This window comes from Pleurodeles waltl, chromosome 8, assembly GCF_031143425.1.
Source record: "Pleurodeles waltl isolate 20211129_DDA chromosome 8, aPleWal1.hap1.20221129, whole genome shotgun sequence".
Lineage (NCBI taxonomy): Eukaryota > Metazoa > Chordata > Amphibia > Caudata > Salamandridae > Pleurodeles > Pleurodeles waltl.
In genome coordinates, this window is record NC_090447.1 from 928,232,347 (window position 1) to 928,304,435 (window position 72,089).

Sequence of the window (72,089 nt, forward strand, 5' to 3'; positions counted from 1 at the left end):
CAGATGATGTTCGTGGGTTCTGAGGAAAAAGGTGGTAGCCAGATTATTTAGGTGCTTCCTGGGAGGAAGGCATGGATCTATCTGAGGGTGCTGTTTTAGATTCTGAGGTGGTGGAGTATGGTTATGAGGGTCTGGTGGGAGATGGGTTTGAAGGCCGCTGAGAGGTCGAGAAGGATTAGGGCTGCTTTCTCTCCACAGTCGAGAAGGGCTCTAATGTCGTCACCTGGTATGGAACCTGCTTGGGAGGCATCCAGTAAATTGTGTTGTTCTTGGTGCTTGGAGAGCTGTTGGATGGGCTTTCTCTGGAACTTTGGTGGGGAATGTTAGCAGTGAGATCGGGGGGTAGTTCTTGAGTTCACTGTGGTTGGCAGACATTTTTTGAGGAGCAGTTTTACCTCTGTGTGCTTCCGGGTGCCGGGAATGGTGGCCATCCTGATGGAGGCAATGAGGATGGGGTGAGGGTGCTGCTGATCTCCCTCTGTCCCATGTTGAAGATGTAGTGGGGGCACAGGTCGTGCCATGGGTGATCCATAGTGGGTTGAGCTCATGATGGCTGATGTTTCCTGAGTCGATAGCGGCTTCCATTCAGTGATCAGGTGGCTCTGGGTTGTGTCTGTAAGCATTAGAAGGTGGTTGAGTCTGGTGGTTTAAGGGGTAAATTGCTGAAGATGGCTGGTATTTTGTCATGGAAGTAGTCTGCCAGAGAGTTGCAGAGGGCCTGGGAGTGTTGGATAGTGTTCCCAGTGGCTGCCTGGCAGGAGAACTTTCTCATTATGCTGAAGAGTTCCTTGGAGCAGTCAGAGCTTTAACCGATGCGTTTGATCAGGGAGTCTGTTTTTGCTTCCCTGAGGTGGTGATGATATTTGTTAAAGGAAGCTTTGAAGGTGGCATAGTCTAATAGGTTTTTGATAGTACGCCATTGTCTTTCTAGTCATTTGCATTCTCTCTTCACGGGGCAGAGTTCGGGTGTGAACCACCCAGCAGGCTTGCTGGATATTCTGGTGTTGAAATTTCTTGTTGGGGCGATTTAGTCGGCGCAGTTAAGGATCCAGCCTGAGAAACTGTGGATGTCATGCTCAGTTCTGCCAGTGGGTTTGGGTCTGTTGGTGTTGAGGGTGGTGGTCCATTGGGTCTTGGTGATTTTTTCCCACCTGTTGTGTCCCTAGATCTGTCCCGAGATATGTGAAATCATGTTTAGAAGGCAGCAAGGCAATGTGAAGGGACTTGGTCTTAACTGTGTCAAAAGGGGTCTTTCACTTACATGGGGCTCTGTGCTGCATATCCTGAAACTGTGAAAAAAGTATCCTTCTTAGCACTTTACTTTCACAATAGAAAGGCAGAGCAGCCCATGGCCCATTCAGTTAGGAACTGTGGGTTTGAAATCCAGAATGCAATCACACATTAACTTCAATTTATCATAGTTCTTTCAGTATCTCTATTTTTTAAATAAAAAGAGTTCACACAACTAAATACCACAGGCAAGATTACAAATATTTTCAAACCGACTGGGGAGCTACCAAAACCCCTGCTAATGGTACCTTTCACACAGTGTGATGTGCAAATCAGTACTAAGCCTGGGGAAAACGTTTTCTCCATGGAGTGCCAAAATAACTCCATAAGAATGTGCAGAAATCCGTGAGCGGGCAGAAGTGCTCATCCACTCAATTGCACTGCTTTTTTACAGGTGAGTAGCGCAATCCACCCTTCTGCGCTGCACAATTAATGAGAATGGCACCTTGCAGTCTGCATGGATGTGGACATTTTGTTTTACCTGCTTTTCTGTGTTCTGTCTGTGCATGGTGCTGGGTCTTTCTCTATCCAACCAACATCTTTCCAAACCTCTCCCATCCCACTCATCCACCCCTCATTTACCTTTATTTTATTAGTGTGTGTCTTTGGGTTTCTGTATTTTATGTTTTCATCTTTTTGTATTTTTCCATGAATTTTTACACTCTTTTTTTTTGGTTTTCCCACTACTTCCTTAGTTCTTCCTTTCTTTTGCGATTAATTCCTTCCTTTTCCTGTTTTTCCTCACCCTGCACCATGGCAGAGTAGGGCGATGTGGGGAGCAGTGGAACCAATGCGAATGTTGGCTGCACACCTTGCAGTCACTGACACCACCAAGGGGTGAAGCCTGTGACATGTTTTCAGAGGCAGAGTGGCCACACTTGCATTTTACGTACAGAGCCCCTGTCCCTCCATGCTGACAGCAGATGACAGGCCTGGGAGTGGGTACACCTTGCAAAGGTGTCAGCTGCTCTGGGGGAGGGTGCGTGGGTGTGTGCGTGGAAAGACTGAGATCAAGCAAACCCAACAGCAGTTAAAGCACCACTAGGCAGATGTCCTCAAAAGGGGGGCAGGACCTCCTCGACCTGCCGGGCTATGAGGTTAAGGGGTTCAGTAAGTATTTTTGGTTGTGTTCTACAATGCTAGGATTTTCTTTCAAATAGCATACTGTTCAAACTCATAGGTAAGGTAATTGTACATAACAAATATGTGATCCTGTTTGAGCTAGCCAGGTGGTTGGTGGTACCTAATATTACTCATCAGCGCTCGCTTGGGCCGATTATTTAAGAAGCTATGCAAAATCCTCCATCCTGTCACTAAGATAGTGGTAGTACTAATATCCGTGTATTAGCCTTCTCTGTGTCTTTCGTTATGTAGCTCCTATAGTCCCAAACAATTTCCCAGTGATGTGTGGTATGCATCTATCCATTGAAGAAAAGGTAGACTGAGTTGGTCCATCAGAGGGGATTGAGAATGAGATGAGAAACAAAGATCATACGTGGAATGCATTAGTAGTTCCAAATGTAGTTCAGGTTTAGGAAATGTGGAATAGGGTTTGGGTTTAGGAAATTATGAATAGGCCAACTTGATACTAGTACTATAGGTGATCTGTTTTAGACAAGAACAATGTTACTGTGTTTGCCTGCCAAAATTTGTTATGTCAGGAAACTGGGGGGTGCCACCACCAGTGCCGTGGTGAGTGCAAGTGCCACCACCAGAGCCATGTCTGATGGATCTGTTGTCCCTAGTAAGTTCTCCTGTTAATATTACCATTATTTGCCTAATTCTTATCTCTCCTCATTTAAAATATATTTTCATTTGTTTACGGAGTCCTTTTTCCTTTCCTCTTCCTTCTATCTAAAGTTTGTTAAATTTTTGTTTCCTCCGCATTATCATATGTTTTCTACATTTCATGTTTCTGTAGCTGAAGTCCTCTTGTCTGCACTAGTCAGTATTTTTCTTCTGCTTTGTATGTATTTTTCTTTCTCCCCTTACATATCTTTAGGACTTATACCCTAAGACTAAGAGAACAGATTTTAGGATAGGTACTCTACTCTGAACATTGCATGTCCAAGTAAACTATTCTACACGTGTTTTTTGAACATATTTTCTTTTTTTTACTTGCTCATGCTCAAAGAGTAAAACGAGAGAGTAGCCATAGTCATGTTGGACCCCGCCCCATGTTGGGTTGTATGTTTTATCCTTCAGTTATACAATAGGCTTACTATGACAGTGCAGCATGGCTTGTAAGAAGTGGGAGGACAGGCTCATTGCATTTGCCAACCAAGACCATATGTCCTTCATTGACCAAGTATTCCACCCTTTCATTGTGCTCCAGTAACTCTGAGTAATCATAGTTCAGCCCCTCCATTATGAGAAGATTTTGGATGGTTTGACTACATGGCTTTTCTAGCATTGTTAACCAGGAAAAATTCCCAAAGTGATATTTTTGATAGAAGATATTGCTAACCGAGCTCCAGTGATGTATTGAGGTTGCATTTTGTTAAAGCAAATAATAAGGGGAGACGTATCTGACATCTAAAATGTGCAATGTTTCTTCTAGTCACACAGACCACCAGTGTCAGGGCCAGCCACAGCACCAATGCTGCAGACACTGCAGCGGTTGAGAGGAAGTCCCAGCGTTGGCAGGAACAGACAGTGGCAAATCACATTGATTGCTTATTGACAATTATTTGTATACTCACTGGAAGGGCATTGTGAACCTCCAACTTTAGTAGCTACAGAGGTGTTATGAGGTTCCTACTTTGGAAATAGGGCTGCATGTTTAGGACGGCAGCACTGCAGAATGTGGGGGACTGAGTGCGTCCAACATCTTTAGTAGCTGTTATCCTAACTCCTGGCTAGCTCACAGTGCCTCACCCAAACCTCCAACCCATGAGGGTAAAAGGTGATTATAGTAACCTAAACATGGCACTCCAACTTCCCAGGAAAGTAATGGAAACGGATCATAACCCCTTTCCTGAGCTATTCGTGCATGCCGAGGCATGACACAAGCTGCAAGAAAATTTTTCAATACATTTATTGAAACAATTGCAATCTGTTGTAAAAGGCATGTGCTGCAATAATTAGGCAGATGTGTTAGAATGTGCCCTTTTTGCAAGGTCATCCCCAATCTTTTTGCCTCCTTCCTCCTATTTGTTCTGACCTGTTTTTGTTGGCTTTTGAACTCTGAGCACTTTACCACTGCTAAGCAGTGCTAAAATGCATCTGCTCTGTGAAAATTGTATTGTTGATTGGTTTATCCATGATTGGCATATTTGATTCACCAGGAAGTCCCTAGTAAAATGTACTAGAGGTGCCCAGGGCCTGTAAATCAAATGATACTAGTGGGCCTGCAGCACTGCTTAATCCACCCACATTATTAGCCTTGTAATCATGTCTCAGACCTGCCACTACAGTGACTGTGTGTGCAGTTTTAAACTGCCAAATCGACTTGGCAAGTTTACCCACCTTCCCTTTTCTTACATGTAAGTCACCCCTAAGGTAGGCCCTAGTTAGCCCCAAGGGCGGTGTGCAGAGTATGGTTGACATAGGACTTATAGTAATGTGTTTTATATGTCCTGGCAGTGAAATACTGCTAAATTCGTTTTTCACTGTTGCAAGGACTGTCCCTCTCATAGGTTAACATGGGGGCTACCTTTAAATTCTATTAAAGTGTAGACTCCCTTTGGGAGTGGATAGACATATGATGTTTGGGGTCCCTGAGCTCACAATTTAAAAATACATGTTTTAGTAAAGTTGGTTTTAAGATTGTGTGTTTGAAAATGCCGCTTTTAGAAAGTGGGCATTTTCTTGCTTAAACCATTTCTGTGACTCTGCCTATTTGTGGATTCCCTGTCTGGATCAGTTTGACAGTTGGGCTGGTTGCACCTCTCACTAGACAGTGACACAAAGGGAGCTGGGGTGTAGCCTGCATATCCTGATGAGCCATCTGTGTTAGGAGGGAGGGGAGGAGTGGTCACTTACACCTGAAAGGGCTGTGCCAGCCCTCACACAATGCAGTCTCCAACCCCCTGGTCTGTGTCTGGGGCCTGGCCAGTGCAAGGCAGGATTTCACAAACAAGAGATACTTTTCTTTGAAGTAAGCCTACTTGAACGGGCAAAATGGGAATAAGAAGGGAACCCAAAACCACAGACTTTAGAACACTTCTGGAAACCAAGAGGAATCTCTGCCTGGAGAAGAGCTGAAGAGCTGAGGAAGAAGAGCTGCCCTGCCTGTGACTGTGCTTTGTGGAGCTATCCTGATGTTGGTGCTTCGGCCTGTGCTAGAGGACAAAGACTGGACTTTGTGTTGCCTTCCTTCTTGTGAAGAACTCTCCAAGGGCTTGATTTAGAGCTTGCCTCCTGTTGTTTGAAGTCTCAGGGACAGCAAAGGCTTCTCTCTGCCAGCACCTGGAGCCTCTGCTGAGACTCCTACTCTGCCAAGTGGTGCCCACCCAGTTCCTGGGACCCTGAAAGGAGAAGCTGGCAGCCCAAGAGTGAGAAATCCAAGCACAGACCGCCATGTGGCGAAAAGATCGACACAACTCCGATCTGCGGCTGAAAAGTCGACGCACCGCCGGCTTCGTGGCTAAAAAGTTGACGCACCGCCAGCTTCGTGGCTGAAAATTGATGCACGCGGCTGGAGAAACGACGCACAGCATTGCTGCTGAAGACTGGTGAGATCGCAACCCACGCTGCCTGATTTTCGGATCATCGTGTGCCTGAATTTCTGACGCAAAACAATGCTGGGTGTGCAAAAACGACGCAGGGCCTGCCTGGACCCGAGTGTTCTGACCGAATTGTCACATCGCTCTCCTGTTGAGAGAAGAAACAACGCACGCTGACTCGACTGAAGGAGAAACGATGCAAGGTCTCGCTCGTGAGTGATATCGAAGCATCACAATCCCTTTTTGACGCACACTTGCCCGTGCAGGGTTATTTTTGATGCAAACCAGGTACATTTTCACGCTAGCAGCGCTAGCGTTGTGTTTAAAAGTCCAGGGAGACTTACATTTTTATTGAAAACTTGACTTGTGTATTGTGGATTGATGTCGTTTTGGTCATGTTTTGTTTAGCTAAATATTTTCTATTTTTCTAAACCTGTGTTGTGTCATTTTGTAGTGTTTTCATTAAGTTACTGTGTGTGTTGGAACAAATACTTTACACCTAGCACTCTGAAGCTGAGCCTACTGCACGTGCCAAGCTACCAAGGGGGTGACCAGGGGTTAGCAGAGGGTGATTCTCTCCTACCCTGACTAGAGTGAGGGTGCTTGCTTGGACAAGGGATAACCTGACTGCTAACCAAAGACCCAATTTCTAACAAGATGAAACAAAGCCAATCAACATTACAATCAGAGTAAAGAAGATAAACAACCCCTCAATGATGTATATGGTTCTAGATGTTCTAGAGGTTCTAGATATTCCTACCTCACCCTATGTCTATACCTGATAGTATAGTGGTTATAACACTTTGCCCGGCCTGATCTAAGGGATTGGACACAGCCCCATACCTGGATAGAGTAAGAGGAATCGGCCTGTCATGAAGATGGCAATCCTCTCAAGGAGGTAGAATATCAACACCAGGAAAACTGTCTGTCATGCAGTACACATCACAGGATGGTCCTGATCGGAATGCCTTCTACCCTCCTTGGTTCTGTGTGTGTCTAATAACTCATGCCATTTTTGGACCACTGTTCTGATACAATGCTGTGCCTTGGTGACAGAAACTGGCTTCTTATGGGCAACACAAGTTAGTCTATTGTATACCGAACTCCATAGTCTTAGACAAAGAGTACTGATTGTCTGTAATTCAAAGGCTGATTAAATGAGCAGTGTGTTCCTTGCTGTCCTAGAATAAAAGTAAACTGATAAAATTCATAAAAAGCCTTAGCTAAAAAGCAGCCTTGCTAATATGAATAAAACACGTATAAAATGTGAATAAAATACAAACTGTAAAACTAAGCTAAAACAAAGGTGCTCAACCCAGGTACCAAAAGGGGCCTCAAGACATTAGGGGTTAAATTCTTATTGGCCTCTTCTATCTGCAAATCAGCACAACAAAGCTCATAGTGAACACTAAAAGGTGATGAGTTGATGGAAAAGGGAAAGAAGGATAGAAGGTTAAAAGAATAGGTGAAATGGTATATGAGTGAAAGGATGTGTGGGCGAGTGAAAGGATGCATAGGTGGGTGATAGGATGCATGGATGGGTGAAAGGATGTATATAAGGGTAGATGAGTGAAAGGATTCTGGGGTGGGTGAAAGGGTGGATGGGTGAAAGGATGATCAGTGGGTTAAAGAATGGGTGAAAGGGTGGATTGTTAAATGGATGCATGAGTGGATCAATGGATGGATGGATAAAAACAAAGGATGGTTGGAAAGGTGGATAAGTGGATGGATGGATGGATTGAACATTCAATCAATCAATTGTAATGATGAAAGACTATGAGAGAATGTAAAGCTTAAATGGTGGGTATCAAAGGTTGAATAGAACAATGAAAGGATGAATAGATAATTGTTTCGATAAAGAAACAAGGGAGCCCTTATGGAGATGGGTTGGCATACCTACTTTGCTTAATTGTTTTTTATAAAAGCTGTGGTTTAAATTGGGGGTATTTTAATTTGGTGCCTGCTCCATTGACTCATTGACTCACTGTATTTTCTTAGTGAGGCAGATATGTATCCCACCCATCATTATTCATCATCACACTGTCTATTGTATTTCACCATCCATGACTTAACTGCAGCATTGTTCAATTTGGTACTGCAGCGTGGGCTGTGCAATGTGCGTCTGCTTCAGTTATGTGGCATTAACAAAGTTTTCAATGCATACTTTAACATAAAAAGCATTAAAAGAGGAAACTCATCTGTCATTAAAAAAAGTATATATATATTTACAGGGACGCTATAGTTAGTCCCACATTTCACTCATACAAAACCAGTGAAATTCAGCAGTTATAGTTACCTGAGCTAACTACAACTTATGTCCCTGCAATACACTGATTATGACCTCACATATTACATCACTCATGACATGGTTAGTGACATTACTTATGACATCTCAAATGACACCTCTGATGACATTATCCACAGAAGTACTCACAAACCTACCCACACCCAAAAATAAAACCTCTCATACACCCACTCACGCACCCACAAAACCACTCAGATACCCATTCATAGACCCATACAAGTACTCACACAACCACCCACTCATGCATAGAGACAATTACACATCCACTGACTCACTCATACAGACACTGACACAACTACTCACACACCTATACAGCTACTCATATGACTAGTCACTTACTCATACAGCCACAGGGCCTAGCCATGTCTCCTGAGTTCTCTTTGGCACCCATTGTGCAGGATCGGAGGCTCAAGGCCCCTGTGATCCTAGACAGCTCGCTGCCTCATGCAGGAGCTGGCCTATTGCACACAGGGAACTGCTAAACATGCAGCTCCCTGTGTTGAAAACCAATCATTTCATCTCTTTTCCTGGCTGCATCTCTGCGGGCAGTGTAAGAGATGAAACTTCTGCTTCCAGTGAGAAAAAGCACTTTGACAACTCACACCCAGTGGAGGTGGATTGTTTCCTACGAGTTGGCAGGAGCTGTCAAAGCTCCTGCCCGTCACAGCAAACAGCTATATACCGGGGTGGGCACTCCAGGACATAGCAGAAGCCAGTCCTGGGGGCCATTATTGGCTCCTCTCCAGGTTTTACAATTTGCCCCGGGGAGGTGGTGGTCCCAGGGCTAGAGGTACGTTGCAAACCCCTTCTTATTTTATTTAGTGGCCCTGGGGAGGTGGCAGTCCCCGGGCTCTGGGGGATCACCAGGACCCCCCCTTTTATGATCATAAGATTTTGCCCCAAGGAGGTGATGGAACCGTAGTGTTGGGGGGGAGGGTTTATTCCCCCCATACTATTATCTTGAAGCCCAGAGTAAGTGACAGTCCCCGGGGCATGAATGGTTTGCATGACCCCTCCGTATACAATTAACCTATTTTGCCCCAGGGATGTTGTGGTCCCTGGGTGCAGAGGGGCTGCATGTCCCCTTGCATACTATTATCTTTAAGCCCCAGGGAGTTCATGGTTCCTCAGGCATAGGGGTCTACAGAATCCCATATTATAATTAATGTATTAACCCTGGGAGGTGGTGGAACCTGGGGTGTGGGGGCTGCGAGGCACCCTTCATACTATTTACTATAATACCCCAGGAAGTGGCAGTCCCATGGAGGTGCCTGTGTGCCCCCCCCCCATTCTATTTTAAAGCACCCGGTAGATGACCCACTCGAGGTTTGATTAAAAACAAGAGATGAAGACTGCACCTCAGCAGGGTGCTTTTTCCCTGACCACAGCTAAAGGGTCACCGTATTCATTCCCTGCCCCCTTTCTTTTGGTCTGTGGTTTTTTTTTGGGACTTGTCCAAAAATGGCTGCCAACACTTCCAGGATGTAGTGTTGGCAGCTAATCAGAGTTCTGCATTTCCCTGTACAAGCTTGCTATTCTTTGCAAAGTTTTTGTGGAAGAACCGGAGCCCTAGATATACAAATGTGAATTTCCATACATTTCTCAACAAATACTGAAAGGATTTACACCAAACAACAAAAAGCACAATCTGTGGAACAAAATGTACCGTTCTGCCATATTTGGTGCAATTCTGTCCAGTGGTTCGGGCTGTGGTCATATTCAAAACTCCTATGAGAATTAACAGTGGAAACTCACTTCTTTTTAACTCCCCTTTTTGTCGAACTCTGCTTGATCGATCACCCCAAAACTTTTCATGCACAACAAAAATTATAAAAAAACACTTGTCATATGGAAACCTAGTCCTAACTATAACTAAGTATTGGCAATCGCCAGTAGGTCATATATATATATATATATATATATATATATATATATATATATATATATATATAATCACAACAAATCGGTCTCACAGGCAGAGCACTCTAACTGCTGGTGCCAGCGTTAGGGACAAAAACGCAATCCCTCATTAGATGTCTACCAAAACGAGGGTGCTGCACTCCTGGAGGCTTTCTCCTTACAGTTTTATTTAACTGATAAACAGCATCAAACAAGCACCACAGCACCACGATGCGTTTCAACTGTCTGTCTTTATCAAGTAGATTTCAATCTGTGTTCTTGCGTTGTTTCCATCAACATAACTTTTATATGCGTTGAAGCCTTATGGGATCGGTAGTTGTCAGTATAGCCCACCTGGGGCTTCTTGTTCGCACTGTGACATAATTAATTAGTTGACGCTTCTCTGTTTTTCATTTACCAATAAAATCTCCAATTCAAGTATGCTATTTCCTTTAGTTTAAATGCATGTTTGTTTTAGTTCTTATTGCAATGTTCAACATACTTTCATAACCTTAGTCATTCACAGGCCGTGCTTTGTTGTTTTAACCCAATAACCTTTTCACAGCAGTCATCTGATTCTGCACGTATTTCTCGGTCACAAACTGCTTCAATACAATAAAACATTGCTCTGTGCCTCCAGGCCCTTTTACCAATTAGCAGGGCCGCATCGGTATTGTGAACATTTAAAGGACATATGCTCACCTCGTTCCTTGGTGAGGCTGTCCTGTCCATTGCAAGGTGGCGCAAGGCGCATTGGAAGTTCCGACGCTTCAGTCTTTAGTCTTCCATTGAGCAATAAAAACGCAGGGGCATAGTATCCCTTCGCCTCCTCACTTGCCTTGTGATGTTGCGTTCGTTTCACCAATACCGGGTGCTGCAGCCATATTAATTATCACAACAAATAGGTCTCACAGGCAGAGCACTCTAACTGCTGGTGCCAGCGTTGGAGACAAGATCGCAATCCCTCATTAAATGTCTACCAAAAAGGGGGCGCTGCACTCCTGGATGCTTTCTCCTTGCAGTTTTATTTAACTGATAAACAGCATCAAACAAGCACCACATCACCACAACGCGTTTCGACTGTCTGTCTTTATCAAGTGGATTTCAATCTGTGTTCTCGCTTTGTTTCCATCAACATAACTTTTATGTGCGTTGAGACCTTATGGGATCGGTAGTTGTCAGTATAGCCCACCTGGGGCTTCTTGTTCGCACTGTGACATAATAAATTAGTTGACGCTGCTCTGTTTTTCATTTACCAATAAAATCTCCAATTTAACTATGGTATTTCCTTTTGTTTAAATGCACTTTTGTTTTAGTTCTTATTGCAATGTTCAACATAATTTCATAACCTTAGTCATTCACAGGCCGTGCTTTGTTGTTTTAACCCCATAACCTTTTCACAGCAGTCATCTGATTCTGCACATATTTCTGGGTCCCAAACTGCTTGAATACAATAAAACATTGTTCTGTGCCTCCAGGCCCTTTTACCATTAAGCAGGGCTGCATGGTATTGTGAACATTTAAAGGACATATGCTCACCCAGTAATGGTTACTACAGGGACATTATAGTTAGGTTATGAATATACTCATACAAAACCATAGAAATTCAGCAGCTATAGTTAAAGATCTTTCAAGTTACTATAACTCGCGCTCTAAGGTAACTATAACTCATGCCCTTGCCATACACAGTTTTCTTTTCAGTAATGTTATTGCAAACAAAGATGCCATACAAGATCTCATTACTGACATAATATGTGGTGCAATAAGCTGTGCATGGCGAAGGTGCGAGCTATAGTTACTTTAGGGTGCGATTTATAGTTACTTAAAAGAACTCTAACTACAACTTCTGAATTTCTATGGTTTTGTACGAGTAAATTCAAAACTTAACTATAAAGTCCCTATAACCTTTGGTTTTTTTAGTCAGTTTCTATGTCTTTTTAACATAAAGTAATTTTATTTACTATACGTTATTCCAACCCCTGCCGCTCACAGCCTTCAGCCATGCACAGCAGGGATTGGTTGAAATGCCTGCCCTTGCAGCCAGGCCTTGCAGCCAAGTCATTACAACCACCCAAACGCGTGCCATGCATGGCCTTTGCCCCTGCTCAGTACAGGTTGGCCACAGGGCTGGCTCTGTCAGTAGATGTGTGAGTGGGTGCATGAGTGTCTGAGTGGGTCTGACAGACTGTATGTGAGTGTATGGGTGGGTCTGAGTGGCTGCATGAGTGTCTGAGTGTGTGTGTGTGTGAGGGGATGCATGAGTGCATGTATGAGTGAATGAATTACTGTATGAATGAGTCTGTGGTTTTTATTTCAAATGTTTCCATAATCGCAAATATTTTGCAAATAAATCACCGAAATTCACGAAAATTCATAACGTTTTGTGAATATCATGTGCCATGATGCAGAATTATATTAAACTTCTAATTTGCCCCTAAAACACACCTACAACACACCCCTGGGGTCTAAGTACCTTCACTCTGACCCGTTCTGCCACTTTCAATTTCAATTTTTACCCCCAGGTCCTGTCTTCTGAAATAAAATGGCAGTCGCAACTTTCTAGTCAGATAGCTGTCAGACAATTTCAATGATTCTTTTTGCACCCGTATACGGGAATATTCACAATTTTCGCGATTAATCGCAGCCAGAGATATACACATTTTTTTGCCTTTAAATATCTTCCAAACTACTGAACAGATTTAGAAAAAATAAAAAATGCTCAATCTGCGTACCGGCAGCTAGCTTTCTGACAAATTTGGTTTAATGCTCTCTAGTGATTCGGACTGTAGTCGGGTTGAGAGGTCCTATGGGAATTAACATGGGAAACGTAACTTTTTTTAGCCCTCTTTTTCTCGGCTCCTGCCTGACGGCTCACCCCTAAACTTTCATTGCACACCAAGAATCACCGGGCTACTTCTTTTTGGAAACGTTTGTGAAGATTCGGCAAATGGTGCCAAAGAAAATGCTTTTTCTATTGAATCATGTTCCTAACTATAACTTCCTATTGGTGGCTGCCATTAAGGTAGGTGTGTGTATGTGTTTTTTTATATATTCCAAACAACAGTAGGCTTCTAAGTGAGTCTCTGCAAATGGGAGTGATTTCATGATCTTACCCTTTAGCAGGGGTTCATATCCCTCCATTTACAGGTTTGTTCCTTTGTAGAATCCACAGCCAAAATGTTCCATAATCAGAAAGCAGTTCTCTGAATGGACCAGCAGCTTCCGCCTTGGTGCAATCCCCCCAGCCAAGCCGCTGGTATCGTCTTCAAAACAACTTGCCCAAAGACAGAGATGCACTCGACATTTACGGTTGCACTTATGGACTCCAAAGAAACCCAGGTGAAAGTTCTTAACAATAACAGAAACCCCAAGACGTTTCAGATAAACTTCCATCCTCATGGGACCAGGCAATTCAACTGGAACCACTCGTAAGTTTAAATCATTCTGCCCCCAGAGGGCCTCTAAGTGAGTCTGTGCAAATGCGAGTGGTTTAATAATCTCCCCCTTTAGTAGGTGTTGAAGTGCCTCAATTTACAAGCTTGGTCCTTTGTAGTATCCAAACTGAAATGTTCCATAATCAGAAAGCAGTTCTCTGAATGGACCCCCAGCTTCAGCGCTGATGCAACCTCCTCGACCGAGACACCGGTATCGTTTTCCATACAACTTGCCCATAGACAGAGAGACTGTGGATCCTACAAAGGAACAAACAGTATAGCTTGTCTGAAACTATTCTATAATCTATAATTAAAAAAAAAAAAAAAACGAAATTGTCTGTTGCTGTTTTCCTTAAATCACACTCATCCAAAGCATGATTGTAAGCCATAAGATCAATGAACTAGGTGCTAGATTTTAACACTGAAAATTATGAGCGCAAATAAATTTAATCCCTTTTTAATGCAGGAAGACAACACCACTCACTGTTTGGGCATTCCATTTCAAGGGGCCTTGGTTCCCCTTTATTCGAGGCATCTAATGTGCAGGTTCCAGTTCTCAGGCCATCACTAACTTCACAATCATCCAACACAGAGGACACTCCTTCAGGCACCTTAGCGAATGATTTTCTAATGACTCACAGGTGCTGAAGCAGGAAAACAAAGGGACCACTGTACTTATCTGTCTCTAACCTCCACCAGATGCAACACCTTATGTTAGAGTACTAAAGGATGTTCCACGCTTACGTAGAAACTGCACTGAGAGCTGGAGAGAGTTCTGGAATAAAGTCTTACATTGGTTGAGTGTCAGACTGGGGCATGAGATGGACGTCTTAGATAAAATCAATATGGTATGATGGGTACCATGGATTGGCTCAAGCCCAAGGGCTTTGCAGGAAGTCTGTTTTGTTGAAAACTTCATATCTTAGGTTTGTGCAAGTTTGATTTTAGAAAATGCATGATTCCGGCCATTCCCATGTGCAATAACATATGTGGTTCCCTTAGGATTTTTCGACAGACCTCGAGTTAGTTTTAGAAAATGTTGTAGCATAATGGTGGGCCTTGCAACCCATATTAAATTGAGCAATGATGTCAGAAACAACTGGGAGCCTACTAAGAAAACGGTAAACCGATTTTTCATTCTAAATGCTTTGAAGGCCGAGGATTGACATGGTTGTGACTGCAAGAGCCCCCACCCCACCACAAGAGAGGGGCACATGTATTTGTGTGCATCTGTGGACAACCAGGATCACATAGATTTCAATGATTTCTTAAGCAGCAATGATTTTACTGATCACTTACTAAGAGTGTTATTATTCACTATTAGTGCAATACAAATTCACAAAAAGTAAGGAGTTTGCAGTCTCAACTGATGTCCACTAGGACGAGCTGCTCCTGTGTTTCTGCACTGACATTGTCACCACTGAGGGCAGGGCGTTGCAAATGCAAAATTAGGGATGCAAAGGGCAAGGTAGGGGTTGCAGCTGCCACCCCTGGCATCCCCTAAATAATGTCCATGGTTGTGGGAGTTCCCTCCAGTACTGGGAGTTCTGGAGGGAAGAGGGATACTTTAGGGATTTTAAGCTGTAACAGTACTTGTTGAATATGCGATCACCTGTTTACAGGAAGCGTGAGCCGTTGACCCATTTGTTCGAAGAAGGATTCTCTTCATATTGGGCGAATGCTACCACGTCCATTCAGGGTAGGTTGGAAGGGGTCTTAGAGATGCAGTTTTCATCTTCGATTCCGGGGACAGTGACGAAAGTGTACTAAAGCTCTCAGTTCCAGCAATTCCTGCTTGCTGACTGTAGAGGGGTACAACAAATTGTGTTAATTTGTTTTTAGAACAAGCTTTTTCAGTTTGGGGCTAGAATGCTCAGTGAACTAGAACACAATCTGTCTGAGTTCTTGTCGACAGTGGATGAGAATCAATTTTTATATTGGCAAGGAAATTTTGACAAATACAGATGGGAATATACTCTGCTAGAGAGGTTTGTTAGTTATTGAACCTTGAGGATATTGACATGTCTCATTATGCTCATTATAAGTATGGTAATGCGTTGAACAACTTCATGATTCAATTTAACTTTTGTCATGGGTGAGGCTTCACATGCCGCCCACCTTTGTTGCAAATGTCATGTTAGTACAATTGATTTCATTCTGGTGTCCAGAAATTGTGAGTCATTATTGTCTAACTTTCTTATCCATGTGAACTACATGAGTGACTATAACCCTATATCGCTGACCCTCACAGCATCAAGGAAGGTCGTAAGTTTGGTCCGCTCCGCTCAGGGACTACAGATTATTAAAAGGAAGGCCTTTTCTGTCAAGAGCAACTGTATTGATCCAGATACATTTAGGGTGTGGACTTGATTGGGGTGATATGGGTTGGCATTTAGTGGATTAAAGTAAGATGGAATGGTTTGACTGGGGTGGATTGGATTGAGGGGGATGTATTAGGGTGGGGTGGGGTAGATTGGATTGAGTGTGGTGGATTGTATTGAGGTGGGGTGTATTGGATTGGGTTGGGGTGGATTGGAGCAGGTGGGGAGGATTGGCATGTAATGGATTGTGGTGGATTGAACTGTAGTGGGTTGGACTGGATTTGAGTGGGGTGGATTAGATTGGGAATTGTATTAGTGTAGGTTGGATTGATCAGAGAGGGGTGTACTGGATTGAGTACGGGTAGATTACAGTGGTTTGCAGTGAGGTTGATTGGACTGGAGCAGGGTGGATTAATGTGGACTGAATTGGAATGGGGTGGATTGGATTGCAGTGAGGTGGATTGGGTAGCAGTAGACTTGATTGGAGTGGATTAGAGTGGGGTGGGTTGGGTTGGACTAGGGTATATTGGATTGGAGTGTAGTGGGATGGATTGCAGTGGGGTGGATTGGACTGGAGTGGATTGGAGTGGGGTGGATTTGGGTGAGGTGTATTGGAATGGAGTGGGGTAGATTGGAAGGGACTGGATTGGGGTGGATTGAATTGGTGTGGGGTGGATTGGATTGGTGTGGGGTAGACTGGTTCGTATTGAGGTAGATTGTGGTGGATTGGAGTGGGGTGAAACAGGATGGAGTGGGTTGGATTGGCTTAGGATAAGGTGAGGTGAATTGGATTGGAGTGGGACAGATTCCGATGGATAGGAGTGTGTTGCTTGGGATTGGAGTGGGTAGGCTGTTTTGGATTAAAGTGGGGCAGAATGATGTGGATTGGAGTGAGGCAGGTTGTTTTGGATTGAAGTGGGTCAAATTGGAGTGTGATAGATTTTATTGGATTGGTATGGGGAAGATTGGAGTGGGGCAGATTATTTTGGATTGGAGTGAGGTGGGGCAGGTTGTATTGTATTGGAGTGGGGCAGAGTGTTTTGGACTGCAGTGAGGCAGAATGGAGACAGAAAGATTGTTTTGGATTGGAGTGCAGCAGATTACAGTCGGGTAGGTTGCTTTGGATTGGAGCAGATTGTTTTCAATTAGAGTGGGGCAGATTGGAGTGGGGCATATTGTTTTGGATTGGAGTGGGGCATATTGTTTTTGATTGGAGTGGGGCAGATTGTTTTGGAGCAGTGTAGACTTTTTTAATAGAGTGAGGTGAATTGGAGTGGGAAAGATTAGATTGGGATGGGTTGGGAGGATTGGACTGGGGTAGGTTGGAGTAGATTGGATTCGGTGAGTGATTTGGATTGAAGTAGGGTGGGCTTGAGTGTGGTAAAGTGGGATGGATTGGGGTGGGTTGTCACCGGGGTGGATTGGAGTGAGTGGACTTCATGATTATGTATTATAGCATCATTTCAGAAATTACACACAATAAGTAAATAATGTTGCTTTACAATATTTCAAACAAGTTCATTGTCATCTATTGCGAAGTGTGTCAATGAGAAAAAAAATAAAAGACACTTGGCAAAATAAAAAATACAACTTTGCAATCTTGTTTGTCCTGCTAGGCAGGTTTCTGCCAGTCACAAGCCTTCTGCTTACAGGACACAAGAAATAAAAAAAATAAAAAATAGTAGTACATCAATCACATTGGAAGCAGCAAATGGGCACTCATTAAGTTGAATCAATCAGTGATAGATCTCTGCTCCACACAGAGGAATGAAAATGATGCCAGGCCTGCCATGACGAGACTGTAAAGAAGAGTGCCATGAAAACCATAAAATGGTGAGCAACAGGTGGGCTCCCAGCTCTTTACAGTACACAACAGAGTCTCACAAGCAAGACAAAAGCGCTAGCACTTGCACTCACAGGCTTGACAATAAAAAGGGCTCTCAATAGTAATCCGAGGGACCCTGCTTCAGTTAAAATGGCAAAAAAGCACTATTAACAGACTGTCTCTAGGTGGAAAAAGGTTCAGAGGTTTTTATTTGCAGAGCCAGATAAGACTTGTGCTATTGATAATTTTGCATTTCCCCTCAACTCCAAAAGGGTAGTCGGTCTCAAAAGTTTGGAGGAACCTTACTTCTGCTATTGTATGTCAGATGCCCTATTTCACTATCCTATAAATGACAATCACACATCTTAATCAGATAATCGTTTCCGCAGTTCAAACTAGACCTGTGCAGAGCTTGCAGAGTTGTGCTATGCGGAATTCGGTGGAGAGGGCCAAAAGCTCTGCAAATTCTGCAAGTGGGCCGAATTGCTCAAAACGCCCATTCGAGCTATGTTTTTGATTTTTAAGAATGCACTGTGTGAATTCTCGCACTGACTACAGTAGGCAAATGGCACCATGTGGCTCGTATGTGCGTAGCCCATTTTGTTTCCTTCTGTTTCTCCGTGCATGGTGCTGGACAAAACTTAATCCACCATTAATCTTTTCAATCCCACCCTTATCTAATTCATCCACTCCTCATATAAGAGATACAGCACCTGTAGTAGGTGATGTCCTGTGACATGCTTTTGAATTCTATTTCTAAGTACGTAAAGTGATACTACTGGAGTTCTACTTTACACAATCAAAAATGCTTTGTTGAATATTGTCATATGTGTGATTATCAAGAAAATGTCATTCAGCTCGTGGGATTGGAAGAATCTGGTGACTTTGTGTTACTCTTGTAATATGGAGTTCCAGCTACATTTCACCAAGCATTGTGGTGCAGAATTTATTCTACTGCAATGCTCCAGATATGCAAGCTAGTGAGTGCACGCAAGTGGGAGTGCGTGCAAGTGCTAGAGAAATTTGGCATCCCTAGTGCAATTTCCTTGGACTAGGAAGCCTTCCGGTGAGATTTTTTAACATAGGAGGTCACGAACGGTTGTGGTCAGAGGGCTGCTTATCCAGTAGATTTCATAGTTGAGCGGCTGCAAAATAAGCTGAAACTGCCACACGCTCTTGCGCGCCATTTGGTGCTTTTCTTGCTGATTTTTTAGCACAGAACACACTACAGTCACTAAACCGCAATGCAACATGCATATTTCTGCCCATTAGCAGAACTCCACGGACTCTTGCAGGTTTTTGAGTAACTTCGTGGAGTTCTGCAATGTGAAATTCCTTGAGTTCTGACCACGAAATCGGAAGCAAGTTAAGTCTTTCACAATCTTGCGACAGGTGAGAATTTACCACCTGTAGCACAAGAGAGTTATATTGAAAGTGTCAGAACATAGAAAGGAAGAGGATAGGGAATGGATTAATCTAAGGGAAGCTCCTACTTCTAACAATTTAAGAAAATACTGGTCTTTTATTGCCCAATATTGTGATTCGAGTGTTAGTACTCAAGTGATACCGATTTTGGATGATGTCTGAACCCAATAGATTTCTGAGTTATACTCACAAAATTCATGCCGCAGTGACTGTTCCATCCTAAGAGTCAATGTAGATTCTTTAGCCTTATATGGCCTCCTTCATGCAAGGAGATTGTGGGATTCATTAAATGTTCAAGAACTTCTACTGTCGGGGCGCTGATGAAATCCTGATTGCAATCATTAAGCAGGACATTTTTGGGCTATCTTTTTATGGCCCAGATTTAAGAGGGCCTAGCGCCATCTAATGACACATAACGTCATTTTTTTAAGCTAATGTGGTGTTAGATGGCCAAAAACACCACACCATATTTACAAAGTGGCGCAATGCTTACATTACACCACTTTGTATCCCCTTGCGCCACACTATGCCTGTGCCAAGCATAATGCATGCAAAGGGAGTGTTTCCCCAGTAGGGACTGTAAAAATGGTGCACAGAAATCTAAGCAATTTATTTTCGTAATTTTTATCTCCATTTTTAACTCATGCTCAGAGCATAAATAGGCCTCTGGGTGCTTTGCAGGATTAGTGTCAACATTTTTTACGCTAATCCTGCAAAACGTTGACCTAGCATAAAAAATATTTACGCTAGTTCCCTAACTACCACCATGGTGCGCTCTATGTTAAATATGGTGCACAATGGGTGGCATTAGAGGGGGTGCTAACGGGTGCAAGAAAGTGGTGCAGCACTGGGTGCAGTGCCACATTTCATAAATCTGCCCCTATGTCTGTTATTTCATCATTACAACTTTTGGGTAATATTGCATTCTTCTGGAAGGGAAGCATTATTGTTCCCCTTATAAAAAGGGCTGAAAACCTCTCCAGCTAGCTTTAGGCAAATCGGTCGTCTGGATGTGACAGGCAAATTATTTTCTAAAATAATTCTACTTCATATCCAACAGTTGCCATTCAAAAATAACATCATTTCCACAGAAGAGGCTGTTTTACGAAATAATTGTGGTACCCTTGACAACATTGCAGCATTACAAACAGTTATAGAAAAATATCCCCACTTTATGGGTAGGCCCACGTGTTCTGCATTTATGATTTCTCCACAGAATTCAATAGAGTAGACCAATGGACTCCATGGAGAAAACTGCATTTGCTAGGAATTCCCTCTCCTTTTCTGAGGCTCATAGCTCTTCACTCTTCTACGTGAACTCAAATGATGATGGGTTGCAACCTATCTCCATAACAAGAGGTGTGGCACATAATGGATCGAAGCACAGGTGCCTCTTTGTGCTACTACTGTTTTAATTTTACATTCATGGTCTGCCCCACAGAGTAGGCATGGCAAGCCCCTCCCCCCGCCTAAAATTGGCTCAATGGATGTATGTTGTCTTTTATATGCCAGTGATGTAATCCTGTTGGAACTAACACCAATAGGAATCCAAAGGCATCTCAGTGCCCTTAATGATTATGCGGCATAGCACTATCTAAAAATAAACATCTAAAAAAATAAAGTGTTCACTCTTAGAAAGGTGGGAGCTACAATCAGGCAGAATGCTAATTGGTTCTTATGGAGTGCTAAGATGGAAAAAGTGCAATTTCACCCTTATTTGGGCAAGACTTTCTCCAGCAGAAACGATTGCACAAGTAAGGCACTCTCTCGTGCTTCAGCTATTAACAGATTGCATAAGAGCTGCAGGAAAAGGCACTTTGCACATGTCCTGTCAGTGTATAAGGCAAAACGTCTGCCTACATTATGTGATGCCTGTGAGGTAATAGATATGAAGCTCTGGACCTTTTTCAAAACAGTGAAGGTGCACATTTGGTGTCAAATGTCTGCTCGGAAGTGAAATGGGCTTAATTTGTGCCGAACTAAGGCATGACATTTTTACTATCCTGAGGGAGAAAGGTTTATTTTTATACTACCGTTATACAATCAATTGAAGCCTTGAAGCCTCTGTATTTAGGTGTTTTTAGTGGAGGACCTCTTGAGATGGTCCAGCTCCTTCCTCACGTGGTAAAATTAATTTCAAAGTTGTCAGGTCTGATACCCGTTGCCTGGACAGAAAGCTGCCCTCCAAAAAGACAAAAAAAGACTCCTTGCCTCTGCAGCATTTGGTCAAGCAGTGAAGTCCTACGGCGTCGGAGGTGGCGTTAAGACTGAGGCTAGATTCAGTGTAAAGCGTTTTGGGTATCATTAAAAAGATGGATTGCAATGCCAAACCTATTTAAGAAAAGAGTAACACTTAACATCAGAAACATTATATACCGAGTGAAAAGAAAAACAGTAAGAAAACCAACAATGTGATGGCTTATTTTTAAGCTGTAACTTGTAGCTGAGAAGCTTGATTGCATCAAAAGATTTGCTGACATGAGACATACGTACGTACATTTTTCATTAGAAAGCCTGTCACATCTGCTGCTCCTATATTTCATCGTCAACTCAGAAAGTGTTTCCAGATAGAGACAGCCTGGCGCTAAAGTCAACCATGGCATTAATTGAACAAATGCAGCTCAGAAGCCTTTCTGTCACTGGCAGCGTGTGGGTATTGTGCTTTTCATGTATTTTGCCCATTGGAGGTCTTTAACTATTTATTTCGCGGTGTCCTTTCCTTTTGATCACTGCACTTACATCATGCATTTATAAAGAGCTTTTACACTGGTAATATTTCAGAGTGCTTCCCGCGTAGATGAAAACACCCCCTGTGCTGGGAAGAGGGGGACCTGCTGAGATATGTCCTGTTTTTTGAAGAATGCAAGAAATGTCAAGCTGGCTTTCAGAGCCAATACGTACATTTGACTTTAGAAATTCTTCTGCATGCATATTTTGAAGTAACTTACTGTAAGTCACGCAGCCAAGTTTAGAAGTAAAACGTGAACCCCATTATCACATATTTGCTGACAAAAGGACACGAGGCTGGGCTGTTTGGCTTAAACTAAAACTTAGCCGAAGTGCTGAGAATTAATGAAAGCCTCCTAGCACCCACTCAAGCCCCTCATTCAGAGGTCGGCAGTATACTAAAATGGGCGCTCATCAGACCTATTGGTACTGTCCCTCAGATTTTAAACAATTACCTTCATAGATGACATACATGAATCTAATTGTTAATATCAGCTCCTGTATTTTTATTTAACTCGTAGTATTACCACTAAATTTAAGTGTGGGTACCCTGCATGTTTCCCTGTCTCTTAATCACATTTTTTTCTGGGAAGCAATCACTGATTAGTATTAAGTGATGCAGTGGTACTGTCATTTCTGACCCTTTTCACTAGAATGGCCCATTTGAGGATGAAAGTCATTTAGGGTCTGGCCCGGTTCAAAGGAGGGGGGCTGCAGTAGTAAAGGAGACATTTTGTGAAGGAGATGGAGAATAGCCTCAGATGAGAAGAGCTGCCATAGCAAAAGAAACACTGAAGAGTAGAATGGGAGAATAGTCTCAGAGGAGTGGAGCTACAATGTATGAAATTGGGTTGTTAGTTATGCAGGGTGTGAGGTCCATCATTTTTCTTTACTGTGTACCTGAGTTGAACTGACTGACCATCCGTGTAAAAGACAATGGCTGTTCTCCCAAGCAGGAGAGTCTGAACTTGGCAGTCGTGCTTCATCATAATCTTTGACGTGGAGGGAGGAGTCACGTGAGGAGCCATCATGTACCTGGTGCTGTGGTCACAAGCCGCAAACCGAGAACCATTATTGCCAGTGGGTGCAGCACTGACTGAGCTGTGGCAGCGGGTTGCTGGTGCTACAGTGGCTTGTCGCTGCACCATCAGTTTTGTGCCGAGCGGTTGGGCAGTGCCAAGACTTGCTGAGTCCTGCCGCTCTGCTACTGTCACTGTTATTGGTGAGCTAGTGTGCAGGCTGCTGGCCTGCTGGCCTGCTGGTGATTTGGAGGACCGGCTGGCTAGATCGGATTGGATGCTGCCTGGCTGCCTTGCTGGCTCTTTGAGGGTCACTGCAATATAAGGTTGCTGACTGTGATTTCCTACCATGAGGGGAATATACCAAGTAAGACGTGTTCTTTCATGCCTTCAAATGATTGTCATTGTGACTGAATTGCTGCATACAGCCTATTTTTACTCACAAGGATTTGGATTAAGCACTGGAAGTGCAAGATTTGAACCAGATGCCTTATCAACCTTTGTTTGCAAGCCACCCCCTCTCATTTTTATCATTATCGCCAGCCAGCCTTTATTACTTTATTATTTTATTATTTTATGACTCCTACTTCCTTCACCAGTCAACTTTAACATCACTCACAACAGCTTAGTGCCAAATAGCCATTTTAGAGACTACAAGAGACTTAAAGTTGGGTATATGTTGGCGTGATAGCAGTTTTAGTCACTGCCACCTGTGGGTTGAGCCGGGGAGCAGCAGAGATGATCTGGCCAGGACCAGGCATGGTTTGCAGCCCCCCTGTGAGCTCCCTCATCTTTGTGTACATACTATTTCTATCCAACTACTACTACATGTAAATAAGGGTTTGTCCCAGTGATTGAGATCTTTCACTACAGCACCACCATTGTTACCAACATTACCAAAGATATGTTACAGGGACAATAAGGTCTGAGCGTTCATGTGGAACCTTGCAGCTGCAGCAAAAAATGAAACATACCAAAGAAGGATCAAGCAGTTTCCATCTTTGGCATAGATGCAGCCCTGCAGGAGTCATGTGATCTACCAGATACAATGTCTTCATCAAATCTAGGCACAGTGGCTTTCTTTAAACCCACCAATGGTATTGTTATTCAGTCCTCTCAGTTCTACATAGTAGTCTATTTTAGACTGTCAGCAAAATCTCAATATGAGGCAGAAACAGTTTTGCCAGCTACGAGTCCACTGTATCTGCTTGTAATTTTATGTTATCCCAGGGAGTGGTTTATGGGGATCATCCAGCAAACGAATACTTAATTGATAATTGCACAAACAATCATTCAACAACTAGCGGTGCTGATCTAAAGAATGTGTCTGAGTTACATACAATGCTTGTAGAACGGCAAATTCATATGAATTCACAGTGGTGTTTCTCAACATAATCTCAAACAACATCTGTATCATTGGGCAGCAAATTAAGGATGTTAGGTTAGTCCAAGATCTATCCAATTTATCAAAGTTCAACCTAAGTGATAATAACTCTGTTATACTTCTAGAAAATAATCATCAAATCCTACAAGTTTCCATGAACTTGGTGCTGTCTCCTTCAAAATTAACACTGGAGTAAAACATGTATCTATACCTAGTATAGGAGACCATATTTCTGATGTTTCTGTTAATGAACAGCCAAATGACAGAATGGAAATTGATCCTTATAGTCCAGTCCATACAATACATAACAAACACCTTGATCTAAAGCTGTCCCTAATGCAACAATAAGTTAATTTTGAAAATCCTCTAGGGCCAAAGCAAGGTTCCATAGAAGCTGACTAATGAGACAATTCCCTGAAATCTGTTGACCTTTGATTTTTGGCAAAATATGACACGATAGGTTGTAAAGTTACCAAACCCTTAAAAAACCTACAGTCTACTTATTCTGGGTTAAGGGAGAACACTAAAGATGCAATTGCAGCTGCTCTAAACTTCCACTCTGATAAATTAAATATGCAGGTGGAGTTGCTTAACTCTCTTGCTCTTTATGTCACAGGAATAGATTTCAAATTGCATAATGTAACTGACCTGATCATAAGTGAACAATCTAATGTAAATAATCAATTAACAACTTGTACCTGTGCCCGTATTTTAGATAAAGTCTCAGACATTCCAGCAATAGTAGGAGCTTTTGTAGAGGAAGTAAAGAAATTGTCTTTCAATCCAAAATGTAAGTCTGTAGCTTCAACTCTACCAGACCATGGCATGAGTTTAGGTGCCATTCATAATCACAATGGTTTAACTGCCCAAAGTAAAAACGAGATGGATGTACACCTTCCAAAAGTTATCATTTAGTCATACAATCTGTTTGTAGTGATATAATTCCAGCAGGGGAAACAGACAAAATAGTTAATACTGAGATGTTTTGGTGGAGGAAAGGGTTGAGACAACCATCTCCGTGGGGATGGTAGGTAAGGATACGACTCCAGTTTCAAATGCCTCTAACTCACCTAAATAGCATTCAAACATTTCTAATGAAAAGGGCAAGAAAAAGGTTAAGAAAGGCCCATAACAAATCCAAGAAAGCAATGGCAGTTAGCTCTAAAGTGAAGCCCAAGTTTTATTTTCCTATTTTTAAACTCAGTGACCAACTTGACAGACAGCAACAGTCAAAAAAGGTAGAGTCAGGGGTTTTCTCTTTTAATTCCAATCAATCACTCTTAAATGTAATGACTGATTTGTCCAGCAGCAACAGCTAAAATGGTAGAGTCAGGGGTGCCCCTCTTCAATTCCAGCCAGGTAAATCAAAATATTACTGTGAGTGGACAGCAATTACTCAAAATGACAAACTGTGAAAAAAGGGATAGTTCATAGTTTCACAATTAATAAAGAGATACTTCAATCAAGAACCCTTGTAACATCAAATAAGAACATTAGGTCAGACACTGTACCCAATGTCAGTCCATTTGTTACCATTTCACATCATTTTGGGCAATTGTATGGGTGCAGGATGGATAGTGGAAAGAATCCTGCTGAATCCCTGATAACCTCACTTGCTAAAATATTCCTGACCAGCCTAGTGGCTGGAGGGTCATACTCAGGCATGGAATGTAAATTAGGATTATCAGAAGGAGCTATGCAGAATTTCCAATCTACTAGTGATGTAAAGAGTATTTCCATCCTTTGTACGAATCTAAAGGAGTTTACAATATTCTCAATCGAGGAAACTTACTAATATTAACTGCTTCCATTCCAGCTTTATTATTTATTAAATATGTCCGATGAAAGCAAGGCCGCCCCAATCCCTTTACTACTTGGTCTAAGATCGCAATTGAAAATAAAATATTCAACTGTGGATCATTCTTTGCTGAATGGGGCATAGAGGTTAGGAAACCTGTTCTTCTGAAATATCCATCAGTACTGATAACTGTGCCTCCATCAAAGAAGGAAGCTCTGTCTAACACAAGAATCATTAGTCTAAATCTAACAACTCTGATACTAGCAGGTGTGATTGGAACCCTTAAAAATCCAGTAAAAATCTTCTGTGTTTCAATGTTAAACATAACCTTAAGAGTACACACCTTAAACTAGTTTCTAAAAGTAAACTGTAAATGGAAGACTGGGCATGGTTTGCCCCAACACTATCAAAACCAAAACCCAGTTGTGTGGGCTGATGCCTGAATCTTTCTGGCAAAATGCAAATACCTACAAGAATGTTCATGGTCTTGCGAAGTTGCTGAATGATTCAGAGTCTGTATGATTCAGAGACTATGGGGCTCATTATGACATTGGCGGTAAATACCACCTACTGACGTGGTGATGGCCGCCAACATACCGCCACGGCAGCTACCATCTGTCCGCCATATTATGAGCTCTGCCTGACGTCTGCCACGACAAGGGTGGAAATCGGGCAGTGCTCATGATGGTGGACGGTGGTAAGCTGGCACTGCAAACACCAGCACTGCCCCACTAGAAAGACTCATTAGCCGTATTTTAACCTGAAATATGGCCTGGTGGTGTTCTGCTGGTGGGGCGCTGCTACCCATTCTCTGCCGGACGACCTCCTCACTGGACAAGGTAAGTCAGACGTCTGACAGGGGAGGGGGGAGTTGTTGTTGTGTGTGTGTCTGAGCGTGTGCATGAATGTGTAACTGAGTGAGTGACGGCATCTGTGAGTGTTGTGGTGTATGCGTGGTTGTATGCGTGTGAGTGAATGCGTGTAAGAATGGTAAAGTGAGTGTGTGTCTGCATGTCAGTGTGATTATGTGTAAGAATGTGTGTGAGTATGTCTGATAATATGCATGTATGAATGCATGTATGCCAGTGTGTGTACGAATGTGTGTATGCCAGTATAAGTGAATGGGTGTATGCACGGTGCTTGTGGGTGTCTGTGTGTGTGTATGCGGGGAGGGGGTGTGAAGGGCGAGGGGCTGTGTGACTGTAGTAGGGGTGTGGGGAGGGGGGTGATGTGTGCGTGTGTGGCTGTGGGGTCAGTTGTGTGGTGTGTGCGTGTCTGCAGATGTGTGCATGTCTGCGGGTGTGTGCGTGTATGGGGTGTGGGGGGTGAGTGAGTGGATCGGAGGGGGTGATGGGTTAATTTGGGTATCGGATGTGTGGGTGGTTGAGTGTGGATGGAGAGGGGGTGGGGAGCATCAGGTGAGTGTTGGGGATCGGGGAGCCGCCCACCAGTGACCAGGAAAGAATTCCCTGTCACTGGTAGGGCCTACCCCCATGGTTTTCTTGGCATTGCTAATGCCATGAAAACCATGGTGGTAGGCTGGCTCATCATGCCATAGGTGGTTCTATGTCAGCCGCCAGGTTGAAGGTAGACATCTCCGGCCCGTTGGCTCATACCCCCATGGCTGTATGAGTGGAGAATTGGCGGGTTGGCTGCAGCCAATCCGCAAATCTCTTAATGTGGCGGTAATTCCGCCACATTAACCCAGGCAGTCAGAAAACCGGCATGGCCATAATGAGGCCCTATATCTTTTCTACAAACCTTTGAAATCTTTATGTTTTAAGAAACATGGTAAGAGCAAAGCACCCCAATAATTGGTTTCAAAGCATATATTCTCCCAGCCACTCATTCTTCACAACAAGGCAATGCTAAAGGAGGGCTCTCATTTTTGTATTGCTACAGATTTGGATGACAAGCTCCAGGCAATAGACCTGCAGCTGCCATGATTGCAATGTGTATTATTACTTTTTCATTTCCCATCAATTTTACTGAACATTTATCTCAGCACAAGGCAAATAATAAAATGACTCAGTAATTCACATTGTGGGATATCAGTAAATCACTCACAAAGCAACACCGCCCTGCAAGTCTAATCATCTCTGGCAATTTCAACCTACATCTTATAAATCCATCTGATAAGCCAAGTAATGGCATTGTTCATTTTTTTCGTGATCATCTGTGTCAGCTTGGTCTAAATATGCTTAGTTAAAGCTCTTTACTTAAGCCATCTCCAGTACCAACTTTTAAAAATACTAAGCATAGCTCGACAATTGACTACACCCTAATTTCAGAGGATTTAGCAGCCAATATCAATGACTATATGATTATATAAAGAGTTGAAAATGATAATAATGCACAAGGTCAAATTTAGATCTGTCTGTTTGCTGCAAACATAAATCCAATGTGCAACAAGCAACATCTTCTTCTTACAATCTGAAAAGACTGGCATGGCACTTCGATAAACTGGATGAAATACTGAGATTTGCAGAGCTTCTAATCAGATGTAATATTTCTGCGTAAGTGAAAGATCTATGGTGGTCAAGTGGAAAGATAACTCCGAATCCATAATTGATAAATTTGCTGCAAAAAAACATACTAAAACCCAATCCCCTGAGACTATCCGGCAATAAATAGTACACGCCCCAGCTGCTCCATCAAAAGAAGGCTCTTAATAGAGCAACTAGGACAGTCTTTAGTCAAAAATACTAATTCATTCATTCTTCTTTCAAGGAAAAGTTGAGGGTATTAAGGAGAATGTATAAACAAGAAGTATGGAAAACAAAAATGACCTGCCAACAGGATTTATGGAATAGGCTATTAAGCCTATGTAAATCAAACAACACTAAGGCTTTTTGGGGAATAATTAATGAACTTGATAATGGTGTCAACAGGGCATGTAGTGCTAATATTGTGGAAAATGTTTGACTGGTTTTGTCACCAATTTATATTATCCCTGTGCTATTGCTTTCAAGGAGCATTGTTTCTCTTCAAACTATATGAACCATGTCATAAAGGGGGGGTGGGGGTGGCCAAGCCAGTAATGATAGCGGACGCAAGCCGATAGAGCTCCGCGTCCTTCCCGACTTATCTTGCAACATCCAGCGACGGGGCCAGTGGCGCTCACACGACTGGCACGCTGCGGTGCTTCAGCATTTCGGACTGCCGCGTCTCCGAGTGGTGGCCCCCCTGAGCGGCGCAGAGTTGGAGTGAGCCGTGCATACGAGGATCCGTGGCCTGTGGAGCTGAGATGAGCGACAGACGCGGACTCGGTGGAGCGTGCGGCCGAGGTGCCGGGAGGGCTCAACTGTTGGGGCCCGACGAGAGAGAGTGCCGGGGGGGCCGCCACCGCCAGATGAGCAGTGGGGAGCCCGGGAGGCCTTACAGCACATAGCAGCAGGGGGCTGCCTCCCTGGTGAGGCGCTGCCGCGATAGAGGAGGAGACTGGGGCCTAAAACCCGCACTGCTTGGAAGAGGCACGGTGCGGGGACCCTGGGCCGCGAATCGGCCTGAGACACCCGGGGAGCTGGACATTGGAGGTCTGCAGTCCGGAGAAGGGTGAAAAGGAAAAACTCACAGGGCCATTACCGTTTGGGCTGCTCGTGCTGTTGCGCGGCGCCATCGTGGGGGCGCATGCAAGCGGGCACAGTCCTTATTGATCTGGCGGAGCGCTGGCTCAGATGGTCCCTAGAGTGGCTTAAGAGTGGACCTGTTGCTGGTTTCGGTACTGGTGGCGAAGAGCTGACCCCCACTAGACTATAGTGGTGAGAGACTGAGCCACTGACTTGGCCGACTGAGAGTCACTGAGGGCAGACTTGGGGGGCCCATTTTTCTGCACGACTGCCACATTCATTAATCTGACCTCCCGGCTTGGTCCTCCTGGCCTGGCTGGGTGTGCCAGTGGGCCCCCTCGCAACAACACGGTTTGGGTGGCATCTGGTTGGCGGCGTGGAGCCAGTTGACGTCCCTATAGATCCTGAATAGGGCGGGGACGGGCCGCTTTCGCTCTGGAACTGGGGTTGGGCAGTCACAAGATGCCGCAACGCAAGATGGCCAGAAGTTAGATGTTGTACTGGCTGCGGTGGAGTGCATCAGTGACTCGCTGGAGCGGGCTCGCACATCCCTGGAAACCAAAATAGGCAAGGTGGCCAGCGACCTTGTCCTGCTACATGCCGACCACCGTAATCTGGCAGACAGGACAAGTACTATAGAGGCGCGGGTTTGATGAGATGGCTCCGGTGACGTCTCGATTAGAAACCAAAATGGGAGACGTACTGACCTGCATAGGAGAATTGGAGTGTCGTGTTGAAGATGCGGAACCGACGAAATAACATACAGGTGGTTGGACTACCGGAGGGTGCGGAGGGTCATGATGCGGTGGCCTACTCTGAAAACTGGCTCCGAGGGTTAGTACCGAAGGGAACACTGACCCCTTTCTTCTTGGTGGAGCGAGCGCATTGGATTCCTACACGACCAAGGCCTCCGGGAAGTGGCCCTCATCCCTTTATAATTCGCCTGCTCCACTATGCAGACAGAGATATAATTCCCAAGACTATGAGATCCTCCCCACCGCCTCGAGTTGATGATGCGCAGATAATGCTATTCCCGGACTACACACTGGCGGTGCAAAGAGACGGGCCTCCTACCTACCCCTGAAGTGCAGACTCCTGATGCTGCGCCTTGAGTACTCTCTCTTATTCACAGCCAAACTCTGCATCATAGCAGAGAACAAGCCTTACTTCTTTGCCACACCTGAAGTGGCGTGGGAATGGCTGGAGTCAACAGGTCATATCAAAGGCCATGAAGTGGAGGGGAACCCGCCTGCATCAAAGAACAGGTGCAGCCGACCGAGACGCGGCCGCAAAGGAGGCGCCGCGACCACTGAGACTGCGAAGCATGCTCCTGATCTGGAACAGATTATACAGGAGCGGCGCGAGGCACAGCAGTCGGCGCGGCTATCAATGCCTCTCTGACGGCGTCGGAAGCAGAAACTGAAATTTCACAGCCTCCCAGTGATCGCCCTACTACGCCGGACCGGCTCTCTGAGCTGGGTTTTCCGGCATGCTTGGGTGTGACCCCCAGCACTGCGGATGACCTCTTCTAGAACCTACTGATGCCTACCTGAGTGGTTCGGAAATGTTGAAACTCTTTGCTCGGTATGAGTTATACGTCTTGTCTATTCTGTATATGTTGACTAGTGGCATGCCAGCTGAATCATAGGGCACTTTGTGGGCGGATTGCACAGCCTTCATTGGTAGCCTAGTTGTTTATGAGCACCGCTCGCCACTGGCCCCCCACCCTGTTATCCCTTCAAGCTGGGGTGCATAGCTTAGTACATGCTCACTCCAGTGCTACATGGCCTACCCCACTCCTACCAGCGGAGAACTAGCATGTATAATTATTTTGTTGACTGTATGAGTTGTTTGGTTTGGGCAGAAACGGGTTGTTCATTTGCTCTGATGGTATTGGATTTGTTATTGTTGACTTGGGGTCTATACATAGGATGCCTAACTGAGTGCTGGGAACCCGCCATTGTATGCATACACTTGCGCTCATGGGCCGAACTGATAGCGCATAGCTACACCAACTAGATGCTGCCATGAACCCGCATACTGTGATTACGTGGAACGTGCGGGGCATACACACGCCTAGGCGCAGGTACTCCATATACTCAGTTCTTAAAAGACACTCGGTGCACACCGCCTTTCTGCAGGAGACCCACTTGGTGCTCCCGGAGCTTCCCCGCTTGCAGCGGCGTTGGAGAGGGCAATTATACGCAACAGGCCACTCTACCTATGCTAGAGGCGCCCTGGTCTGGATCAAGCCGGGTGTCCCCTTTGTAGCAGAAGACCAAATCGTAGATCCTCAGGGGAGATTTGACCTGGTGCGTGGGCGACTTGTGGGCCCGAGCCATAGTGCTGGGCTCTATTTACGCCCCGAATGTGGATCAAGCCTCCTTTCTGCACACTTTGTCTAATTAGTTGTCGGGGTGGAGTGATTACCCTTGGTTACTGGGAGGGGACTTTAACAGCGTGCTAGATATAGACTTAGACCGCTCCTTCCCCCCACTGCCTACCTCGCCTACTGTGTCAGCTGCGCGTGCGTTAGCCATCTGGACCCAAAACTGGCGTCTGATCGATATATGGCGGCACCGTAATGCCACAGTCAGAGTTTACTCGTATTACTCTGTCCCACACTCCCTCCATGTGCGTCTTGACAGAATACTGTGTACACAAAATTAGTCCTCTGCGGTCATGGGTGCGGATTATTTGGGTCGCTTTATGACCACAACCCACAGATTGTGCGCTTGGGCTGGGATACTTCCCCTCCAGTTGTCCCTACTTGGAAGCTTAGGCCTGAACTCCTGGAGGATGCAGCATTTAAAGCATCACTGGATGTGGTGATCCCCGAATACTTTAGGCATAATGACGGCACTGCCTCCACGGGCCTGCTGGAATGGGACGCCTTTAAGGTCTTCATCAGAGGCCACTGCATGGGTTGAGCATGATCTTGCCCATATAGAGCAGAGCCTGCTGCGCCCTGAGAGGGAAGCTACTCAAAACCCCACTGAAGTGGCTCTGTTGTCTAAGGCTCGTGCAGAGAGCTTATCCCTTCTCGAGCGGCTGCATCGCTTAAATTACACTGCTCACTCGGTGCGCACGCATGCCTCAGCAGACAAATCGGGCAAGCTTCTAGCCTGGCTGACCAGAAGTGATCGAGATCACGGCCCAGTTGTGGAGATTCGCTCAGAAACTGGTAACTTACTTCATACACCTTTGGAAAAACATTCCTTGTTTACGGAGCACTATAAGACTTTGTATGTCTCAGCTGCGACTCCCCACCGACGGTCCTGCGCTGAGTTTCTCTCTGGAGTTGCGGTTCCTTGCCTGACGGCCACCCAGAGGAATACTTTGGAGGAGTCTCTCGACCTCACTGAGATTCAGGCCAGTATCCGTGAGCTGTCGGCTGGTAGGACACCGGGCCCGGATGGTTTGCCGGCTGACTTTTAGAAGGCGGTCGCTTCAACCCTTGCTCCCCGGCTACTCCGTGTCTATGAGGAGGCAGTACAGAGGGGATTCTCTCTTGTCGATATCCCAGAATGAGGTGATGCTTGTGTTCCTTCCCAAACCCAGCAAAGACCCAACGGAGTTGGACTCATACTGTCCATTGGCAATGCTCAACACAGATTACAAAATACTGGCCAAAACCCTAGCATTGCATCTAGCGCCTATGACACTGGGCTTGGTACACCCGAATCAAAACAGGTTTGTACCTGCAAGAGATACATCACACAACATTAGGCGGCTGTTCTGTGTCATGCATTATTCAAGAAGGGACTGGCCACTAGCAGGATGCCTTGTCCTCGACCTTGAGAAAGCTTTTAATTCTTTAGAGTGGCCTTACCTTTTTGAGGTCTTACAGCGATTTGGCATTGGACCCCCTTTTCTTCGCATGATCAAACTGCTATACACTAACCCTCGGGTCCGGGTCAGAGTGGGGGGGTTATTTCGGAGACAGTGAACCTGTGTAGAGGCACAAGACAGGGTTGTCTCCTTTCCCCGCTGCTGTTCCTGTTGGGGAATTGTCCTGGGCCATGGCCTGCATGTGGCTTCACTATATGCTGACGACCTTTTACTGTATTTTAGAGATATCACGTGCGTCCCACGAGAGGTTGGGACGCTACTGCAGAAGTTTGCCTCACTCTCTGGACTCAGGGTTAACTGGTCTAAATCGTGCCTCTTCCCCTTCGATCCCACGCTTTCAAATCCAGAGCTTTGACTGTTCCTTGGCAACCCCACACATTCAGATATTTAGGCATATGCATTTACCACCATAAAGAAGACTTATTCGATGGGAACCTTAAGAGAGCGGTGTCCTCCATTAGATCCCAAATGGCTTTCTGGCAAACGATACCGCTGTCTTTGGCGGGCAGGATAGCACTGTTAAAAAGGATCGCCTTACCACACTTAATTACTTTTCCAATCTCCCACACTATATCCCGGCCAGTTTCTTCAGGGGCCTGGAGCCCAAGTTGAGAGAATTTATCTGGAATGGGGGGTGCTGCAGAGTTGCGCTTAGGAAATTGTACATGCCGCTGGAGAGGGGTGGCCTATCGGCCACTAATCTGGAACATTATTACTTGGCTTCTCAGCTCCAGTGGGTGTCCAAATGGCTAGCAGGCCTTCATCTTACGGACACGGCGAGTACTGAGAGCCCATGGTCCCTCATGTAGGTGTCGCACCTATTTCACCCGCTCACACATGCGGCGCTGCTGGGGCAGCTCTTCCTTAAGGTGGCCCACAGCTGTTACCGAAGGTCCCTACGCCTTGCGGGGGGGACTGTTCCATTCCTCGAAGCCTTGGCACTGCTGGGTACTCCTCAAGGCTCCACAGTTACGTCAGGAGCTGAACTATGTGAGTGGCATGCGGCAGAGCTGTATACGTTGGGCGATCTGTATAACGATGGTAAGCTGCTCTCGTTCTCCGAACTGATCCAGGAGATGGGCCTTCCTGCAAGGCAGTTCCTGCTATATAACTCACTGTTGTGGTCTTTATCATCTAAGTGGGGTGACCTGTCGAACGCGCCCCCAACTCATCTGCTGGTACAAAACATACAGGTGATGGGGCAGGTACGACACCTGATTAGGTGGTTCACAAATGCGCTGCGCATGTACACGACCCTAGAGTATGTCACACTGCATGCGGCTTGGGACACTGATTCAGCTACCCCATTCACAGACGCGCAATGGAACTCTGTTCTCTCCAGCCACATCAATATACCCCTCAACTCCAGATTTTGCTGATACAATTCTATATCATTCATAGGGCATACCTCACTCCAGCTCACATTACTAGATATTTCTCCCATTGCGATGCAGCTTGCCCCTGCTGCTATCACATTAATGCGGATAGGATTCACATGCTATGGCCCTGTCCCTCCTTACACTGTTATTGGAGAGCAGTAGCAGACTGTTTGTCAGAGTGCACGACATGTTCAGTTCCGTTCACATAGGAGGTCTGTGTACTGGGCCTCTTTCCTAGGGACACGAGCCACAAAGCTGCTGCAAGATTTCTGGACCTAGGCCTGGTGGCAGCTAGAAGGCTGATAACTCGTAGGTGGAAGTCGGCAGACTCTCCAACTAAGCGAGCTTGCAAGTGTTCATTTGAGACCTGGGCGAGTGCGGAGGGGGTGGCATTGAGACAAGAGGTTGCACTGGGGTTGCAAAGGTATCCGTTGTCAGATAGTTGAGAGATGATGATGGCACATTTGCAGGGCCTGGGATCGGGCTTAAGTATGGAGGAATCAGACTAGTAACCACAATGGAAATACACCCAGTCCAAAGATGGAAGCGTGCAGTGGAGCCTGCCTGAGCACTAGTCGATGGTTCAGTTTATGTCTTAAAGGTGCAGGCGGGTTCTACACTTGCAGTGAGCGCCTGGTGCTTAGGTATGTTCCCGTCATATGTTATTGCGTATACGCGTCACAGAGGGGTTTCCGCACTCACAAAGGCACGTTCATATAAATGTCAGTCACCTGAAGATATAGTACTACATTGTTTGAAACCGTTACTATTGTTATATGTTGCTTGCTTTAGGACCAATATTTACATAAACAAATCTGCAAGAATGTACTGATCTCTGCGTAGAGATTAGAGGGGCACTGTGGCATCTATTGCCCTACAGGTTATACAAGAGACCTAAGACTTCTTGGCATGGACTTTTTTTGCATTCAGTGTCAATGTATCCTGCTGTATGTAACTTTTGGTAGAGCTCATATTAGAATTCCGCTTGAGCTCTAATTGTCAACAGTCTGTATGAATTGATGTCTGCTTTTCCCTGGTACAATCATGCAGTATGACTGGCAATCATAATTATTTGCTGTACCAATGTTGATGTAAAAGTCAAAATGTTATAACATGGCTGAAAACAATAATAAACAGATTTTCGAAAAAAATAACATTTATTTTAAGCCTTCTAAAAAAAAAAAAAAAAAAAAAAGAACCATGTCATAAAATAATTGTTAATTAGGTTGAGGCATATGTACCTTCAGAAACAAATGCATGCTGCCAACTTGTTTTACCAGCATTTACACGTTTGGAGCAACTAAATAAACAAAAAATAGCCTCTTTCATTTGCCGGATTAGAGCAAACGGGGTCCCAGGCCCAAATGGTCATCAAAATGTTATTTTTAGAGCCAACCCTGATCTTTGGGAAAAAGGTCTCTTGACTCCCCAATATATTGAGGTTCTACTAATGCATGCAGTTTCTCAGTCATGGCAAGAAAGCATTCTGCAGCCTATTCACAAAAGTGGCCCATTTTGAAATCCAACAAATTATCGACTAATAGACGTAACTGATGCTGAAGCAAAAGTCTTTGGCTCCCGACAATTGGAGCACCTAGAAGATGATCAATGGTACAGCATTTAATTCCTATCAATCAATGCATCAGGATTTCACAAGGGCCAATCTAAAATCACCAACATTCTTGCTGGCAGAGCATGGTATCCTGAAAAAGCAAAAACAATACATTTGCTTTGTTGACCTAATAGCAGAATTTGATTACGTTCTGCCATCTATACTACGAAAATCATTAACAGGATGGGGAATCCCCTGAAATGTATTGGATCCAGTTATCCTTTAATAGAAAAATACCTGGTTCCAGGTCAAGGTAGGGAGTGGTTTCAGTTTGACTCTGTGAATCAAAAACTGTAATGGCCCAAAGCAAAAATGTGTGCTTGCTCCTTGTTTATTCAATCTTTTATGGCGGATCCATATCAGCATTTGGATAACATCAATGCCCATCCTCCAAAATGTGCAAATTGCTATTTAAAGTATCTAAAGTATGTGGGTGACACAATACTACTTAGTCAGACCCCTATAGGCCTACTACATTTAATTGAGTCAGTTGATGAATATATTTCATAGAACTGTCTGGAATTGAACATCAAGAAAACCATAATAAGAGTGATTTGGCCGATGAATACCAAACTTCGAGGTTGGCATGCAAGAGGAAGGCTTATTGAAGTTTCATGGAGTCATAAGTACTTGGGAATTTTATTTGTTAATAAAGTCTGTTTCAAAGGTCATTTTAATATTTCAAAAGTTAAGACAATATATAAAATTTTGGATCTTATCGTACTATGTGACAAATTAAGGTGCCAATTATATGAACATTTGGTTACAATTATGGAAGCTAAGTTGACCCCTGCCCTTGCTTGTGGCTCAAACATCTTTTAAGGAAAGAATGCCAAACTACTAAACTCACTGCTAATAAAGGCATGTAAGTCTGTTTTAAGGATTGGAAAATGCATTGCCCAAGCAGAAATTTGACTGGAATTCAGAGTTCAAAATCATGCATTCGTGAGGCAGGCATCTTTTCTTAACGTTATACACTCCCCACCCATATCTGACTCAGGTAGGTTCTCTAGCTAATATGTGCTGGCGGGAAATTAATAATTCTGTCTATGCTGGTTCCTGGAGCTCCTATTTGACAAAGTGCTATCAGGGTTCTGAAATACAGTTGGGTTTTCCAGAAGTGAAAATAATTTGTTTTAAACAGTTTTTAAACTGAAAGTCAAAGGTACTTTTGTCCCTATTGGATGAGAATGCAATAGCAGCAATTAAGCATGCTTAGACAGTGATATACTCTTATGGTAAATGGGAAATCCAGCCTTACTTGACTAATTTTCTGTAACATATGTTGAATGCATTTTTGAAATTATGCTTTGGCAGGTATCCAACCAAAGACAACACTCCAAAATGGACAAAACAATTGGCATCTAGTAGCTGTATATTGTGCGGGTACAACGAAGAAACCTTAGCGCACTTTGTATGTGTTTCTCCTAACCTGCATGCTGTATTCTTCTAAAACAACTGTTCAGAAAAGCAGAAGTGAGAGCATGTCGACAAGCCCTCATGTTATGTCTATTGAGAAAATCAGTTCCATTGAATTACCCATTTATGAGGTTCTTGGATGTGGTGGAGGTTTACATCATTACTATGAACACCTTGCACTTCGAAATTGCACCTTGAACCTTGTAATGCACAAACCCTCGAGCATTCAAGTACTTTAATAGGATGGTGACAAAAAAAACGTTTACAAATATATTTGTTTCTGCTGGCTACTTTCTTTTGCTTTGAATCACTTTATTAGGACGTCAGTGAAAATAATGCCTACATCTTTTTTAGACTCTGCTAGTGATTCATACAATTCATACAGTCCATACTTGTGTATCTGTTTTAATGCTCTTTTCTTGGATGACCTAGTAGGAGCCTACTTACATTCATTTCTTCCTATGTACTCAAGTATTTATGCATTTGCTTAGATGTTTCTTTTGAGTGATTATGTGAATCATTTTACTTACAAAAGTAGATTATGTTGTGTGCTATTTGAAATTAAATGAAAAGTGCATTCATTTTCCAAATACACACACCCACATTACTACATGCTATGCATTAATTTACAAATATTTAAGTAAGGCATATAGCAATACCTTAAATTACATTATGAAATCATCTTTGGCTCTCAAATGGTCATGGCCCTCGCAATCACAGTACCCTAACCTATACCAGAAAGCACATCACAATATAAGGGGTTGCCACTTTAAATAAAACCAGCCTATTGGCTCTATGAATGGGTCATCAGAACATTTAAGGTAAACCTGTTTGCTTTATCAGGGGTTATCACAATATATAAGATAGGTGTATTGGCTTTACCAAAAGTCACCAATTTAAAAGCTAAATAATGCACCTGCTCAAAATACCATCATATCAATAGTAACCTTGGGTAAATGCAATAATTATCAAAAAAGTACTGTTCTACAATCAATAGGAACATCAATGGTTAGTAAAGTATTGAACTTAAATATAACAGCTGTCTGACTATTTTTGTATACATTTAGTCAAATAAAATGCAACTATATAGCCAACCCCTAGAAAGCACTAACTCTACGGGCTGTATGTACTAAACTAAGGATTGAATTTATCGAAACAGCTGTTAGGAAATTGCAAAATGAGATGTGTATAACAGTGGATTCTTCTAATTTCGATTTTTTTTTACAAATTTGCAATCACAATTTTTGAATTCACAGAATTGCGATTTCCTATAGGAAATTGTTAATTAGGTACGGTTGCATTCTGGATTCTGGATGCAGAATGATGATGTCAGACAAGGAAGTTAAGAAAGAAAGTATGTGACCACAACCCAGAAGCCTAGAAAGGTGTGAAGGAGAAAGGGGACCTGTCTCATCCGTCTCAGTTGAATACCTGTGCTTGAGCTACACCATGTCCAAGGAAGATGGGGACAAGGATTTCTAGAGCAGGAACTGCGCAGTCAAGTTTTCTGAATGTGTGGCACACGTGGACCAGATTTTTGGTAAAGCTTTATTTACTGTTCCTGGGAGCCAGAAGACCAAGATACGGAACAGCATCGAGGAGTAGGTGAACTCTCTAGGTGTGACCCTGAGGACCATACCAGAGATCAGAAAAAGCTGGTGTGGCTTAAGATCCCACACAAAGCAGAAGGTGGCCAGCAGGATGGCTGAGGCTCGTGGCACGGTGGTGGGCCTCCAAACACCCCCCTCCCATTCGCATTGAATCACTGATGGAGGTGACACTGGAACCATAAAGTATTGTGAGAGTATTAGACATTGACACCTCCAATCCTACAGGCACCAACCAAGGTAAGTCAACCTGCTTACTTCACATAACATAATGTCTGTAATTTCTCAAATCAAACATGACAGCAAACAAAACTCCATATCGATGCTTGCTGTACCTTGCCAATGCAACATGGGAATTGTAGTACACCAAAGTTGCATGCTGTACTGTGTGCTGATGACTACACTACACATATCTGTACATCATAAACATGTCACAAACACATGAAGCACAGTTACAACAATATTTAAAAAAAACATTAGCTATGTATTTACACATATACATGCATTTCCACAGATCACACTCAGGATGTCTGAAACAGTTGAGGCTGAAGAAGCTACTGACACACTCGTTAAAATGTAGGGCAGCGCAACAGTATCTCATATGCCCATTACTCCAACTCCAAATTCTTGGAGAGCAACTGTTGCACCACTACCATACTATGTGGACGGTGGTGAGGGACAATCACAAAGCAGGGACACAACTAAATCAGTGGGTAGTGTAGTGTAGCCATTTTAGCGATCAGTTTATACATGTGTTTTTAGCAAACTAGACCTGCCACTATGCACTTTAACCCAGATAGCTTGTATTTAGTTTTGTTATATTATTTAACATTAGTCACATTTGCGATCTTGTTTCATTTTCTCTATCTAGCTGTTCTTCGCCTAGGTCCGCACTGCGTTCTTAAAAACTACATTTCTTTCACTCTGGACTTTTCTCAAGGCTTCAGTAATATAGGTTTACGGCAAAAGTAGTATGTTTTGTCTCCAATGTTCACAGAAACATAAATACTCTTACGTGGGGATCCTTTCTGGGAAAATCCGATGTTTTATTAGAAAAACACCACTTTGAGATATGTACTTTAGTGGGAGATTCAAGCTAGATGATCACGATTGTATGCTGATTATCGATTGCTTCGCTGCAGCTGCTTATGTAGATTACAGGCATCTTGTTCAGGTATGAGGGATGATGCCTTCCAAGGGGCAACCTGAAAGGCAGAATTAGAGCTTAACATGCTGTACTCTAACATAGCTTAGGTGGGAATTATCTCTACAAACCTTAATGACAGTATGGTAGCGTTATTCTTGTGTTTTACTCTCCTTGTCACAATTTTAATCGTCTTGTGCTTCATCTTCCTAGTTATTGCAATACATGCTTTATTATCTGAGATGCAGTTACTTTAATAAAACCCTATTTAATTATACTCTGTCTCTGATTGTCCTTGCCTATGTGAGACTAACGTACCTGAGAAAAACGGATAAGGTCTGAGTGACCACGATTCCCCTGAGGAGTCATGTATGTCATGCGCCCGGTGGCCCCAATCATCCCTGCTCTTGGGTGGGGATGGGGCACTGCTAGTTAGCCGGAACAAACCCGGATTAGGCAGACAGGTGTCACATGGTGCAGGATTAGACTCAGTCCCCTGCAGTACAAGTGATTCTGCCTCCCGAATCCAGTAGTCTCATTAGAATAATGAGAACCTACTCAACAGTAGAACACACAGACATCGTAGAGTTTAACCAGCCACAGTCCACAATGACAAAGTGTCAGACCACATGGCAGATGGTTCTCCTGTGTTTGGTGGCCTGGAGAAATCCATCATCTCAGTATAGCACCTGCAAACTAAACAAATGAAGACTTTTAATAGGCATCTGCAAAGGATGTCAAGGTCAATGCTGCAATTGCAGAAAAAGACAAAAGCGTTGGATTGCTACCATGGAGAGGGAGCAACGTCTGCAAAGAGTCAGGAGGTACATGGCACGCTTTAATTGATGACTTCACTCGTTCAATTAATCACTTGGTGGTAACTATGACCATTCTGGCAAAGAAATTTGTGAACGTACAAAATGACATGGGGGAATGCAGTCAGGATGTTGCACGTTGACCAGAAAAGGTGATCTCAGCCCTTGAAAACATGCAGACACAACCTGTCTGTTCCCAAAATTCTGCCATCACCTGAGAGTGAATACGACTCTAGCATCAGTGCGACATCTATGCAAAAGGGATACTGTACCAAGCATTCACGCCAAAACATTTCTGGATCTGTCATGTCCCGTCTTCCACAGGCCATTGTTACTGAGAAGGCAACCAACCCTAGAGGCCAGAAAAAGTGAGTTGTCTGAACACTCAGGGACATATTTACAAGGCACTTGCACCGCTGGTGCATCACATTTGAAGCACTAATGGCGTGGGCTGCTAGTCCATACCTATAAGGCCACACAAAGCCACTTTGCATGGCTTTACATGGACTTTTAGCTATGAAGTAAGGCAACGCAGTACAAGTCATTGAGTTGCCTTGTCCTGCGTCATAGGTGTTTCATGAATTTTGTGGTGGGTGTTCCCACGCAACACCTATGGTTTTTGATGCATTCCCAGATTTACAAGGATTTGCAAACCTAGGAATGCTTTAAAAACCTATGTCTCCTCAGGGGGGTGTAAGGGATAGCAATGAGGAGACATACCTTTATTTCTCCTTGTTTTTTATTTTTCCATGTGTGCTGCATTCTGTAGCACACATAGAAAGCAGAAACACTCTTGTGATTGCGTTTGTGCAGAAAGGTGTCCCTTTCTGCACAAAAACAATCATCCCCACAGTGCAGACACCTTTGCACCATGGTGCAAGGGTGCCTGCATTGGCACTTGCCAGCCCTGTGTGCACCAGTGCAGGGGAAAGGGACAGGAATGCACTATATCGTGATGCAGGGCAGCACAGCAAGAAGGCTTGCAGTGCTGTCCTGCTTCTGAAGATTGTAAATATGCCCCTCAGAGTCATGAGTCTTTTTTGACTTATTTGTTATTACATACTTTGTTGCTTTGTTGAAACAATGTTACATTTGCAATGGATACAGTTGATTTAGGAGGGATACATTATTGTCCCAACCTGTACAAAAGGTGATCTTACAATTATGCACTCTGCATTGCCATCTTGTGTGCTGTCTATTTCGTAGATGTTGCAATTATTCTAACCTTAAAAATAGTTGTTGGTGATCTCTCTGCAGCATGCACAGCTCTCTGTTGCACGTGTCCCATCCTGCTGCACCTGGATGGTGATATTTTCTTATCTGATTCTGATTTGACCTCTATGGTGATGCTGTGCAGACTCTCCCTCATGGCGATATTGTGTAGGATGGCACATGTGGTGATGAATTTACAAGATGTCTCAGGTCTGTGAAGTAGAGCTCGCCAGTTTTGCAGAGTAAGAGGAACCTGGAGTTTAGTGTGCCAAAGGTCCGATCTATGATGGACTGTGTTGTCTTATGTCTTATGTGCCCTGTTGTACTGCCTTTTGCTTCTGGGTCTTGGAGTCAAGTATGATTTCAGTATCCAGGGAGGCAAGGCATATGCCCTGGCTCCTTAAAGAGCATGAGAAGGATGAGGATAAACCATCAGTCACATTATACAAACAGTTCTGACCACAGTATGCACTGAGTCAGCAATTCTCTTACCACGTAAAAAAACATCATTAAAGTCACCCTGAGACAGATGGGCATGTGTTCCACTATGGCAGAATATAAATGAGAATTATACACTGCCTCAGAATCTGGCTATAAGGTTAGTTATGATGCATTACAGACTACTTGTACATTGAGTGAGTGTGAGCTTTTCCTATTTCTGTAGATGAATTAATTTGCGAGGGGAGGTATAAGGCAATGTGTGCCATCAATTCAGCCAATAACATTTGGGAACTGTGCTACCATGTAAAACATTAATTTGGTCTGTTGCCAATATTGGGAGCATTTGGAAAAATATATCTATTTGTTAACTGTCCTAACCATGATGTCCAGAAATGTGTGAAATAACTTGGAAAATGTACTTTGTGACACTCCCCCTGCTACTGTTATAAATCCCTGATAACTGCCAGAGGCTAAACGGTATAGACAAAATAATACCTGCACATGTGGTGGGATTGTACTGCTTCTGAGTATTGTGGTCTGAAGCTGAGGTTGTAACTCGGCAATTAATCCCAGGATTACCTCACTACTAAGTCTCTACGTCTCACATATGTCTCCTCCTCAGTCTGTTCAAACAGGGTGGCCCTCACCCTAAATATCATTTCCTACCTCAGATTTACGTAAACATAATGTTGCTGTGTGTGTTAACGGGCTTATCAATTGCTTGGCAAGTTATGTCAAAACATTAAGTGGAGTTAGTAGCAGTGTTGAGGCACCATGATATTCAACTTTCAGCCTAACATACTAAGGCTCTCATTACAACTCTGGTGGGCGGCCACACTCCTGCCATGCCCATTATGACATGAAACTCTGTTTTTGCCCGCCGGCCTAGCAGGGATGTGGGCTGCAACATGGGAGCCGGCTCCAAATGGAGCCGGTGGTGTTGCGGCTGTGCGACGGGTGCAGCTGCACCCGTCACGCTTTTCACTGTCTGCTGTGCAGACAGTGAAAAGCAGTGTGGGGCTGTGCCAGGGGGCCCCTGCACTGCCCATGCCAAAGGCAAAGGCATGGGCAGTGCAGGGGCCCCCAGGGGCCCCGTGACTCCCCTTCCCACCAGCCTTTCCATGGCGGTTCCTACCGCCATGAAAAGGCTGGCGGGAAGGGGACTCGTAATCCCCTAAATGTGTTGTGAACAAGAAGTTCTGTTTATCTAGTTTAGTAGGTTGTTTGGTGTCTGAAGTATAATTATAGCATGTGCTCTCAATGTGTGGTGAAATATATGCTGCAATGTTCTTTCTAATGTGTTTCGTTGGATGTTTTACTTTATTTTATTTCTTTATTGAAGTCATTGGCACATTGATGTCTAACAATATGGTATATCTGTGCTGTGTTGGAAGGCTGTGCTGTGTCCTGTTTAAACTATTGTGTAGAGATTTGGGCAGAAACTGACTGATATTGGGACAGGATGACATCCATTTAGGTGTGAGAAGTAGGAGGTGGGCAAAGATAAGGGGAGGGACGGAATAGGTAGGAGTGTTGTGCATCACAACATAACTACTCATTTATCTTCTTGAAGTTCTAAATATATGTGACATGCAATGAGGATCAATAGGAGAGGAAGCAATAACATAATGTCTATTCAGTTGATGAATAGTCTGAAGAGTTTTATGGGGAGGGACTTCCAGCATACACCTTATTCTTTACTATACATGTTAAGGTTTCCAATTGGTGCTATACAGTTCTTAATTTGAGACAGCAGTTTCCCGGGGCTCAGCACTGGCACTCAATTGTCAACACCTGTACTTAGCACTGCCTGCCACATGGTGAAGCTATATATCTAATTTATATATGAGCACAACAACAGTTGTTTACTAATTCAAAATACAATAAAAATGACTACTACCTGCTGCCCAAGCTATTCTTACAGCTTTTGGGGCCTAGAATATTCTGGATTGTCACACTTGTAGGAGCCTGACAGTTAGTAGTTGTTTTGGTAGAGTCATTGGCAGTGCTTGCAGAGGTAAGGAGTGTGTTAGAAATGGGGTCTTTGGCTGACAGTCAGGTTACCCCCTGTTCAAGCAAGGACCCTCACTCTAGTCAGGGTAAAAGGGAATCACCCTCAGCTAACCCCTGCTTACCCCTTGGTAGCCTGGCAGAGCAGTAGGCTTAACTTCAGAGTGCTAGGTGTAAAGGTTTGTACCAACACACACAGTAACTTAATGAAAACACTACAAAATTACATAACACCAGTTTAGAAAAATAGGAAATATTTATCTAAACAAAACAAGACCAAAACGACAAACGTCCAACATACACAAGTCAAGTTATTATTTTTGTAAGATTAAACTCAAAAATAGCGCTTAGAAACACAAGATGCTTCGATGAGGTGTTAACACGGTGTTATGATGGAGTCGTTCCCAACAAGCCGACACCAGCGGTGCTGGACATGGAGTCGCGTAGACCCCCAAGTACAGTACCTTTGGTGAAGAGTGAAAACAAGTTGATGCGCGAAGTCGGGGATCGAGGCGTTTATGTGAAATATTGAATCAGCGCACTTCGAGTGGTGTCGGTCACGACATAGTGCGGCGACTTCCACGGAGTCACGGACTTCAGTGCGGCTGCCGCGGCATTGGGCCTGCAAAGGTCGTCATGTTCCAGTGGAGATCACGGAGTCAGTTGCAGGCGGCGTCACCGGATTCAGCAGCGGCATCGGTCCGAAGTCGATTTCCTTGGATTTCCACCAGCTTTCCTTTCAAGGGCCCAGGGACTGGATAGGGCACCACTTGTCAGAGCAGGAGTCTCTCCAGAGACTCGTGGTGCTGGCAGAGAGAAGTCTTTGCTGTGCCTGAGCCTTCAAACAACAGGAGGCAAGCTCTAAATCAAGCCCTTGGAGATTTCTTTACAACATGGAAAGCACACAAAGTCCAGTCTTTGCCCTCTTACTCTGGCAGAAGCAGCAACTGCAGGATAGCTCCACAAAGCACAGTCACAGGCAGGGCAGCACTTCTCCTCAGCTCTTCAGCTCTTCTCCAGGCAGAGGTTCCTCTTGGTTTCCAGAAGTGTTCTAAAGTCTGTAGTTTTAGGTGCCCTTCTTATGCCCAATTTCTCCTTTGAAGTAGGCCTACTTCAAAGTAAAGTTTCTTTTGAATGTGAAATCCTGCCTTTCCCAGGCCAGGCCCCAGACACTTACCAGGTGGTCGGAGACGGCATTATGTGAGGACAGGCACAGCCCTTTTAGGTGTAAGTGGCCACTCCTCTCCTCCCTCCTAGCACAGATGGCTCATCAGGAAATGCAGATTACACCCCAGCTCCCTTTTTGTCACTTTCTAGTGTGAGATGCAACCAGCCCAACTGTCAAACTGACCTAGACAGGGAATCCACAAACAGGCAGAGTCACAGAAATGGTATCAGGAAGACAATGCTCACTTTCTAAAAGTGGCATTTTCAAACACACAATCTTAAAATCAACTTTACTAAAAGATGTATTTTTAAATTGTGAGCTCAGAGACCCCAAACTCCACATGTCCATTCGCTCCCAAAAGGAATCTACACTTTAATCAGATTTAAAGGTAGCCCCCATGTTAACCTATGAGAGGGACAGGCCTTGCAACAGTGAAAAACGAATTTAGCAATATTTCGCTGTCAGGACATATAAAACACATTACTATATGCCCCACCTTAACAATACACTGCACCCTGCCCTTGGGGCTACCTAAGGCCTACCTTAGGGGTGCCTTACATGTAAGAAAAGGAAAGGTTTAGGCCTGGCAAGTGGGTACACTTGCCAAGTCGAATTTACAGTTAAAAGTGCACACACAGACACTGTAATGGCAGGTCTGAGACATGATTACAGAGCTACTTATGTGGGTGGCACAACCAGTGGTGTAGGCCCACTAGTAGCATTTGATTTACAGGCCCTGGCACCTCTAGTGCACTTTACTAGGGACTTACTAGTAAATCAAATATGCTAATTATGGATAAAACAATTACATTTTACACAGAAAGCATATGCACTTTAGCAGTGGTTAGCAGTGGTAAAGTGCTCAGAGTTCAAAAGCCAACAGCAACAGGTCAGAAAATATAGGAGGCAGGAGGCAAAAAGATTGGGGATGACCCTGCATAAGAAAAAAAGTCCAACAGAGTGGTGCAAGGACCCTGAAATGTATGTTTTTTTACAATATAAAGCACTGGCTTTAGACAGTCCTTCATGAGGAGCAATGTTGTGCCTAAGAACTATATGCGTTAGGGCCCCATGACTAGGGGCAGATTTATGAAGGACATTACGTAATTAATCTGGCAGGAGTCAGAGTTTTGTATTCAATGGTTATTGGGACATTAAGAGTTAGTTACATGTTATATGCTGATGAGTAAAGACATTAACTACAAGCACTATGTGTGGTGTGGTCTTTTCCTGCTGCCAGGCTGAGGAGGACACAACTACTTGTGATGAGTAGGCAATACGTACCCCAAAGAAACAGAAGTGCTCTCCCTGAGAGTTCACAAGATGTAGCAAACTGCTTGTACGTGCCTCATGTGCCCAAACTGAAATGAAGAACCCTGAAGTTGGCGTGTGTGGAGTTTAAGTGCTCCAGCCCATACGAGGCCTTGTGGAGAAGGGGAAGGCCCAACAATGGAGCGCTGCTGGAAAAGACTGCCAAGACTTAACAACAAGGCTAAGGAAAGAAAAAAGTGCTGTGCCATAACACTGAGCAATCAGTCAGACAAATAAAACACTAAAAGCAGTGACAGTCAGGTACAACACAGGCAACAGCAACCAGATATAAAAGTATAAGCCAGTGATAACAAATATATCCTCACCAGTAAGCCAACGATCAGAACTGAAGTATCAGGTGTGCCAGATGAGACCTGCTGAAGAGGCCAATACATACAATATATCAAATAGCATCCACTACCTTCTGAATCTTGCCTCAAACAAGCCAACTCAATCTCACATCCTACTGATATAAAGACAAGAGGTGGGGCCTAAAAGAGAAAGGTGTCAAAATAGCATGAATAAATGACTCAAACAAAACAAAAAGATGAAAGCGAAGACCAGAGCATGCAAGAACCAGAAAATGCACTTACCTTAAAAAATGAAGAAGGTGCAGCACAGCCACTTGTCTGGTCCAGTGACCTAAGCTCAAGTACAGAGACAGTTTTCTCAGAAGGTGCAGATTCAGGTGCACGGAAAGTGCTATCTGAACAGCCTATACTCTAAAAGCCAGAAGAAAGAAAGGTGAAGCACACAGCAGCTGTTTTCCTGAAACCACCACCACCATTCGATATCACCAAAACACTGAAAATTGCTACCAGATATACCATGTGGATCTGTCGCGTGGGCTCTCATTATCCTAAATGAGACTACTGGATTTCTAGGCAGCAGGATCGATAACAGTGTGGGGGACTGAGTCTGACCCACGTGTAAGGAACTCTGTCACCCTAAATCCGGTAGTTGCTCCGGCTAACTAGCAGTGCCTCATTTCTCCCATGGGGAATAAATGATTGGGCAGCCGAGCGCATGACATCTTTGGAACTTCTCAGGGAAGTCGTGGTCACTCAGATCCAAACCAACTCTCTCATTCACAATATGATTACTCAAAATAATAGAAGAAACCGCGTCAAAATTACCCATCAATTGCATGCCTAAATCTAAGGCAGGGGCAGCCCCATATTCATCCTGAATTTGTTTAAGCACCTCCGGCAAATTAGCCAAAGTCGGTGTACCGTGTGCTGTACTATAGAGTGCGGCAAACACCGTGCCCCAAGTATTACAGAGATCCACCGTAGGAACCATCCCATATGGCAAACACATCGTCAAAATTCTATGCTTATCCTGAGGTCCCGTATGGGGAAATACTGCTTCCAGCGTATTAATTTTTTGCGCCAGCCAAAATGGAGTCTCATCACGTTTAGCCGGTACTTTGCCCATTACAGAGTGTACAGTGGCCGGATTGATTCCCGGTACCACCGCATGTGGGTGAGCTGGAGCAGCACGCGCTGCATTAGTATTTAATGTCTGCATCACAAACTGAACTAATCGTCTGTACGTTGCAGTTAATTCCACATATAAACGACGCACCTCAGCCACTGCCACATTTGCCACTCCAGGATATGGTGTATATGTAGCCAATAAAGGCCAGGTCGGACCATCATTACTCAACGGACCTAACCTTGCTGGTGTTACTGAATGTGGGAGGGCACCATCAAGCCAATTATGGTGTTCTTGATAAGATAAAGGTATTTCTAAGTATGCATAAGCCCTGTATTGTCCAGGGACATTCGCAACAGTATATTCGTGAAAAGTATTTGTACCCCCATCAGCTGCTGGAAATACGACCCAAGAATAAAAAAGTTCTGTTCTATAGGCTGCATGGGCGTCCACCACAAAAGTGACCGGACCCCCCTGGACCGTCAGTCCATGTGCTATCAGATGACCCGTGAGCGGCAATCGCATATTAAGCGGTATATTTATTACAACTGGATTCGCCATTAGTATAACAATAATAGCTCTAGGACAGAGAAGGCACACCAATATCGGGGTATTTCCTTTCAAAGTTCAAGCTTGAACAACCAACCACAAAGTATTAGGATGTACCCAACCTGTGGTGGCGGAAACCCTCAGCCCCACGGACGTCTCCGTATACGGAACCGAGGAGTCAAAATATATACAAGACCGAGAGAGTCAGTCGGACCCAAACATTAGAGCCAAACCAAACGTTGGCGGCACCATGTCGCGTGGGCTCTCATTATCCTAAATGAGACTACTGGATTTCTAGGCAGCAGGATCGATAACGGTGTGGGGGACTGAGTCTGACCCACGTGTAAGGAACTCTGTCACCCTAAATCCGGTTGTTGCTCCGGCTAACTAGCAGTGCCTCATTTCTCCCATGGGGAAGAAATGACTGGGCAGCCGAGCGCATGACATCTTTGGAACTTCTCAGGGAAGTCGTGGTCACTCAGATCCAAACCAACTCTCTCATTCACAATATGGTCTCATATACAAATGACAAAGACAGTATAAGTTTTATATAATGTTTTAATAAAACGGCTGTATTTTAGATATTAAGGCGTGAGCCGCAATAACCAGAACAATACAACATAGTAGGATTGATATAGTAACCAGGAGAGTAAAACATAAGAATAACGCTATCATAATTCCTAACCGTTTCTACTCTCCCTCTGCTTGTTCTATTTAGAGCACAGCATGTTAAGCTTCTAGCTTGCATTTCTGTATCACTAGGGAGACGGACACACTCATACCTGAGCAAAGGCCTGTGATCTGGTTCAGCATCTGCAACGAGGCAGTCAGCGTCTAGTTGTGGTTCCCTGGTCGGAATCTCCCTCTTGCATGTATTGGGACAAGGAAGTGATTTTATAACTAACATGTCATCGTGATCACAAAATGGTCCTACGCAGGAATGGCAAGTCTAGACTTCTACCAGGTCTATCGGCAATGTACCAGACTGTATCCTTGACTAAAGCACAGAGGGAATATGTTATGAAGAACTCCAGTGCTGAAGTAGGCAAAACAGTGTGATATGAATAAAAAACAACACCGTAGAACTGGCTATTCTGTAAAATAACAGTACGAAGCCTAAAAGATAGCATTTAGAGTAAAGTGCACAGAGGCTCTAAGCTGTTGGCAAATGAATAAAATATATTTAGGGCAAAGTGCACAGAGGCCTAAGGCCTGAAGCTAATGCGCAAAATATACGTAAAACTGACCACACTACACCCTCCCCTTGTCGGTAGCAAGTGGTTCTAACAACATAAAAAAAAAACATGACCTAAATTTAAACCCAACAGTTCGACAAGATGAGAAGACAACAAAGTCATAAATTTAGGAAACATGTGACGATAGAGCGAATTGCAATATAGTGTCAATTTAGTCGGGAGAGAGAAAAAAAATCCAATTGTCAGACAGAAGCAATAGAACGTAGAAGCTCCTCCACTTCGAGATATGTCAATATCGGAAGATCCACGCCACAAAGCACCATGGAGCAGGTGTGTTCCAAAGCCCCAAAACCATTTAGGGCGGCACCCCGTGTAGTGCCAAGGAAAGAGACAAAACCATCTTCCTCCAGGAAGGGAATCTCATAATCCGCTTCACGAAGCAAACGCAACCGTAGTGCACAAGTCTGGGAATGAGCCCTAATCGGGAACATCAACAGATCAAGATCAACCACTGGAGAGCGCTGCAGTGAGAGACAGAAAGCCAGTGCATGTTCAAACGAGCACCAAAGGCATCGAAACATGGGTTGCACACAATCCAAAACCGGTCGGAACGACAAAGACCAGTCACACTCCAGATGAGCCAGGAGTGTTGCTCCAAAACGCTGCATCATGCGTTCACGACACAGCTGTGCTGACGGGAGCAGCAATACAGGATCTCGTTGCGGCGGGACAGCCATTGCGAAAAAATAGCAACAACAGCAAAACTCCAGCCAATAAAGCCAAAGTAATCGGGAAACCCCCAAAAATGCTTCCGAAAATAGAGTGTATAGCCGAAGGTATCAAACCGAATATGGAAGAGAAGGTGTGAACGAAACCAACACCAACGGCTTTGAAAAAATGAGCAATACCAGCAGTGCTGGATGCATTAAATATACGTCCCACAAGTTCACCGAAGTGACTCGGAAAGTTAGTATTCAAAAGGGACTGTATCTCCGCCGATGACCTTGCCACTTGAAGTGCGTAGGTCTCGCAAGCAGATGTAAGGGCCACATGCTTTTGAAACAATAAAGCTTTCAGCCGACTCAACTTGTCGAAATCAACCTTGGAAGTAGCAATATGAGGCCAGATGTCCGCTACCTCCCTAAATTCAGTAGGGGGAAACAACACATTCCCGCAGCACGTAACGGCCTTGTTGACGACAACGACGTAAACTATTCCGGCACGCATGCCACAGCAGCGTTCGCTGTTAAGAACAATGTAACTGCCGTTAGAAAGCACCTGGAAAGTGTTTTTAATTACCGGGACTGGAACTCCCTTCAGATAACAAGCTAAGTTAGCAATCGAAGCATTACACGCTCCGTGCAAGGACAGCTGTTTACAAACCATGGAATGGCTAACAGAAGCTTCGCATTCGCTACCGCTAAGAAAAACTTCCTGCAAACCATTAACACATCTGTACTGAAAAGGAAGCTCCCACACCTCATGTATGTAACTGTCACCCAATAGTTCATATCTACCCACCGGAATGTGCTTCAAACAAGAAGTAAATTGCAGAGTGGAGATAGGCAAATTAATAACCCCATGAATCAACCACTCAGCTGACGGAATCTCAGCCACCGTAAAAGGCAGTTTCTCCAACTTTTCAATATTTAACATAACATACGTCGCTTCCTTCTTAGCCATCAATTGTTGTTGACGAGTTAAATTAAAGGAGATAAAGATCTCTCTGGCACGAATGTGCTGCCATGGAACGCGACCCGCCTTCAAGGTCTGAAGAGTCCAACCCAGCTGCATGATAGATCGTGTCTGACTCTGCCCATGATATAAAGAAGACATGTCTGATTTTATAATGTCAATAGCAGAAGAGACAATGCTGTCAATCGTGTAAACACGGTCAGAAAGGGTATGCATGCCATTATCAACAACAGACAAAGTCTGCAGCAGATTTTCTTGATCAATCTGTCTTAACCGGGCTGCAGCCTCCTGCTTGGAAAGTTTCCAAAACTCATTATACACTTCGTATAAGAACCTTTTTCTCCGGGGCACCTTGGGACCTGATAAGAAATCTTGTAAATCAGTACCATTAGACAGTAACTTGAGGTGTGACTTAACTGCACCCAGCGTGGAGTATTTCAACCATTGTTGACAAAGTTTCCCCACACTGTATGTAGTTATTATATCAGCATGTTCTGGTGAAATGTAACGAGGGTCTGCCCTACTAGTCCTGAACGCCCCAGAAGAGGTAACAAAACGTTGATGACACTGATTAGTATCTACAGGCCACAATAACCACCTGCCCGGATGTAACGATGAAGCGTTAAGCGTACCATTCTGGACCCAATGCATAAATTCACTAAAAGTAGCATTCACATAGTGCTGCCAGTTATTCAATTTAGAAGGGACAGGTATACTAGGCAAAGTCAATTCTCTAATCGACGCCAAGCCCAAACAACTAGTCTGTTGTACTGTGTCATTGAGGAAAATCATTTGCACAGGGATAATGCATGCTCGAAATAATGTATCTCTGCCTTGCATCTGCCAATTTTTCGTACCCCAAACACTTTTCAAGTCAACAGTCTTCAACCAGTATTCATATCCTTCGACCGAAAGTTTAGATACAAACGAATTAGAATACAGTAATTTAGTATCGGTCAACAAAATTTGCTTATTAGAATACGGTGTCACTTTAAAATAGTAAGACTTAGCATTTCGCTGATCATGCCCAGAAAAATATGCAAATTTATCATTATACGTTTTCGAACTCCCTTGTGGAGGAGTCGAGCAATGTTCCCATTGTACACAATTAAAGATGGACTTAGGGCTACTCGCTTTGTGAATAAAGTGGTGTCCATAATATGTGTAGCAAAACATATCACCATGATCATCTCTAAATTGGTAAGCATCTTCATCATCATAGACAGTATAATATTGCAAATCTTTTAGCATAGCATCTACTGTCTTCACATCCCAATCATCAGAAAAAATGCCTGGAATAACAATATCATTCATTGATAACTTAAGAACATACGGTATTTGAATCAATTCAGTGGGACCATATATATCAAACATTACTTTATCCCACACAATCCCATCCGGAATTGGTATTGCAGAAATGTTCACATTGGATAAGTCTCTTCGAACCATATGAGACGAAAAATGTGGTCTCAACACAGTCTCCACGTGCGCAATGTCTGATCGATCAGGAAGAAAATGACCATGTATTACTAGAAAAAAGGTAACTACAAATCCCAACCATAAAAAAACAGTCAGTACAGCCATAAAAAGCCACAAATAGTTCCAAGGAATAACAAAATATGTAAGTTTAAGCCAACTGAGTAGCTTACGTGGACCTCGGATTGAAGACAGCGAAGACGAAGAGCTGGATACAGCCGCATCCGCGTCGTTGAAGCAGCCAGAGGCAGTTCTTGCAAAAGGTGCAACAGTGAACAAGGAAGCTGATGGAGGTTCTCTCCTAGGTACGCTATAAATCACATGTTCAGAAACATCAGTAGAACGTACAGCAACTTGAGAAAAAGAATCGATATCAATCGTTGACTGTGGAACAATCGCAAGATCATCTTCCACCCTCCCCAAGCTCGGAGAGGAAACAGGGTCGGTGCAAATCACCTGCAGCGGGACTTCTTCCCCAGTAGTGAGAGGGATGCCGGAACTACTGGGTGTCCCTCTTGGTCTGCTGTGCAGAATCGGCCACATGTTGTAACTTGACATTATCAATGGAAACAAAACGATTTCCTTTGGCCCCTCGCAGTGGCGGCAAAATCACAGTTCTCGTGCCGCTCACCCCCAACACCGGGACAGGTGCTCGATAAGAAGGACCAAATTCTTTCTTTACTGCAACCTTTTTACGCACTAGATCCCCAATCCTGGGTATCCAACCAGTAGGTGTTACTGGCTCATCCTTAATTCCAGAGGAGGCAGCACTCGCAGTAGAGTTATCTTCCCGAAATTGTTGTAAATCCTGCAAAACAGTGACACGATCATTTATGTCAAAGGGCGTATCTGCCGCCTCCACACCAGGACCATCTAGATCAGTAACATACATTCGTGTTCCGAACAGGCACTCATATGAAGTACGACCCCCCAGTGACCTTCTAGGCAAGTTATTAAGTGCTCTCTGTACTCCATACAGGTGGGCTAGCCAACTACGACCCGTACCTATAACCCTGGCTGTTAAGGATTGCTTTAAATCACGATTTAAACGCTCCACGACAGAATTTCCCTCAGGATGAAACGGAGACGAGAATTGGAGTTGGACCCCCAACGAAGCCATGGTGTCCCTGAATGCCTTAGAGGCAAAAGCAGGGCCCTGGTCCGAATGAAAAGCCTCAACTGCAAATGTATCGACAAAGATACGCAAATCTTTAATAACAGTCCGAGCGTCAGCCGAGCGCTGTGGCCAGACCCACACAAAGCTGGAGCAAGAATCTACAGCAACCAATATGTATTTGTATGCACTATCTGGTGTCAGTGGACCACAATGGTCTAAGTACACACACTGTAATGGTCTATTTGATATCAGAAGAGGAGTCTGCTGCGGGCGTCTAGCCGACGATGCTTTAATTTGTTGACAGACGTCACAACAAAGGACATACTGCTTAGTCTCCTTATGGAGACCAGGCCACCAATAACGGGCCTGTAAAAGTGAAATCGTGGCAGCCACACCAGCATGCGCAGATGCCACCCCTTCATGTGCTGCAGAAATTAATCGAGGTCTCTCAATCTTATTCGGTAACTCACGTACACCAACGCCTGGAATATTAACAACAGCATTTAGTGCACCACTCAAGCAGTAACTATATTTAGAAGGGAATCCTTTAGGAAATGGCGTGCCATCAGCCGTAGCTTTTATGGCAGCCGAAATCTCTATGTCTGGTTTTGAACTCGAACGAGTCACCACGGCTACAGTGGCGATAGCCACTGCCGACTTTGCAGCCTCATCAGCCAAAGTATTCCCAGCAATGTGTATACCAACGCGCTGGTGTCCAAGTGTATGTACAACATGGACTTTAGGAAGCGTTTCTTTCAGACCCGCAACCTTACCCCACAACAATTTATGTTTAATGGTGTTGCCTTTAGAATCTCTGAACCCATTCATTTTCCAATAATGCAGATATTCATTGAAGGATTGCACACAGTAGTAGGAGTCACAGACCAGCAAGGTCAATATCGCCGGCTCTGCATGCTCCAACGCTAACAAAAGAGCTTTGAGCTCAGCCAGCTGCGCCGTGCAATCTCCCAAGGTTTTAGTATAAGTATGTCGGGGGCAGAAGACTTCCCCCTCCATAGTCCCGCTCACCACCGCACATGCAGCAGAATACTGTTGTTTAGTCCCAACCGCCGGCTGCGCAGAGCCATCGGTATACATGACCACTTCATATTGGTCAATAGGCAATGTGCCAGCAGGAACTGGGTACTCTATTTCATATTGAAGAAATTCTTGAGTCTGCAGCTTAGGGTCAAATATGTAATCCACATCAGTGGCCGTCAAAGACGTAGCCCATTGTATCCACCGCGGGTGTAAAGCTTTCGAATTAGGAACACTCGCTTTTGTAACAGCCTCTAAGGCCGGAATTGGGGAAACGACAATAATGCGTTGGCCCTGGGCTAGCGGTCTTTCTTTGATCACCGCCATCTGTACTGCAGTGAGAATTTTCTCAGTCTGTGCAAAACGTTGTTCTGCAGCAGAATACAAGTGGGACTTGTATGCTATCGGGACTGTCTCCCCTTCATTAAAGGTGACATACGTAAATCCAACAGCCCTAGGAATCACCCTGATGACCAAATGAGTTTTATTGTCCCGTGTGTGTAAATGTTTAACCGCTAAGAGATCATTCTGCAACTCTCGCAGTATGTGTGTATGCTCAATCGTCCAAAATCTACTTGAAAAATTCGGGCGAATCAGTTCATATAATGGTTTTATACGTGTAGCATAATCAGGAATGTAAGTTCTGCCAAAATTCAGAAACCCCAACAATGACTGGAGCTTCCGAACCGTGTTAGGAGGCTGCAGTAAAGCACATTTCTCCAAAAAATGTGGCGCCAGGCTCTTGCCCTCACTCGATAACTCCTATCCCAGGAAAATAACACTGAGGAAGGCAATCTTCGATTTCTTAAAATTAAACTTATAACCAATATCAGCAAAACCCACAACAATGCGCGATACGCGTCTGAGATGTTGTAGAATCTCATTGTCCGTCAAATAAATGTCATCAACATATGATAACGCCTCAGGGTCCAACTCGTGCAGAAGTTCAGTCACACGAGCCAAAAACAGTCCTGGGCTATTCTTATACCCCTGAGGTAAACGACAAAACTTTTTCTGAGAGCCAAACGCACTGAAACTGGTATAGTCCCGACTTTCGGGTGCTATATTCTGGCAGAAAAATCCATTCGAGATATCCAACGTTGTTTTGTATTTTTTACGCACTATATTATTCATAAGCGCAGCGCTATGTGAATTCTGTATTGCATATGTGCGTGTATGACTATTCAAATGTCTGTAATCCACCACTATCCTATAGGAATGGTCCGGTTTAGCAACCGGAAATAAGGGATTATTCATCGGCGAGACACAAGGCTCAATCACACCTTGGTACTCCAATTGTGTAAGAATTTTCCGAACCGATGCCCTTGCTTCAAATTTAATAGGATATTGCGGCTGTGGCTGAGGTTCTCCTTTAATGGGAATGACATGATAAGGTGATTGTTTATCCCACCCCACATTATTTCTATATAGGGCGGGGGCTTGTGCTAGAGCCCATGATTTACTATAGGACTCCGCTAGTTCTCTCGGAACAAGTGGTGAAAAGGAAGGCGCAATAACCTCCTCCCCAACCGGACAGTCGCGAACAAAGTCAGGTGGCCAATCTTGTTCGGCCAACAGGACATCATATGATTTCACCACATGGTCCCAAAAGATGGCGTGTACAACGTGGTCAATGTCCCCTTCTAATCGTAGAGTCACAAGATATACTTGATCAGGATCAGAGACTCGCATATCCGCCGTCTCGACTTGTATGAAGTCATCAGTTGCTTTCGGCCCCAGATGCTCTAGAAGACTCCGGCGAACTATTGTGACCTCTGCCGCGCTGTCTAACAGCGCTAACGCCCATGTCTTGTTCGTCAAGAGAACTCTCTTCTTGAGCGGCATGTCTAACTGAGACTGCTGCCACTTTCTTCTTTTTAAATTGCTGTTTTTGTTGCAGCGGTTTCTCTTCTTGTTTAATAGAAACCTCCGCTGAGCGTTTTGAATCCTGTCTCGGTTTCACGTACTCCGTCCTCCGCTCTGACCGCCCACCTCTCTCACTTCTTTTCTCCGAGGAGTCCTGAAAGGAACGAGATTGGCGCGTATCAGTATATTGATATCTATCAGGCGTCTTCAAAGTATCCCTATTCCTGATATTATACTTATTTTGTGGGGTCTCCGGTTGCGGAGACTGCCCACCATCTTTCTTAGGTGTTTGCTGTTTCTTATCCCAGCGCTTTTTCGCACCCTCAGGTTGCTGTTGCTTAGAATTATCCTTATTATTTTTACCCTGCAATTGTGGCTTCTGCGGTCGAGCCCCTAGGCTATCACGACCAATACTAGAATATGTTTCAGCTATTATTCTCGGAAGTTCCTGCTCCTGATTAATCTGCGGAACGTCCCGAAGACACATTTGCACTGCTAGTGCTACAGCATCCCCCTTGAGATTACTCAAAATAATAGAAGAAACCGCGTCAAAATTACCCATCAATTGCATGCCTAAATCTAAGGCAGGGGCAGCCCCATATTCATCCTGAATTTGTTTAAGCACCTCCGGCAAATTAGCCAAAGTCGGTGTACCGTGTGCTTTAGTATAGAGTGCGGCAAACACCGTGCCCCAAGTATTACAAAGATCCACCGTAGGAACCATCCCATATGGCAAACACATCGTCAAAATTCTATGCTTATCCTGAGGTCCCGTATGGGGAAATACTGCTTCCAGCGTATTAATTTTTTGCGCCAGCCAAAATGGAGTCTCATCACGTTTAGCCGGTACTTTGCCCATTACAGAGTGTACAGTGGCCGGATTGATTCCCGGTACCACCGCATGTGGGTGAGCTGGAGCAGCACGCGCTGCATTAGTATTTAATGTCTGCATCACAAACTGAACTAATCGTCTGTACGTTGCAGTTAATTCCACATATAAACGACGCACCTCAGCCACTGCCACATTTGCCACTCCAGGATATGGTGTATATGTAGTCAATAAAGGCCAGGTCGGACCATCATTACTCAACGGACCTAACCTTACTGGTGTTACTGAATGTGGGAGGGCGCCATCAAGCCAATTATGGTGTTCTTGATAAGATAAAGGTATTTCTAAGTATGCATAAGCCCTGTATTGTCCAGGGACATTCGCAACAGTATATTCGTGAAAAGTATTTGTACCCCCATCAGCTGCTGGAAATACGACCCAAGAATAAAAAAGTTCTGTTCTATAGGCTGCATGGGCGTCCACCACAAAAGTGACCGGACCCCCCTGGACCGTCAGTCCATGTGCTATCAGATGACCCGTGAGCGGCAATCGCATATTAAGCGGTATATTTATTACAACTGGATTCGCCATTAGTATAACAATAATAGCTCTAGGACAGAGAAGGCACACCAATATCGGGGTATTTCCTTTCAAAGTTCAAGCTTGAACAACCAACCACAAAGTATTAGGATGTAACCAACCTGTGGTGGCGGAAACCCTTAGCCCCACGGACGTCTCCGTATACGGAACCGAGGAGTCAAAATATATACAAGACCGAGAGAGTCAGTCGGACCCAAACATTAGAGCCAAACCAAACGTTGGCGGCACCATGTCGCGTGGGCTCTCATTATCCTAAATGAGACTACTGGATTTCTAGGCAGCAGGATCGATAACGGTGTGGGGGACTGAGTCTGACCCACGTGTAAGGAACTCTGTCACCCTAAATCCGGTTGTTGCTCCGGCTAACTAGCAGTGCCTCATTTCTCCCATGGGGAAGAAATGACTGGGCAGCCGAGCGCATGACATCTTTGGAACTTCTCAGGGAAGTCGTGGTCACTCAGATCCAAACCAACTCTCTCATTCACAATATGGTCTCATATACAAATGACAAAGACAGTATAAGTTTTATATAATGTTTTAATAAAACGACTGTATTTTAGATATTAAGGCGTGAGCCGCAATAACCAGAACAATACAACATAGTAGGATTGATATAGTAACCAGGAGAGTAAAACATAAGAATAACGCTATCATAATTCCTAACCGTTTCTACTCTCCCTCTGCTTGTTCTATTTAGAGCACAGCATGTTAAGCTTCTAGCTTGCCTTTCTGTATCACTAGGGAGATGGACACACTCATACCTGAGCAAAGGCCTGTGATCTGGTTCAGCATCTGCAACGAGGCAGTCAGCGTCTAGTTGTGGTTCCCTGGTCGGAATCTCCCTCTTGCATGTATTGGGACAAGGAAGTGATTTTATAACTAACATGTCATTGTGATCACAAAATGGTCCTACGCAGGAATGGCAAGTCTAGACTCCTACCACGTCTATCGGCAATGTACCAGACTGTATCCTTGACTAAAGCACAGAGGGAATATGTTATGAAGAACTCCAGTGCTGAAGTAGGCAAAACAGTGTGATATGAAAAACAACACCGTAGAACTGGCTATTCTGTAAAATAACAGTACGAAGCCTAATACAAAGCATTTAGAGTAAAGTGCACAGAGGCTCTAAGCTGTTAGCAAATGAATAAAATATATTTAGGGCAAAGTGCACAGAGGCCTAAGGCCTGAAGCTAATGCGCAAAATATACGTAAAACTGACCACACTACAGATCAAGACTCTCAATGATTTCATAGATGCTCTAGAAGGAATGAGCAAGGAAAAAATAATTAAACACTTAAATAATCTCACTGGTGACAGAGTAAAAGAAGTGATAAAGAAATTCACACAGACTGAAACAATTTCTTATGATCACATTAAAGCCGCCTTAAGAGTCAAGTTCCATCCAATGCCAAACTTTGACTATGAAAGGTACATTTTCGAACAAGTGAGACAATAAATTGGTTAAACAATGGATGAATTTGTTGAAAGACTTGATGTGCTCATCAAACATTGCACATTCAGTGAATTTAATGATTAAGCCATGCACTTAAGAGCCATTGTTGATTGTTTGTTGGACTCGTTCAGAAGACGTCATGAGAGACATTCAGAAAAGGTCTTCATGGCTTCTAGAGTTGAGGAACAAGGTGTAGGAGGCTGGCCTGGTTTGTAGTGGGTACCTTGGGTACTTACACCTTAAACCAGGTCCAGTTATCCCTTATTAGTGAATGTAGTAGTGATCTAGCAGCTTAGGCTGATAGAGGTAGCTATAGCAAAGCAGGTTAAGCTGAACTAGGAGACATGTAAAGCTCATGCAATGCCACTTATAGTTGCACAGTATGTTTACACAAGTCAAAACAATACTCAGTGTTACCAAAAATAAAGGTATTTATTTGGGTGACACAGTACCAAAAATATCTTAGAGACAATACTCCTTCTGGAGGTAAGTATTATACACAATATATACACTAGACACCAAAATGAGGCAAGTAAATAGTCACAGAACAATGCAAACAGTAGGAAATCCTATAGAATGCAATGGGAGAAAATAGGTCTAAGGGCAACAAAAACCATATACTAAAAAAGTGGAATGTGAATTACGAATTCCCCTCTAGACAAGTGTAGTGTGTGCAGAATCGCTGGGAGAGTAAGCATACAGTTAATGTAAGTAAATTACCCCACCCCAGAGCCCAGAAAAGCAGGAGTAAAGTACTGCAAGTTTCCTTAGGACACACTATACCTATTTTTTTGGATTTTGCAGCAGCCAACCAAGTCTGCAAAGAACAACTGCTGGATTATTGGACCTGAAGACTTTCAAAGAAAGGGGACCAAGTCCAGAAGTCGAAAGAAGTTCCAGGAAGGACAGGGGCCCCTGCCTACCCAGAAGAGGGTTCACAAGAAGAGTCCCCAGTTAGTCGAAGACTGCAGAAATGCACCCCAGGAAGATGCCAGTGGGTTCCTGAATGATGCAAAAGACGTGTCACGGTGTGAAGATTGTTGCAGATGAGATTTCGTGTTGGAAGGTGCCAACAAGCCTTGGCCATGACAAAAGTGCATTTTTCATCAAAATGGCACTGGATGGCTCCAGGAGGGACCTGAGGGCCTCAACTCTGTGTGAGGAGGAAGACGGGGCTCTCAGGACTTTAGATAGCCCTCAGAAGGCCAGCCAGTATCCCCAGAAGCCACAGGATACAAGTTCAAAGGAGGTGCAAAATGCAGTTGATGCAGCACAACAAAAGAAGGTCCCACGCCGCCAGAGAACAACTCAGCGAGTTGAGTGTCACAAGATGGGGTGCTAGGGACCTGGACAAGGCTGTGCATGAAAGAATTTTGCAAAGAGTGCACAGAGGCTTCAGGAGGTGAAGAAGACACAAGACACAGGGGTACCATTGTTCTCAGGGAAGGCAACGTCTTACCTCCTCCGAATTTCATCAGCAGGACCTCAGGACAGTCCATTTTGATGATGTCCACCCTCTGTGTCCTTAGGAGCACCCTCGTCACCATGAGAGGAGTCCGGGATACTGGTCATCGCCTTGGAAGGAGCCTGCTTGGAGCAGGGGAGTGACTCTGTCACTCCACTGGAGATTTCTTTGGTCTTTCTGGTGCAGGATGAAGACAGGTAGTTCCCAGAGCATGCACACCATGGAAACTGTTGTAGTTGCTGACTTGTAGCTGAGGTTGCTGAACAAAAGTGTCTCTTGTAGACTCTTTGTTGCAGTTACAGTGTTTCTTGGAGCAGGCTGCGGCTGATCTGAGGTCAGAAGAGTCTGAATTTGTTGCAGAGGATTCCTGAAGGAAACTTGCAAGCAGAATCTGAAGAGAACCCACAGGAGAGACCCTAAATAGCCCTGAGAGGGGGATTGGCAACCTTATCAGCTAGGGACCTATCAGGAGAGGTCTCTGACGTCACCTGCTGGCACTGGCCACTCAGAGGCCTACAAAGTGCCCCCACACCTTGCAAAGTAAGATGGCTGAAGTCTGGGACGCACTGGAGGAGTTCTGGGCACCACCCCTGGGGTGGTGATGGACAGGGGAGTGGTCACTCCCCTTTCCATTGTCCAGTTTCCCACCAGAGCAGGGGAGAAGAGGTCCCTGAACCGGTGTAGACTGGTTTATGCAAGAAGGGCACCATCTGTGCCCTTCAAAGCATTTCCAGAGGCTGGGGGAGGCTACCCCTCCCCAGCCTGTAACAGCTATTTCCAAAGGGAGAGTTGTAACACCCTGCTCTCAGAGGAAATGCTTTGTTCTGCCTTCCTGGGACTGGGCTGCCCAGACCCCAGGAGGGCAGAACCCTGTCTGTGAGGGGGCAGCAGCTGTAGCTGTAGTGCAAGCCTCAGAAAGCTGGTTTGGCAGTACTGGGGGTCCATGGTGGAGCCCCCAGGATGCATGGAATTGGCTCCCCAATACCAGATTCAGAATGGGGGGGTCAATTCCATGATCTTAGACATGTTACATGGCCATATTCTGAGTTACTATTGTGAAGCTACATATAGGTATTGAGTTATATGTAGTGCACATGTCTAATGGTGTCCCCGCACTAACAAAGTCTGGAGAAATGGCCCTGAACTATGTGGGGGCACCTTTGCTAGTGCAAGGGTGCCCTCACACTTAGTAACTTTGCCCCTAACCTTCAGCAATTGAAGGTTAGACATATAAGTGACTTATCAGTTACCTAAGTGCAGAGAAAATGGCTGTGAAATAGTGTGTGCACTATTCCTCGCAGGCTGCAGTGGCAGTCTTGTGTAAGGGTTTGTCTGAGATCCCTATGGGTGGCAAAGGAAATGCTGCAGCCCATATGGATCTCCTGGAACCCCAATGCCCTGTGTACCTAAGTACCATATACTAGGGACTTATAAAGGGGTCCAGTGTGCCAATTGAAATTGGTAAATGAAGTCAATGGCCTACAGTGACAAATATAAAAGCAGAGAGAGCATAAGCACTGAGGTTCTGATTAGTGGAGCCTCAGTGACACAGTTAAGCACTACACAAGCATACACATTAGGCCACAAACTATGAGCACTGGGGTCCTGGCTAGCACGATCCCAGTGAGAGAGGCAAAACATACTGACATATAGGTTTTTATCTATGAGCACTGGGGTCCTGGCTAGCAAGATCCCAGTGACACAGTAAAAACACACTGACACACACTCACGAACAGGCCAATAGTGGGGGTAATCCTGCTTGAAAGAAGCTACTTTCCTACACAAGGCAATCTGCAAGCCGCTGACATGGAAGGAGGAACAGCAAAAGGTGAATCGGAGTGAGAAGTAGACACCAGCACCAAGAATTTGCCCCAAAGAAGACATCCTCATTAAAAGAAAAACTGTGCTTCCAATGTTGATTTTTATTTCCACATGAGAGCAAATATCCGGCCACTGGACAAATGTTTAAAAGGTGTGGAAAGGAGAACCACTTTATAACCGTATGAAAAGCAAAGAAAAAAAAAGTTTTTCATAGTAGGAGGAGAAGGTGGCTGCAGAAGGTTCAAGAAGTAGTCTCACCACATCCACAAAGACAAAAAGCAATCTCAACTGTGACAGGTCGAAACTAAATGAAGTCAATGCCAATCAACTTCATCCTGCAAGAGTTCCTTGATGTCAGAATAGAGTGACAGTGAAGAGGGTGAATTTGCCATGATTAGAGATAAAAGGGAACAACATGCACAAGTGGGCCTTGCCACTCGCACAAAAGAGAGAAAAAGGCCAGAAACAAAAGAGAACTCATGTGGACATTGCCTCAAAATCAAACTGAATTTCAATGGTTGCCCAGTAACCTTTATAATCGATGGTGGTGCATCGATCAACATCATGATAGTTGAACAATTTCATAGTCTATCGCCTGCTCCATGACTTAAAGTGTCAAGTAGGAAGGTGTACACATGGGCTGCTTCCAAACCATTGCACAGTCAAAGATCATTTGTGAAGACCCCAATACACGTTCTTCAAGGTATTTCACCTAGTGCATGCCTTCTTAGCTTTACAAACACTGTTGACATGGGGCTGATATCCATAATTTACAACCTAAATACACAACTTGAAATTGTGAGTCAGTTCTATCACTATTTCATCGTCCAGGAAGGCTCAAAGCATTGATGGTGCAAATTCACATTAATGAAGATGTCAGGCCTGTTGCAAAGCAAAACAGCAGAATAGCATTTCACCTACAGGAAGTGGTTGAGAGGGAGCTGGAAGCTTTGCTGAAACATGACATTATTGAGTGCTCTACTGGTCCTATGCCATGGGTTTTGCCCCTTTGTGGTAGTGCCGAAAAAGTACGGAGGACATGCAGTGCACATTTGACTCTCCTTTAGAGAGAGAGATTTCCTGGTCCACACATTGTGGATATGACCATGCAATTGAATGGAGCCAAAGTTTTTTCCCATCTTGACCTAAACAAAGGCTACCATCAGCTGAACTGGAAGAGAACTGCAAGTAAATTACTACTTTTTGACTCATGTTGGTTTATTTAAATACAAACGTTTCAGCTTTGGAGAGGCCTCTGCTGCAGATATGTTCCAAGAAGATATACATAGGATTACTCAGCCTGTGAAACATGCCTTCAACTACAGTGATGATATTCTGAGCTTGTGTGCAACAGGATAGGAGCATGACAAAGCCCTCACACCTGAATGTCAATTACTTGCAGATGCAAGTCTCACCTTAAAAGCTGAAAAGTGTGAGTTTTATAAAACAAAGCTTGAGTACTTCGGACATGGATTTTCTTATGGAGGCATGACTTCTGATCCTGAAAAAGTACAAGCACTGTCAGCCGCCCGTCGTATGTTTTTTTTGGGGGGCACGGCCAGCTATTGTTCGAGGTACCTTCTTGACTTTGAGACAGTGAGTGCTCCTTTGTGAGAACTGACAAAACAAAATGTCCAGTTCCGATGGTCCGCTGAATGTAACAGCAGTTTCAAAAGCATAAAATGTGCAATCAAAAATGTGACTAACATGGCCTGCTTTGAGCCTAAATTGCGTACTGAGATCCATGTTGATGTGAGCCATGTGGTGCTGTGTGCGATCTTTGCTCAGCATAGATGACATCCAAGTAATCGGAGACACATGGTGGCCGAATATGTGACAGAACAACTAGGTCCTAAACAACTATAGCCTAAACCACTACTGCTAAACAACTAAAAAGTCTCTACAACTAAGTACTGAACAACTACTGTCTGAACAACTACTGTGTCTGAATAACAATTGCCTGAACAACTAATATATATATATATTCTAAACAACTAATAAACCATAAAAACCAAAAGGAAAACCTTACCTTAAAATTAGTTGTTCAGGCAATTGTTATTCAGACACAGTAGTTGTTCAGACAGTAGTTGTTCAGTACTTAGTTGTAGAGACTTTTTAGTTGTTTAGCAATAGTGGTTCAGGCAAGTAGTGGTTTAGACCTAGTTGTTCAGGATGTTTCCCATGGTGGCCCCCTCGCATCGAGAAGTAGGGGTTGTGTCTAAAAGAATCTCACTATACAATTGTGCATAAGCCAGTCAAGAATCAAAACACTGCTGATTATTTCTCATGAGTACCCTTACAGTGGCAGAGAATCATTACAGCTACCAATGCTGATAAGGACATGTTTGCCCTTTGAGATATTATTGTACCCCAGTCCTGAAAACATTGAGTTCAAACTTTTAGTGAAAATATCAAATTTAGAAAATATTGCAATGTTTAAGATGAACTGTCCATCACTAAAGAAGGGATTGTGCTACGAGGATCCCTGATTGTCATATGTGGGAGTTTGAGACAGCAAGTTATTTAACTCACCCACTAAGTCATTGAATGGCTAGATAACATCTTTGCAATGTGGGGCATACCAAACATTCCGAAGTGGAGCAATGCTGTTCAACAGCAAGGAGTTCAAGGAGTTTTTGGCTGGTCTCTACATCAAACATCAAAAAGAACCCCTTTGTGGCCTTAAGCCAACGGTGTCATGATACAATGTATGGGGACCCTGACATGGGTGATTCAACGTGCGTTAATAGAGTGACTTGATCTGAGTCAGATATTATGCCAAGCCCTCCTTGCTTACCAGTCAACTCCTCATTCCACTATAGGCGAGAATACTGCCACTCTGATGTTCGGGAGAGCCATAGTACCAAACTACCACAGTGTAAACTGGGCAGACCTTACATGGTGATGTGGTTAATGCTATTGACGCTGCTCGGAAGCAGTAGATGAAGGTGTATGTTGACTGATGCTGTCAAACTTGAGAGGTCATGCTGAGGAAGGCGATTTGATTCTTGTTAAATGAAAACAAAAGAGAAAGGCAGATCCTCCATTTGATGCTGAACTTCAAAGGTTGAGACATGAAAGGGAAATATGATAACGCCGCATTGTCCCGGCAAATCCATCACAAGGGACTCATCCCACTTCAGACATCATTCTTGTAAATAATCATCCCCTGTGGATTCAGAGGAGACTGTCCCACCTGAGGACTGTGAACAAACATTAGACCCTGTACCTCGGCGCTGCCTTTCATTAGTAGATATTAATTATTTTTTCACTCTTGACTGCTCAGGCTGCCTACTGTTGACCAGGCATATGGAAACATAACATTATTGCCTTTTATTGCAAGTGCTCACTATTCGAAATTTGATTTTCAACAATAACATTTAATGTTCAATGTCATTATATTTTACATATTCAAAATGTATTTTTCGTGATAACAATGGCTGTGCAGAATACACATTTGAATGATATAGACATTGAAAATTCATTTCTAATTGTTGAAAACCGAATTTCGATAGATTTGTGTTTTTGTCACAAGAAATAATATTATTTTTCATTGTGAATTGCTCAAAAGAAGTGCTTGCATGCACCTAATAATGATCAGCTTACTCGCTCATCCGAGTTGTGTAATTTTTACTCTAGTTGCTCTTTTTAATCAAACCTATTGCACGGGTATCAGCATTTTATTTCTTATTTTGTTTCGGTATGGATTTTATTTTTAATTAATTGTTTTTCATACTGAAATACGTGGATTTGTATTATTTCTTTAATGGTTTTTGGTCAGACAAACCAAAAAGAGGTCCAGATAACAATTAATAAGCACCTGTTTGGATATACTGTGATCTATTCAATCCAAACGAATTTTGAGCCCTAGGTAAGCTTTCAGGGCACTTTAGTACCGCTAAGGCATGAAGAAAAATCAAAGGCTATTTTTTGCCCATAGACACAGATTTGGTAAAACCCTTTGATACATCAGATCCTAAATCATTAAAACAGAAGATCATCTGCCCGACCCCAGACAACCATATCATATCGCGATAGTAGCACATCACAACCAGCTGTACCATCAGCAACATCTTTGACAGCATTGAACGCAGACTTACGTTGTTGGGTAATACACCAAAGAAGGACAGAGAAAGCAATATAAATGCACAGACTGTCCACAAGAACTGTATTGAACCACTACAAGGCGGCTTTGGACACAGCAGAAAATATGCATGTTTTTTTACATTGTGATCCGCTTGTGTTCTGTTTTTTCTTGGCATTGATATTGTCCGGCATAAATCCAAAGTTAGGAACAAATGAACGTGTTGGTAGTATATACAATAGTAATACTCATTTCACGATTCCCATATATGCATAATATTTAAATTGTCTCTATTGACTCAGGGAAGTAAATATTAGATCATGGGTGGAGAAGCAATGACTGCCATTATTTTAAAATGGCAGGCGAGGTGCAACTATAAAATACTCATGGAAGGTTTAATATGCATGAACACGAAGCATCTAAAAGGTTCAGATACATTATCCTAAACCCATATTTTACATTGTGTCAAAATCGGCAAGGTCCCATTTGGATTGTAGCAAATGTCATTGGGCAACACATAACCTGCACTTGTATGTGTTACATCTAGCCCACCACACAATTGATTAAAATGCACAGTATTTACAGACACAAAGGGTCACATATACAAGGGGAGTTGGGTTGCTCTTGCAACACACAACATGGTACAAGAGTAACGTGAACCCAAAATGTGTGGCCCTGAGTGGTTTATAAATCAAACGTAATGCAATGCTTTGAAAATCACTGCATTGCATTACTCTGCCCCATTTCCTGCAAACCCAGACAACCAGGTGCCCTCTTGATTAGATTAGAAGAGAGCATGAACGGGGAGTCTTAAGGATTATTAGCCACACCAATGGGTGGATTCAGCCAGACCTAACCTCCAAAATTCAATTTCTACCATTTTGGATTTTTAAAGAATGTTGCTCCCTGGGATAGATTTTTGCCACACTTCCCATGAAGTAGTCATCCAAGAGGGTGGTGGCCTTACTGTGATTGGACAGTCCTCCCCCTACTTTTCATCTCAGGAGCAAGGATACATTTGGCTGAGGTGGACTCGCACTGCAGATCCCTACAAGGAACAGCTTCTGAAGAAGGACTGCTCTGCTGGGCCCCTAACCTGCACTTGGACACTGCACTCTGAAGGACTGCCCCAGTTGCACCAATTGGACTTCACTACAAAAAGGACTTTGCCTGGCTTCAACTGGTTCAGGAAAAGGCTCCCTGCTTGTTACAGGTGAAAAATAGCTAACCAGAGTCCCCTGCATCAAATCCTGAAGGCACTGACCAGCTGACCACTGTCCAGTGGTCATTTTGGAGTTTAAACCAGGTGCATTCTGGGAGTTGGAGAGCTAGCCCTCAATGAGCAACTCAGAGCTTCTCGAACCCTGGTGTGAGCTATGGACTCCTAATGCACCTTCAAATACCTTCTGGAAGAAGATCTATAAGTTTGGGGAAGAATGGAGAACTTTTGGTAAAAAGCTCCATAAAGGGACAGATCCGCCTTGATGAGTCAAGCCTGCTTACCTCAACTGTGACCCGGCCTGTCTTGCAGGAACCCCAGACTTCCAGGATTTCACCGTGGGCTCCTGGAAAGGCAATCCGGCGGTCTCGCATCAAATCAGCTTTCTGTGGTGGGTCAACAAAGTGACAAAGTCCGAACATAAAAGGTTGACTGGGACCCGTGCAGTCTATCCGAGAATGGTTCAAGGGATGCTGGATCCAGATTCAACTTCGGCTTGGTTTGTAGATTTCCATCCTGAAAAATCGACTAAGTCCAAAGGTAGAATTTTTCATCAAGGTCTACAAAGATGTATCCGAAGAAGACTTCGGGGAGGTTGGGTCAGATTGGTGACTTTGTCCCGGTGAGAAAAATCTTCAAGCAAAAGACATAGGGGCATATTTATACTCTGTTTGCGCCGAATGTGCGTCCAAAATTTAGACGCACAATCGGCGCAAACCCTGCCCCATATTTATACTTTGACGTCCGACCCCGCGGGCGTCAAAATTCCACGATGTGTGGCATTTTTTGGAAGGGGGAACCAGCCTTGCGTTAATTATATGCAAGGTAGGCGTTCCATTTCAAAAAATGACTTTAAGGCCTGTGCCCCATATTTATACTCTGACGTTATTTTGACGCACAGGAGGGGGTGGGCCTTAAAAAATGGCGCACAGCCTGATGGGCGCCGTTTTTTAACGCCTGGGTCAGGGCAGGCGTTAAGGGACCTGTGGGCTCTGAAGGAGCCCAGAGGTGCCCTCCCCTGCCCCCAGGGACACCCCCTGCCACCCTTGCCCACCCCAGGAGGACACCCAAGGATGGAGGGACCCATCCCAGGGAAGTAAAGGTAAGTTTGGGTAAGTATTTTTTTCCGATTTTTTTTGTGGCATAGGGGGGCCTGATTTGGGCCCCCTACATGCCACTATGCCCAATGACCATGCCCAGGGGACATAAGTCCCCTGGGCATGGCCATTGGGAAAGGGGGCATGACTCCTGTCTTTGCTAAGTCAGGAGTCATGTCAATGGAGGTTGGGCGTCAAAAAAATAATGGCGCAAATACGGTTTGAGGCCTGAATTTTGCCTCAGACCTGACTTGCCCCATTTTTTGACGCACAACCCCCATTTTCCCATACGCCGGTGCTGCCTGGTGTGAGTCATTTTTTTTTGCGCACACCAGTCCGCAGCGCCGGCTAACGTCATTCCATAAATAAGGCGCCAGCATGGCGCGTTGGAATGGCGTTAGCAGGCGGTAACATTTTTGACGCACAACTACGTTGGCGCAGTTGTGCATCAAAAAGTATAAATATGGGCCATAGGGCCTAGTTACAACTTTGGAGGAGGGTGTTAATCCGTCCCAAATGTGACGGATATACCAACCATTGTATTACGAGTCCATTATATTCTATGGAACTCGTAATACGGTGGGCAGGATATCCATCACATTTGGGACGGATTAACACCCTCCTCCAAAGTTGTAATCAGGCCCTAAGTCTGAAGGCAAACTTTTGACTGAGGCCTCCCACTTGCTGTAGCCAAGCAGGGCTCCATCACGGTCAGCCTTAAACATTGAGTTTGCCTTGGTTGAGGTGCGACCAGATTTCCCGAGTAGCGCTTTTAGTTTCTATGTGCTAATTTTTTTTAATTCTTTAAGGATTCATATCTCTTCTCCCCCTTATCCGATTTAATTTGTTTTGGTGACACATTAAAGATAACAATATTTCCAAATATTATAAATTGGTTTTGGATTTTTAAACTGTTTCTTGTGTTTTACTTTTTTAATGCTTTTTGATATTTTAATGCTTTACACACTTTGGCCCTCATTATGACTTTGGCAGTAAATACCGAATACCACTGCGCTACCGCCACAGAGGCATACATCCATCCGGCACATTATGACGCATACCTACAAAATTGACAGAAAACAACCACAACCACAAATCCGCCAGACCCACTGAACTTGATAAACTGTTGGAACTACCACGTATATTGTTACGCCACCAAAACTACATCCTCCAAACAATGACCACCAATCGCTACAGCAGACATTCAACGATGGTAAACCATTGGCAGTGAACACTGCCATGGGGATAAGGCCATCTAAAGACAAAACAAGACAACATTGTCCAGAACAAAAAACCCACAACTGATGCAAATACACACACCCCACACACCCACCAACAACACTAGAAAACACACACTCACATCACTCACAATCATTTGTAAACAGAAAAAAGACCACAACAGCTAACCATGAAAATCACAGAGACAACTTCACACACACACAACCACCCATTCATCCGTCACGCACTACACACCTGACACCCGACCACATTACTCAACACCCTCTGCACA